The sequence below is a fragment of the Trichosurus vulpecula genome, chromosome 3 (assembly GCF_011100635.1).
Source record: "Trichosurus vulpecula isolate mTriVul1 chromosome 3, mTriVul1.pri, whole genome shotgun sequence".
In the NCBI taxonomy this organism is placed as follows: domain Eukaryota; kingdom Metazoa; phylum Chordata; class Mammalia; order Diprotodontia; family Phalangeridae; genus Trichosurus; species Trichosurus vulpecula.
Window position 1 is genome coordinate 286,070,800 of NC_050575.1, and position 72,089 is coordinate 286,142,888.

Below are 72,089 nucleotides of genomic sequence, written 5' to 3' on the forward strand. Positions count from 1 at the left end.
ATACACTTAGATGAAACCTGCCTATTGTAGCAAAACAGAAAATAATTTAGGGGCCAATTAAGAATTAGAACTGCCCGAAAATGAAATGGATCACCTCATGAATACTCTGTCACTGCAAGGATTTAAATAGAGACCAGATGGCCATCTAGCAGAAGATTCCTGCTTTGGGTGAGAGGTAGGACCTGACTGCTGATTTTCCTTCCAACTTTGTCCATAATTTTAATATATCTGACACCATAGTTCCCATTTGGCATCTTTCTCCCTCCTGCCCCCACTTCCATTAAGTATTCCAGGAAAAATAGGGTTTTTTTTCTCTCATATTTAATGATTTGGAGGATATCAGGGAACCATGCACTACATAGTCACAAAAATCCTGTCTGATCCATATGAATACATTCATATGTATATCATAATACACGTACTCTACATACTCTGTACACATGCCAATGACTGTTACAGATGTTTCTTTTTGTTGTTGTTTGTTTTCCAAACACTGATTTTGTGGATACAATATTATTTCTACATTGATTGCACAGTGCTAGGTAAGCAACAGTGCTTGGCGAACCAGCAGAAAATGTATTGAATATAAACATGCATGCAATCTTGCAAAGGCCTTCATTACAACTTCAACAGAGTCGTCTAATCACATATGAGGCCGGTTTTGCTTCTCTTACATGGCTTGAATGCCACTGTGATTTATTGTTGTAGTCAAACTCTGGGGGCAGAAAATGAGTAAGAATACAATAATGATTGAAACACGGCCATTATACTTTGTTTTAAATATGGTATTTGTTTTCTAACATGGATTACTGGCCATATATTGACTGAAAGTTGTGACAAAACTCAAGTTACTCGCACGCTTTTCAATACAATTGATCTAGATATGCTGAATCAGAAAGACCTCTCAGTCTTGCTGATTAGGATGGGAAGGAACAAGGTGCACATTAGACAAAAAATACTTTGCAGTTTGTTGAAAAATGTGTGTACAATGACTTAAAAACTAGCACTCAATGATACATAGTATAAGTAAGGAAACTCAGAAACTTATGTTGGATAGGGTATCAGTCAAATATTATAATTTTATATTTAAATGATCATGGAAAGATTTCAAATTTTACTTCATTACATATTTTAACTTCAATTCAAAATTGTCTATACCTTTTGTTAATTTGGACAAAATACTCTTCCCAGTAACAACACATGATTATCCCTCTAATATTATGGGTTGGTTTTCTGTAAATGTATTATTCTGAGCTCAATACATATTCTTGCTTAAGATGGCTTTATGGGAAAAAAGTATTTTTCAGGTAGGCTTTCTCAGTCACTAGCATCTGTTTTCTTTCAAGTTGTGGTATAGGAGTTGGTATGGCTTATATATAATATGTATGTATGTAATACATATTATATATATGTGTGTGTTTATATATATGTATATGTGTGTATATCTATATAGAAACATAATACCATTGTGGCATATAGATCACAAGTGAGAAATTTTAGTTTTTAGTGAATTAAATCTCTCTAGCTTTTGAAGTTAATTTCTAATATTAATGTATTGCTGGTTGCTAACTGATGGAATTAGATGCAATGTCATTAGTCAATCTTCTCTGTTTGCGAGGAGCTAATTTAAGTAGTCTGACAGGTAAGAAATCAATTCAGAAAGATGAGAAAGGAATTTAAAGCATTCTGACTTCTGTTCAAACAAGCAGTTCACCAATTCAGAATGCAAGTAATAATGTATTTCTCTTATGAGGAGTCCTAGTATCACAAATCACATATTTTTTCTTACATTCTCTTGAATGTATTACACTCAGTGTTACCAAAATGCATCAGAGATTGCTTTTCTCCTGCTTCAACATCTTTGGTAGAGATTATCTACCCTGTTGCCAGATAATGATCTACCTTGGTATTTTCTATAAAAAGAATGGAAAGAAACTCTGCTGCTTAAAGATCATTCTAACAAATTATCATCTTCGGATCTCCCTGAATACATTACATGTGATCATTCATCCCAAGGATAGTCCAATGAGGTAGATAAGGAGGCAGGGTAGGATCTCTTTTCACAGAAAAAGAAACAGGCAAAAAAATGAGACCTCCCCAAAATCACACAATAAGTTAGTAAAACAATATGAAGGAAAAGTGCAGACTGCCCCCAGCCAGTTCTTAAGGTTATGTCAAGTAGGCCCCCTAAAATGAGAGACATAGCACTTCTCTCCTTTACTCTTATGCCAATCTATTGCTCAGTATTTCTTAAGCACCTACTATGTGCCAGATGTTGTGCTAGTTTCAGGGGATACAAAGACAAAAATAAAATAGTCCCTGTCCTCAAGGAGCTTACATTCTATAAAAAAAATCTATCTCCTTTTTCTCTTGGAAAAGTGTTAACATTGCCTTGTATAGCTCTGGCTATATATTATATACATTTTACTCTACTATCCTTAGAATAGGATAGAGTTGACAGTAGAAGAAATAGCATTTCTTTCTCCTCAAATAATTGCCTCATAAAATCTGGTCTTGTTTTAGATTAACCATGTGATCTACATCGCCTCTGGAAACAGATGTGGAAGGGATCTTAGGGATCATCTAATCCACTTCCTCCCCCCATTTTATGGATTATAAAACTGAGAACAAGAGAGATCACGTGACCTGCCCAAAGTCACAAGGTAGTGATTGTTGGAGGAGTAGAGACTCAAAATCAGATCTTCTGACTCCAAGTCTAGCATTCTTCCTTCTGCTCCATTCCACTTCAGTCTCTGAGGTCTCTCCTAGCTCTAAACTTCTTTGTTCCAGAAATAAAAAGGATCAAAACATCTTACTCCAGTAATCATACTGGGACTTCAGAACTCTACAATCCTTGGGGTCTTTTTCTTTTTTTTTTTGATGGGGGAAGTCAGGGCAATTGGAGTTAAGTGACTTGCCTAAGGCCACACAGCTAGTAAGTGTGTCAAGTGTCTGAGGCCAGATTTGAACTCAGGTCCTCCTGACTCCAGGGCCAGTGCTCTACTCACTGCATCACCTAGCTGCCCCAATCATTGGGATCTTAACAATGTTTTTCACTTCCCTTGCCCAAGTTGATTCATTCCTATAAAACAAGAGGCTTCTTGGTTATTTTAAACTCTGAATCTTCTGTCTAATTCATACTACACTGAGAAAAAAACTCAAAGAAAACCATATTTGACCAGACCTAGAATCTCACACAGAACCTTAAACTTCAGCTATATTGAGGTTTTGGGGGGCCTCAGTTCTTTTTGAGGAGCATGATACCATACTTAGTATTACTGTCTTGATCTGTCCCAGAAGTTATCATGGTTCTAAGACTATGGCAGAACCTGAATCTGCTTTGTATATTGGTTATTGTCAGGGCATTAAAGCTAATTCAGACCTATCCTGGAGTATAGCCAAACCCTGAGGGCCATGTCTGAACTGTCCTAGCTTTCTGAAGGGGAAGGCACTCAACAGTCACCTCCCACCTGGGCTGACATAGAATTTGACCATGTACATAGACAAAGCTTCATTTACTCCAGGAAAATGAAGTCACCCCTTTTTTGGGAGTGGTGCTGGCGGAGAACTTTAAATTATTCAGCTTTGGTAGATGAGATACTTCATCGCATTGAAAATCAAGCTGAACCATGTAACGCTGGCCATTGTCTTATACCAGTATCTTCATCAGCAGAAAAGTCCTATTTTGGAAGAGAGGTTCTGTAGTCCCATATAGAAAGAACTGAGTGAGACAACAGTGAAGTTCATTGTCCTCTACATGGAGGGAAGACTTAAACTTTCCAGGTGATGACAAAAATCAAGTTTCTACAACCTTTCTTTCTCTCTGACCTTAGAAACAAATACTTTAATAACTAGTCTCATTAAGGCATTTCACTAATTTTAGAATTAGACTCATCACAAGGGGCTGCCATTTTTTGAAGTCACATTCAACCTTTATACATACAGTGACCTTATCTGTGATCCTCTTATACGCACTATCTGTGTGACCCTGGGCACGTCCTTTAACCTGTATGTGCCCGACGCCTTATCTACTTACTCATAGGCTAGTTGCTGGGAGTTCCTGCTGCTGCGGAAATCATATACATACTATGATACTCTATGCTCTCACAAATTTCAGTATTTAATATTGCCATCCAGTTCACAATTTAGACTCATTTTATTTAACTTATATGGACCATGTATTTAAATATTTTGATAGGAGAAAGCATTTCACAACTAGTGCTGGGGAAGGTTTTCAAAGTAACAACCCATTTAGTTACAGGGGCAATATAATATGCCAGCTATTGTGTTTGGCAGCATTACTGAATTGGCGCTTACTGTAGGCAAGTCAGATTGAGGTCTCAGTTTTTTTGTCTATAAAATGAAGGTCCCCAGAAGCCATTAAGTCTAATTCATACCTGAAGAAATCTCAATATACACTCAGTCATCAAGCCCTTGCTTGAAGACATTCAACAAAGAGGAACCTATTTGCCTCTTAAATCATCCTATTCTGTTGTTATTCTGTCATTTTTGAGTTGTGTCCAACTCTTTGTGACCCCATTTTGGGGGTTTCTTGGCAAAGATATTGGAGTGGTTTGCCATTTCCTTCTCCAGCTCATTTTACAAATGAGAAAACAGGCAAACAGGGTTAAGTGACTTGCCCAGGGTCACACAGCTTGTAAGTGTCTGAAGCTAGATTTGAATTCATAAAGATGAGTTCCTGACTCCAGGCCCAGTGCTCTATCCACTGCACCATCTAGCAGCCCTAGAACCTATTTCATTTTTGGAATTTTTTGTTAGGAAGTTTTATTTCCTTCAAGAATTTTTTATTTGGACTTTTTAGTTAGGAGATTGTAACACTAAGCCTAGATTGTCCTCTTTATAACTTCCCTCTAAGGCCTTGAAATTTGTCTTATGGAGCTAAACAGGAAAAATGATAGCCCTTCAAATATTTGAAAACCATCAGGTTGCCCTAAGTTCCTTCAACCAATCCCAAATATAGCATTAACTCAAGACCTTCTACTTCACTATCCTGGTCATATTCCTCCAGATGCTCTCCAGCTTATCAATGCCCTTCCAAAATTCTGGTACCTGCAAGTGAATGTAATATTCCCAATGTGGTCCGCCCAGGGAAGGGAAGAGCAGGACCACCAGCCACCTCCTCATTCCTGGAAACGACACATAGTAATGTAGCCCAAGACTACATCAGCTTTGTTAGCTGCCATACTCTTTCTAAACAGGACAACTAGAACTGAATAACATACAATACTCCAGAAGTGCTCTGACTAGGATAGAATGACAGTGTGGTCCTCATCCTGCTCCTCCCTAGTCCTAGATACCTCTCAGCCTGAGAAGGCATTAACTTTCTCACTGTTACCAAATCATGCCGTTCACTCATATTCGTTCATATAATAGTCCATAAAATCCCCATATGTTGAGATGATCTGCTATCTCCTGTGAACCAAATTCATGTAACTAAGAGCAGAAAGAATCAAATATCAATGGATTCCTCCTCTCCCCCATTATCAACTCCTACCTTCAATCTCCCTATCCATTGTTTCCTTTCCTGCTGTCTCTGTCTCCTCCATTCTTAAAAAACAAAAACCAAAGCCAACCCTCATCAGATCCCACGGTCCTTTTTCTCATCTGTCTCTTCCTGTTCTCAGTTAAATTCCTTGAAAAAGCAGTCTGTACTCAGTACTGCTGGGTCTTCTTTCATTTTTTGAAATCCCTTACAATCTAGATTTCAATCTCATCGCCTAAACAAAACTGCTCTAGTCAAACTTACCACAGGCCTTTTCTCAATCCTCCTCCCCCTCAGTCTCTTGGTAGGAAGACATTATTGACCAGAGGTATCAAACTTGCAACCCAATTAAAATGTGATTAGGAAATGTTTAACAAAATTAATACAGTACAACATAGATAATGTTAATTTGTGGTTTTTTAAGTCAATATGAAACCCATAGGGATAAGTTTCTATTTGTTTGATGCCACTGCTGTAAGCCACCCTATCCTCTTAGATACTTTCTTCCTTTTTGGTTTTCATGACACTGCTTTCTCCTCTTACCTGTCTGATCATTCCTCAGTCTCCTTTGCTGGTTCATCATTCATGTCTTGGCCACTAACTGAACATGTTCTCTAAGACTCTGTATCGGGCACTCCTCTACAATGGAGCCTCTTTACATACTCGCAGTGACCTTGGCAGTCTCCACATGTTAAATCAACATCTATATGCAGATGACCCCTAGATCTATATCTACAGCCTTAGTCTCTCTCCTAGGCTCTCCCACATCACTAAGTGCCTAAAGCACTTAGCCACAGTTCCTGGCACATATTAGGTGCTTGATAAATTAATATTCTCTTCTCTTCCTGGATAGACTACTTTCAAATAGATGTTTTATAGGCCTCTCAAGCTCATTGTCTTTCACTTTTCCCTCCCCAGACTCATTCCTCTGCCTATTACTATAGAGGCTACTGCCATCCTTCCTTGTGCCCTGTCCTCCTGGCATCTGTTGAAAACCTGAAAGGAGGAAAGACCAACAGTATCTTTAGACATTCCCTTCTGGCAATACTAGCCTGTTTACTGCTCTTTATACATGATATGACAGATACCATCTTTGTGTCTTTGTATAGCTTTTCCTCACGTTTGAAATACATTTCCTCCTTAATTACACTGCTTGGAATCCCTGGTTCCCTTCAAGATTCAGCTCAATCTTCATCTTCTACATGAAGCCTTTTCTGATTCTCCTTCCCCACCCCAGCTTCTCTTGTGCCTTCCTCACTCAAACTATCTATATTCTTTTTGTATAGGTTATGTATATGGTCATACTTGTTTATCTTGTTTCCGCCATTAGAATATAAGCTCCTTGGGGGCTGGAATTTTTTCTTTTGTTTTTGTATACCTAGTACTTAGCATTATGCCTGGCACATAGTAAGCACTTAATAAGTATTTGTTGATTGAGTGCTGCTTCCTCAATGCCCAGGTCTTTATTCCTCATAGAGCTGGGATGTAAGACCTAAAAGTAACCACTGTGTGAGCTTGGGCAAGTCACTTCACTCTGGAAGCCAGTTTCCTCATCTGCAAAAAGGAGATTGAACCAGATGACCTTCTAAGGGTCCCTTCAAGCTCCAAATCTATGATCCTATGGTCTATTGACATACTAAATTGTCTTCTCTTTAGACATACATATGTAGAGATAAGAAAGCTATTCTTAATTTATCAAATTAAACTATTTCCACTTCCAATGTCTAAAATTAATGATCAATTTATAAAATTAAGCCTCAGATGTAGAAATATATATATATATATATATATATATATATATATCTGTAAAACACATGACCTATGAGAGATTTGGTTTTGCATGACTGATATTTTTTCAAAGGAATTTGTTTTGTTTTGGGTTTTCCCCTCCAATGGGGTGGGTTGTGGGAGAGAGAAAATAATCAGTTAAAATCCATTTTTGTCATTAATTTGTGGCCATTCTCTTTTAATTCTTCTTTGCCCAGCTGTGATGGATAAAACTCAGAATCTTTATTACAACAAATCCAGTAGCATTGGAGTCTCTCCATCACAAAGATACTGAATACTTTCTTGGCTGACACTTAGAATAGTTAATGAAAAAAACCTTTTGCCACTCCAATGCTATTAAGTAGCTGGCAAAGTTGGCCACTACACCTCCCCCAAGTGCTACCATATGTGATAAACGTGAACCTAGTTCTTTGAAGGAAATAGTAACTAGCAATGCAATATTATTGTGGGGCAGACTTTAGTATAACATATTGGGAAAGAGGCACTTATAAGCATGGAAGATAATTCCTACTATTCATACTTAATGCCACCTTTTATATTTGCCGCAATGAACAACCGATTTCATAAATTTGCATCTTTACACTTGTTATCATGGTTAATCATCATGGCAATGACCAGCTATTAATGGTTTAAGGCCATTAATTGCCATGAGTAAATGAAAATAATTTGAATTTCCACAACAGCAGAGACCTAGGCTCAAATAGTTTCCCATGCTGCCACTGGTATTCAGGGCACAAGGCCATACCTAAAACAAATAACTATCCTTTATAATAAAGGCTTAAATGGAGTCCTAGGCAACAGATTTGTCTGCTTGTTCTCTGCCTTCTTTATGAGGAATCCAAGGCATTATTTTACTCAGCAAATCCCCCTGAGGTAGATCGAGCCTGCTAACAACCTAGTTCACAAGTAGAGAAACTAAGGCACAGAGAGAATGGCTAATACAATATCACCCAGATAAGCATAGAACCATATCTGCAGCCCAAGTGTCTTGACCCCCAGTTCAGTACTCTTACTACTAGATTATGCTACCTCCTGCGTTTACAACTGGGTTATTCAGAATAAGTTTTACAAAGATAGGTGGCTATGCCTTTGTTCTACAACTAAGTCTTAAAACTATTGTGTAATCTGAAATATAGCTATCTTTATAAACTTAAAACAACCTGCTGAATAATGTGTGATTTAATAAAACAAAAATACAAAAGCTAATTCATTTATTAGGCATCCATGCTTTTGAATCAGAATTCCTGGGAAGCATTCAAGATGCATGAATGTTCTCAATTCATCTACATTTTGAATAAGGTCTGTATTTATTATCAGGGCTAAAAAGTTCCTAAATGTTCTGGAGGCCTGTGTTCAAAGGAGTTTTTCAAATCACCGAAAACAGAATTTTGATAGCATTTTTAAAAATATGCAATGATGACCCATGATTCCAGAAGACCAGGGATGTGCTAGAGTTAGCTCTAAGGGGCTTGAAAAGTCCATTGTTAAATTTTCAGTTTGGGCATTTCCACCTAAGAAATCAGGAATCCTACAAATCAGAACTTGAGTTATTGTTCTATAAATTGTTTAGACTTAAGAAAGAGTAAATAGTGCAAATTATATCTAAAAGTGTGTTTGCATATTTTTTTAAAAACTGGAGAGCCTGGTTGTTAAACATTTACCACCGTACCCCTGTGTTGTTCTAGAAATATTGCCTGAACTCAGGAGTGAAGTAGAAAGTTCAGAGAATAAAGTCATCTCCTGACTGGAGGCTAATTAACAATAATAATAGTGTTAGTAGTAGTAACTAGTTTTTATACAGTCTTAAGGTTGCAAAATACTTTATATTCACTATCTTATTTAAGTCTCACAATACTTCTGCAGAAGAACATGATGAATCATGCTGTCTACTTCCTGATGACAGAAGCAATGGACCCAGTGTGTAGAATGAGACATACTTTTTTGGACATTACCTATGAGAGAATTAGTTTTGTCTATTATATTTTTTAGAAGGAATCTGATTTGTTTTGGGTTTTCCCCTCCAATGGAGTAGGGTCTGGGAGAGAGAGAGAAAATAATTTGTTAATGAAAAACACAAAATTTAGAAAACTATATCAGTACTTGTTCTGGTTATCACTCTTCTGAAGCTATGCAAGTCAGGCTTTACCGCTATCACCACTTCAAAGAAAAAAAGAGCTAAAGAAGAAGAACCAGTTTAAGACTCTACAAGGACATCTTAGAAGCTGGACATGTTCCCTTCTCCCCCAAAATGCCTGCTAATTACCTCAGGGTCAAACATTTAATCAAACAGCTACTTTATAGCCTCCAAGATATATTTTTATTAGGACTGATTTTGTTTCTCCCCAGGATACAAGTGTTTCATTATCTTTAAACCAGTGGGTGCCTGGTTGCTGAATCCCAAATCTCCATGAGAATTGACCCAATCAGGCCATAATCCAAGCAATTCAGTAAACATGCCATTGCTGAATGTGGAACATCGCTTCTTCTATCAGATAACTCTTGTTCCTTTTGAATGCAACATTTCAGTATCATGTGTTCAAATTCTGCTACTTTAAAAGAAACTTCATTGTAGAGTTTGTTTTATTGTGCCAAGAATGAAAGAGAGATACAGCGTGCCTCAGACCTAACACTGGACAACGGCTATGGAAAAAAAACATTTCATGTTACTGTATGAGGAGGATCATTTGCTTATCAGACCATTTGCAGAAGGCTGACTTTCATTTCCTAAATGCCATCAAAAAGGTCTCTTTGCTAGTCTTTATCCCTATCTGACATTCTAAGTGCATGGATGATGACACATTAAAGACAAATATGATCTCAAAACTTCCAACCTGCTACTCATTTGGTCTCCTGATGTGTCCTCCAAAGAGAGGAAACATAAAAGGGGAAAGAGTCAGCTTTATAAATCCAAAACACATCCAAATTAAAAAGGGAAAAAAAATAGGGTGGGGAGGAAAGATTGGCAGGGGGAAATCCTTTATGTGCCATGTGGACTTTTGAAAGCATTCCCACTTTTTTTCCCCAAAGGAGGCTGCTCCAGTTGGGTGACCTGCCAATCACCACCAGCAGTTCCCACAAATGCTTTGCAGCACAGGTAGATAGCTAGGATTGACTGAACAATACATAGAGTCCAAGGAAGAAGAGACAAGGGAAAGGTAATGGATGGGGAGCACAAATTCAGGGACATGTTGTAAGAGTAGGAACAAATTCATTGGGAAGAAGGATGTCTATTCTTCAGAGTGCAGAAAACATTGAGAGAGGGGAGTTTTTAAAAAATTTCAAAGAAAATCATTAAGATGGGATCTGGACAATGTACTTCAATAAGTTAGTTTAAAATGAAGATTTTAAGTAGGTTTATAAAACAAATCAGATCTCAACACACCCAACCTGGTAAGAAATGAGAAAATGCTATTTTTTGCCCATTACTGGCATTGGTCAGGTGGGGGATAGGGAGAAGGGTAGATAATGTAAAAAAAAAAAGAATTAGCAGTAAAAGTTTACTTTCCTTAAACTCACAGGTCAGATTGAAATGATCTCAACACTTTTTCATCTCCCCATGATGGAAATTCTAATAGACAACTGATGCCTAATCTTATTAGGAAACCTCTTCATCTCTTAGCTTGGATCATCTTCCTAAGCTCAGGACTGTTGGTGTTTGCTCCTTTCAGGTTTTCAACAGGTGCTAGGAGGACAGGGCACAAGGAAGGGGGACAAAGGAGGTACAGGAGAATCAGTAACCAAAAATTAATGCTCTGAGCAGTTCCTGGTTCCCAGAGCAAGACAGGTTTTCTTAATGGAAAAGAATAGAAGTTACCTATTGGGGAGCTAAGGCACTAAGACTGCAGCAGGTGGAAAGAACTTACACACATTAACAAAAGGACCAAGCTTCACTGGGTCCCTGAGGAAGAGAGATGCTGTTCACAAAGTTGCCTTATTAGTAAAAATAAGATTTTTTTCAAAAAGGATGAGAACATAAAATTGTTGAATCCTCATTTTTTTTAAAGTAATATTTTGCTGTCCTCCCAGAGAGATTTGCTTCAGTTTTCAAAAGTTGTATGAGCTGTGTTTAGAGCAGAGTCTGAGCACCTCTGGCTCATCCTGGATTCTCTTTGAAAGTATTTGTTTTTATTTTCTTCTTCCTTTGCAGATAAAAAAAGTCCATTTCTCTCCCATTTTTGGCATGATTTCAAACAATCCAATAATCTCTGTCCCCCCACTTACCCTCCCTCCTGCCCCCCAAAAGCCCAACGTGCAGCAGTTCTCTTCTATGTATTGCTTTGATCATCTCTTCATCATAGCTTGATAAATGCAGCCTGTTGGTTCTGCTTTTGCACTGTGTCAGTGAGAGGAAAGACACTGGATATGGCTATATCCACTATACCTTGGCAAAGCTCTGCATAAAGTTTCCTAAAATGAGAGACAGAGACCGAGGTAGAGAGACAGACAGATAGAAACAGAAAGAAATAATCGTTAAATGTGTTCATAAGAAAAACAAATGTACCATGCTTTTTTCCTACCCTTTTGTCCCCAGCCTGCCTACAAAAATCACTTCCTATCCTTGCTTTGGCAAAAGCAGAGTGGCCATGATACATGTGAATTAGGGCGTGGGTAAATCAGCATCTGCCAACGGTGCTCTGATTGGATTTTGGGTACCAGCTTCTAGTGCAAACTCAACACATTTATTCAATCATCTTCATCAAACACCTGGGAAATTGACATTTACTTGGATCTATGATTGAAGGGCTGTTTTGTACCTGGGACATGAAGTGCAGGACTCTAATGTAACTGTCTGCTCGTCACTCCTCGTGTGCCCACGTGATCATGAGATCTCAGTTTTTGAAAAGAAAGGGCTTTAGAGGTTCTCTAGTTCAACTCCTTCATTTTACATATGACTAGACTGAGGTTTTCAACAGGTGCCAAGAAGACAAGGAAGGGGAAGGGAAGGGATACAGGAAGAGGCAATACCTAAAAATTAATGCTCTGAGGAGGTCCTAGTTACCAGAGCAAGACAGATTTTCTTAATGGAAAAGAATAGAAGAATTACTTATTAAGAACTGAATTAAAACACTGAGACTGCTGCAGGTAGAAATAGCTTACACATTAACAAGAGGGCATTTAACATTGATAAAGATTTAAACACAACGGTTAAAAGGCTTGCTCCAGGTTATATACGGTAGCCTGTGGCAGAGTTTTGGTTTGAACTTAGGTTCTCTGAATCCAAATCCAGGTCCTTTCTTATTGTATCACATTAACATCGAGCATGCCTTAACAAAACTCTTACTGCTTTGCTTCAGAGGGAGACAAGGTGATGGAAGCAACAAAGAGATCTGACATTCAATCAACAAGCAATTCTGAGGCCTTTACTAAGTCACCAGCACTACTAGAAAGACTCTGGCAACCCAACTTTTTCATGACATGTCAAAATGTTGAAACCTTTTACAATATGAAACTTCTTTGGCGCTCTGAGTTGCTTTTTATGAACCATAGCTGAAAGCATTTTTCCAGAGATGATGCAAAGAGGAAATGTAGAATGAGTAAAATTGGATTAGTATGGTTGAGCTAATTTATGGGTGCATGAGAGGAAAACTGTACTGTGAGAAATGAGTTAATATCTTTAGATCTGCCTTCTTTTTAGACTTTTTTTTGGAGGAGGGAAGGCAGAGCAATTGGGATTAAGTGCCTTGCCTAAAGTCACACAGCTAGTAAGTGTGTCAAGTGTCTGAGGCTGGATTTGAACTCAGGTCCTCCTGACTCCAGGGCTGGTGCTCTACTCACTGCATCACCTAGCTGCCCCTGCCTGCTCTTTAGAAAAGAACCTGTCTAGGAAGTATAGATTAAGAAAGCATGGCAGTGAGTAATGGGCAGGAAGCCAAACATTTTAAGAGTCAGGGAATAGAGCAGGGACTGGAGAGTGCATCGCATGCTATGCTTCCCCTATGCTCATGGCAACATTAATTATTAGTCCACTACTTTTAACATATTTAATTTTAAGTCCTTAATTTTTTTTTGGTGGGGGGGGGGGAAGGCAGATCTGTGATTTCAACATTATAGGAAACTACTTAGTGAGGAAGCTGTCTCTATCAGTGTGGGTCAGCAAGTGTTCTGAAACTTAATAACTGAGTTATCTGAGACACTGAGAGGTCAAGTAATTTGTCCAAGCTTGCATGACCTGTATGCATCGGAGGCATAGAACCCAGGCTAGGCAAGTCAGAACATTAATGTGAATCTATCAAGAGGCAATTTAATGGGGAGGAATAGAGAGACTTGGAATTGGGTTTAAATAATCGATTCACAAATATAAGGATGAGGCATGGCTAGATGGAGGTTCATCTGAAGTATATCTGTGTGAATTTTATTCCATTGCAAGTTCATATGAGCTGAATGTGATAAAGCAAACAAAAAATGCTAATATGCCTTGAGGTTGCATTAAGAGAGTCATGGCATCCAGGAAGAGATGATGGTCTTCTTGTCCTCTGCCCTGGTCGAATCTTATCTGGACCATTGTGTTCAGTTCTGAGAATTGCATTTTAGGAAGACCAGTGAGTGATAAGCTGGAGAGAGCACAGAGGATAGCTAGGCTGTTGAAGGGTTTCAGCTTCATGTTAAAAGAGGACTCGCTTAAGGAACCAGACAGTTAGTCTGGGGAAAACAAGGTACAAAAAGAACATGATGACCATGACAGTGGTCTTCAGGTATTTAAAGCGCTGTCGTGTAGTAGTAGGATTAGATTTTCTTTGGAGAATGCAGAACTGAGGTCAGGGTACAGAAGTTACCAAGAGGTAAACCTAGGTTTGATATAGGAAGAAATCACCAATAATTAGAACCAACCAAAATCAAAATGCACTGCTTTGGCTTTGGGATGTAGTAGAGTGCCCCAGTGGGATTCCTCCTCCTAGAAGGTCTCTGGGGGCAGCTAGGTGGCGCAGTGAGTAGAGCACCAGCCCTGGAGTCAGGAGGACCTGAGTTCAAATCCGGCCTCAGACACTTGACACACTTACTAGCTGTGTGACCTTGGGCAAGTTACTTAACCCCAATTGCCCTGCCTTCCCCCCTGCAAAAAAAAAATAATTTCCCAGAAGGTCTCCAGGCAAAAGCTGGATAACTCCCATGTGTTGGGGATGGAGGAGAAGAAATTTAGGTTTGAGCTAAACTACAGAGTCTCTCAGGGCCCTTCTAACCTTGGGAGTCTCTAATTTTGTTACTAAGTCCTTCAAGTCAAATGACTTTTTCAAGGTTATCCAAACAAATGAGGGGCTGACATATCAGGTTTATGGATAGAAGAAGAATTTATGAATAAACAAGAGATAGAGGGCACTGTGAGACATAAAATGGATAATTTTGATTACATTAAATTAAAAAGGTTTTGTACAAATAAAATCAATGTAGCCAAGATTAGAAGGAAAGCAGAAAAATGGGGAAAAAAATTTACAGGCAGTTTCTCAGATAGAGGCCTTGTATCTCAAATATATAAAGAGCTTTGTCCAATTCATAAGAATTGGATAATAAGAATATTTGGATGCTATATAATAATAATAAGAATAATTGGATAATAAGAATAAGTCATTCTTCAATTGTTAAATGGTCAAAGGATATGAACAGGCAGCTTTTGGAAAAAGAAATTAAAGCTCTATATAGTCATATGAAAAAATGCTCTAAATCATTATTGATTGGAGAAATTCAAATTAAAACAAACTTTGAGATGCCATCTCACACCTATTAGATTGGCTGATATAAGAGGAAAATGACAAATTTTGGAGGGGATGTGGAAAAACTGGGGTACTAGTGCACTGTTGGTGTAACTGTGAACTGATCCCATCGGATCTATTTCCCGAGGTGAACAGGGAAAAAGTAAAAGAACCTATATGTTCTAAAATATTTATAGCAGCTGTCTTTGTAGTAGCAAAGAATGGGATATTGAGATGGCCATCAATTGGGGAATGGATGAATAAGCTGTGGTATATGATTGTGATGGAACACAGGTTGATTTTAGAAAAACATGTAAAGACTTGCATGGAATAATGAGGAGCGAAACAAGCAGAATCAAGAGAACATTGTGTAATGGGAACAGCAACATTGTTTGAAGAGTAACTGTGAATGACTAAGTTATTCTGAGTAATATGCATATTCAAATCAACTACAAAGGACCTATGAAGAAAGATGCTATCTACCTCCAGAGAAAGAACTGATGTATGGAAATACGTATTGCATGGTTTCATATATGTTGGCCTTCTCTAGTTTGGGTTTAGAAGGGAGAGAAGGAGCCACCTCAGAACTCAAAATGTAACCAAAAAAAATTATAAAAAAACAAAACAAATGAGGGGCTGAGTTTTGGCCCCTGATGAGATGGTTTACCTATTGTTGTCCTTTTAAAGCAACCAAAGAACCCTCTGAAACATTAAAATTACTTCTTAAAGTTGGGGGAGGACTCTCCTTTTGATCTGCCTGACACCACTAGTAGGTCTTCCTAAACTATGTTCTTATAACTTCATGCTCATGTTCAAAAACCTTTGGTGGTTCTCTGCTGTTTACAGGAAAAAAGGCAAATGGCTTAGTCTGGCATTCAAGGCCTTCCAACATCTTCCTCAAACCTATTTTCCAGTCCTAATGTCCACTATTCCCCTACAACACCAAACAACAAATAGGTCTACTTAGAGCTCTAAGAAGAGGCCCGATTCGTTCTCCATTCTGTACCTTTGGTCATGTTGTGCTATGTTCCTGGAGTTTCTCCTATGATCCTCTTCACTTCTCTGAAACGAATATAATATTTCTGACTCCAGCCCAGAGGCCTCACTCCTTCCTCTGAACCCCTATGGTGTTTACTATCTATACCACAATGGTGGCATTCATTCCATTACTGTCACGTATTTTCAGTTGATTTTATGGGTATAGCTTGTTCTTTCTCCCCAGCTAGATTGTGTATTTATAACTGGCATCATGGTAAAACAGAAGGAAAATTGGACTTGGAGTTTGAAAATTATTGACTGTATGACCTCTCTGGGCCTCAGTTTCCTTATCTGTAAAATAGGGATAATGATGCTCATACTACCTACCTTGCAGGGCTGTGGCGGGGAGATCATTCTGTAAACCTTAAAGGACTATATAAATGGGATCTATCATAATTATTATGTGCTTCTTTTTTATTCCCCAAAGTGTGCTGAGCACACAGTAGGTATTTACTAAATGCCCTCCGAATGAGGGGAAAAATCATACAATAAGAATTTAATATCAATCTGTCCTAAAGAAGGCAAAATGTATTATCTAGGACTGGCTTACTGGGCACATGCGGGAGCCCCATTGACTTCAATGAGCCAGACCTTCAGCTCCTCATCCACCATGAAGTCAAAGCCAAAGAGCTGGAAACTCTGGTAGTGAAGGTGTTTGGTGCTGATTGCAGGCTCTATACACATAAGGCAGCTTCTGTAAAATTGAAAAAAAGAAAGGAACTTAGTAAGGAAGGAAACAAGCATTTATGAAGCATCTACTATGTGCTAAGCGCTGTGCTAGGTGCTTTACAAATATCATTTCATTTGATCCTTACAACAATCTTGGGAGGTAGGTGCCATTATTATCCCCATTTTATAGTTAAGGAAGTAGTCACACAGTTAGTAAGTGTTTGAGTTCACACTCAAATTCAGATCTTCTTGACTTCAGCACTTTATCCACTGTGCCACCTAGCTGCTTTTAGGAAAGCTTAAATTTCTGTTGTGTTGTTTAGTCCTTTCAATTGTGTCCAACTCTGTGATCCCATTTGGGTTTTTCTTGGCAAAGAGATTGGAGTGGTTTGCCATTTCCTTCTCCAGATAATTTTACAGACGAAGAAACTGAGGCAAACAGAGTTAAATGACCTGTCCAGGGTCACACAGTTATTGAGTGTCTGAAGCCAGATTTGAACTCAGGAAGAAGTCTTTTTGAGTCTAGGCTTGGCTCTCTATCTACTGCACCACCGAGCTGCCCCATTAGATTTTGGTAGTAGGTATATATTAAGTGTTTGAGGAAGATTTAAATTATCATTAGAAGTGTTCTCCATATTTAGTAATAATTGATGTAATGCTTCAAAGTTTGCCAGTGTTTCATCTCATTTGACCCTCATAACCAACCTGTGAAGTAGGTACTATTAAGGATCATCATCACCTTCCTGTAACATTAAGAACTAGAGGCCAGATTCAAACCAGAATTTTCCTGACTTCAACTAGTACTCTGTACATTAGGCCACCCTTTATTTCCTTTTCCGTAGTTAGGTACTATCAGATAATTAGAAAGAACCAATCAACCAATAATTTTTTTTAAATCCTGAAATTACCAATGTGTTCAACCACAACTAAAGTGATATTTCTTTGCCAGTCATTACATAAGCAAACAAACAAACCATCCACTTAAGCACACTTCCAAAGGTTTACTCTTCAAGTAGCTAGAGCTGTATATTACTTTATCAAGGACAGCACTTTCTGTGTATTTTCAGCATGAGAAAAGGGAATTGGAACAAAATGCTTTTTGTAAAGCAAAACAAAAACACTGCTCTTTCCCAGTAAATGAACGATATGAAAAAAAGCAGACTGAAGCTTTTCTTTTCCTCTTTTCTTTCTTTCTTTCCTCCTTCCTTCCTTCCTTTTCCTTCCTTCCTTCTTCCTACCTCCAGACACCTCGAGGGTATCATTGGAGGACATGCCCCTACAGGACATATTGTAATCCAGTTCTTCAGAGTTCCTTACTGTTTATATGTTACTGCCTGTTCACATTCACTAGGAACTTCTCTCCAATGCCCTTTATGTGGTAATCAGTTTTAATTCTTTAGAAACAGTTGTATTCCATGTCTAGGTGTGACAGCAATGCTGGTAGAATGTTGGAATTAAAAATATGGGCATTTGCTTACCTGAGAAGCTTTGGGGTCAGTAAAGGAGCTTTGCCATTTCCCAAAGGCAAACAAGCCTGCCCTCCCCAAGGCAAACCAGTTCTTGTCCTCCTGTTCAACTCTGGACCCAATTCCTTGACCATCAGTATTGCCTGTCCCAAACATATATTCAACAAATATTTAGTAAGCATCTAATACATAATAGGCAAAGAAAAGAGATAGTAAGTGCTTAATAAATGTTTGTTGAATTGAACCAAATAAAGGAAAGGTGGACCTCTTTTGGTATTCAGTCCAGATGTGTGAGCATCTTAATCTAATAATCCAGATCTCCTCTCTGTGTGTAGAGGGGGAGGGTGGGCAACCTTCTCTCGCCAGCTTCACATCACGTTTTCAAAGACTTTGTACCATTTATAAATTTGCTTCCACTTTTCTTGTGTTCCTACTATGTGATATCGTGTATTGTTATCCACATTTGTGTTATTTTTAAGCTCCATGAGGGCCAGAACTGCATTTTATCTAGATTTTGTATTTTGCCCAGGGTATAAGCACCATGCTCTGCATATACTAGCTACTAAATAAATGGTTTTTAATTGAATTGATGTGACTTCGTTGCCATTTAAGAACTATTTCTCAGAACCTGAAACATTAAAATTTATTTCTAGGAATATAAATTCTTCAGTCGTTGGAGAAGGAGTGGTGGTGGCAATGAACTAATTTTAGATCTTTTGCAAAGCGTTGGGTAGATGACTTCTCACTGACAGCAGTGTTATACATGTCTTTGAAGAATTTGCTAGATAGCATGGCTATCTTTTGTTCCCAAGCAAGGTACAACTGGTGAGGAAAATTACCAAGTTGTATTTGTGGAAAAGACTCAGTGATCCATAACAGCAACTTACATGAACCTAGCAACAAAATTAAAAAGGATTTCAATCTGTGCCTAGGGTCTTTAAATTTCAGGATCTCAGTTCGTACTGCTGAATCAGATGGTCTGCAGTGTGTTCATAACCAGAGAATTAAAAAAATTCAATTAAGAAAAGCATATGTAACAACTAATGGGTGTAACAGTTGCATTTCTACTAAAAATCTATATCTTAAATATTTTCCTGAAGAAGATAGACTCCAATATCACCTACTAATTGGCTTAATAACAAGTCTCTTGTACTTTACACCAAGTTAAAAGCTTCCACAGGAGTATAGCCAAAATATATTTGCTCATTCTCTTCTCCAATACACATGGTCAATGAGCTCTTCTGAAGCTGCTTTACAGAACACTGTCAGCTATAAGTTACTGTCAACAGCTTAGTCTTAAGGCTCAACACAAATTCAAATAAGAACCCTAATTTATATTCAGAATCTTTGTAAACTAAGAGAAGCCCAGAGCCTGTAAACCAAATTGTATCTCGTACATTGTTGAAGAGGGATGGCTTCACACACTGGATGACAGTCAGGACCTAGAGAAAACTTGATAGAGAAGACATTTGGGCTGAATTGAGTAGGATGAAATTTTGTAGGGATATAAGTAAAGGCTTTTACTTGGGTTCAAACAATCAACTTTACAAATACAGGATGGAGAGGCAGGGTTAGAGAATACTTTGAAAAAAGATCTGGAAGCTTTAGTAGACTGAAAGCTTGATATAAGCCAATATTGTGTTAGGGTGGCCACAAAACCTAAAATGATCTTAGGCAGGAAGACAGATATGGTGTCTAGAAATAAGGAAGTGATACTCATGTTTTTTTTTTTGTTTTTTTTTTTTGGCAATTGTCAGACTGTGCTGGGAGTGGTTAATGCCTTAGTTTACTTTCCACTAGTTATTTTCTTTGGCGATTCTCTTTGGTCGATTGGCTTTGTTTTAGAAAGGTAGCACAGCATTAGAAAGAACTAGAATGTAGTCAGGAAGATCTGAGTTCAGATCCCATCCCAGCCAGTTTTTAGCTGTACAACCATGGGCAAATTCTTTAAGCTTTTTTTGCATCTATTTCCTTACCAAAGCTGGGAAGCATTATTATAAAATGGAAAAAATGCTGAACTTGGAGTTGCAAGACCGGAGTCTGAATTCCAGCTCTATTACTAACAGTGTGACCTTGGGCAAGTCATTTACCCTTTCTGGGCCTCAGTTTCCTCATTTGTAAAATGAAGAGGTTGGGATAGATGACTTTTAAGGTCCTTTACAAACTGGAGATCTATGATCCCATTTTTACTATAACTTTGTATCACGATCCAATTAAATTTTTTTGTTTATGAAGACACATTATGAGCTTATGTTCATTTGATATTTGATATGGTTCATATGATTTAAGTAAGAGTGAATTTTTCAGGCACTGAAATATAATTCACCAAAATTCCATAATAAGTTTTAAAGACCATCATAACTACAAATCGGGGCGTCAAAAGTCATATTAAGGATAGATGTAATAAACAGCAACAGTGATAAAGTCACCATGCTATTCAAGACTGAGCCCAATGACAACACCCTTCTTTATTTGTAATGCTGGTCAGGAATGCTCATCTGGAGTCCCCTTCCTTAAATGAGAATGAAAATATACTCTGCTCTAAATTAACCCAGCAAATCTCACAGAATAGCTCATTCTCTAGCTAGAACAAGCTAACTTGTTCTCTTTGGCTCAAAAGGGCAAAACTAAGAGCTGGGGAGGGGGGAGGGAAAGTTGCAAAGAGGAAAATTTAGGTTTGAGGTAAGGAAAAAGTTCTTAGTAATTAAAGCTATGGAATGGGCTGCTTCAGAAAACACTGGAGGTCTTTAAGCAAAAGTGGAAGACCACCAGTAGATTAGGTTACAAAGGGTGTTCTTTTTCAGGAAGAGGCTGCATTAGATGGTCCTTTGAAATTCTGTGAAAATCTAAATATTCTCAAATGCAAAGAAAATAAATTTTCTAAAACATTGCAATATACTTGACAGGTTAGCTGTGACTGAAAGTTATGCTGCTACAGGAAGAACTCAGGTGTGGGGCATATATCACCTTACAGAGAAGTTTGGGATTCATGTTCTAGCCAATGAATGATAATTTTAGTCAATGTACAACTTAAACTGAAGCCTAATAAGAGTCATCCTCTTTAATATAATAATAGATGATGCTCTAGGGGAAGGGTTTAAAGGCCAGAAGCCAGACATAAGGCTAGGAGGGGAATGAAGGTTGGCCTGGAACCCTGTACAAAATGAAGACTCCAAGAGGAATATATTAGACCGCATATGGCCTTGAGGCTCTAGGCTTCCCACCACTGCACTAGACTGAGAAACAGGGGATTGGAAAAGACTGTAATAGTTAGGCCTTTAGCATGTATCTTCCCCACTGTCCAAAGAGACTGGATGAAATTAAAAATTTGAAAACTTTCTATCTCCACAGAACTCAGCCCAAAGCTGTGTATATAACAGGTCTTTAGTAAATGTTTACTGAATCTATCTGGATAGGCAATAAAATGTGGAAAACAAAGACAACACTATGTCTGATTATTAAATATTCAGAACGAAGCTTAGTAAAGACAGCAAACGAATTTATAATTCTAAATGACACAGGGAAACTTAGGTTAACTTGGCTTTTTCTAAGTAGGCACTAATTTGGAATATTTTGGCTTAAAGATAATCTTTTCAGTTCCTAGAAATATCATCCAAAGTGGCTGAATAGAACTATTTCACATATGTATATTTTTTAAAAAATGAGAACAGGTGTAATTTTGACTTTCTCAAGGTTGGTGAGTTATGAGAGTAGAAAGACCTATTAAGGGCCTCAAAATATTTGGAGAAACAAGAATTTTAAAGTGCTTTTAAACAAATTCATAAGACCACCACAGACACTTTTTATACTATGTTAGAATAGAAAATGCAAAAAGCTCCAATTACTTAGGAATTGTCTTTACATAAGCAATTCCTTAAAACACAAATTACTTGGTATTTTAATGTGTGATACTAAAAATTGGCGGGGGATAGTGGGGGAGGGTCAAATAGCATAGCCTAGGCAGCCATTCTAAAGCAGGTAAGATTTAGTTAAAATCAGAGATTTCAATCTTTCCAGGTCACTGGGAAATGAAATTCACTCTTATTCAGGACTGAATAATAGAACAAAAACTGACTAACCTCAGACTACTAAATATATTTTATTTATGGTTATGTTCTAACATGATTGCCATATTTAAACATACAACAAATAAAAGCTTTAGAAGCATCAACTTTCCATCACCAAATATATTTCAGGACTTCACAGTAAGCATTTGTAAGAGAAAAGTGGATGCACCTAGTATAGAATGCTTGAATTTAAATAAGAAAGGGAAAAGAATATTTGACAATAATTACCAAGGATGGTCAAATCAAATGAGGGATGTTTTGAGGGGTTTTTTTTTATTAAGGAATTCTTCCCTATAAGTTTGACTTCCTTGAGGATGGATAATCTACAATTTTATTCTTCCCCTAGAGTTTTTGGTTTTCTGACAAAAAAAAGAGACTGGATTTTAAAATTCTTATTTAAAGAGATAACAAAGTGTTTCAGATTTTAAGGCATAATGTTTTTTGCTCATTTAAAAAAATGCATAGCATCCTTCTATCTTTCCACTGAGGGTAATTGGGGGTGGGGGTGGGGGAAGGCATTTATGCTACACTATTTTCAAAATCCAAACCCAAGAACAATTTAACATGAGCAGCTTTTATATGACCATAAGCCTCTTTGTTTCATCTAGTACACCATATTCTTAATACTTACATGTCTGTTTTCTTACATTCTCACATTCAGTGGGACAGCCTCTAATTTTGGGACAGGAGAAGCAGGCAAAGGCTGAAATGTATGTTAGATTAGCCTGAAAGGCAAAGCTGGACTTGGGGGTGTTTTATTTCTATCAAGCCGACCATCTTATTATTTGTCCTCCCCTTAGAATTTAAGCGTTGAAAAGGATCTGAGAAATCATCTAGTCCAATGTCCTATTTGAGGTGTAAATCCTATCTACAGGTAGTCATTCAGTTTTGGATTAAACATCTTCAGTGACAGGAATCTCACTAACTCACTTGGCAGTTCATTCCATTTTCCAATATTAGCAAACTGATTGGGAACCATGCTCATACAGGGACCTGAAATTTGTTCCCCTGTAACTTCTATCCATTCATCCTAGTTTTCTCCTATGGAGACACATTCCTTTTCCAAATGACAACCATTCGAATATCTGAATGTACCCATTACATTCTTCACCATATCCATGAGACCCCCAAGTTTTCTCCTCTAGAGTTAATGCCACACCCTGTCCTCTTAAGTATCTTTCATATGTCAAGTTTTTAGTCCCTTCGTACTAGCTGATCTCCAGGCACACCACTCTAATTTGACAATGTCCCTCTTAAAACAAAGCAGTAAGGACTGATCACAATACACTCAGTGTGCTCAGACCAACAGAGGTTTTTACCAGTACAGTAGTTTTTACCCAGTAAATACTTATGGGCAGCTAGGTGGCACAGTGGATGGAGCCTGGAGTTAGAAAGACTCATCTTTTTGAGTTCAAATCTAGGCTCGGACACTTCCTACCTATATGACCCTGGGCAAATCACTTAACTCAGTTTGCCTCAGTTTCCTTATCTGTAAAATGAGCTGGAGAAGGAAATGGCAAACCACTCCAGTCTCTTTGCCAAGAAAACCCCAAATAGGATCATGAAGAGCCTGAAATGACTGAACAGGAACAATATTTGTTAAAATGAATAGACTGTTACTTCTGCCATTCTGGATATTACACTTGTTTAAATGACGCCCAAGGTCACACCGGCTTTTTGGTAGTCCACTAAAATTCCTGAGTATTTTTTATTTCCTTCTCTTGTTTTCTGTACTCACAGGATTTCAGACCTGGAAGAAGCTTTGGGGAGCTATGGAGAAAAAAGGAAATTGGGAAGCAGACCCTGAACTGATGTGGTAGTTATCCTCAAAGTGGCAAAAGTGATAAAAATGACATTAAACAGTAAACATTGGAAAGGCTGTATAACAGATACACTAATACAGTTCTGTTGGAGCTATGAATTGGTCTAAGCATTCTGAAAAACAATTTGAAAATTATAAAACATCAATTTAATTAGACTGGAACTATAAGCTTAAAACTGCACTAAGATTTTTGGGACACCCTGTATATTGCTATTACAGGCTAATTCCCATCTCTCTCAGTTGCTTGCACCTTGCCAGAAATATTCCACGCTCAAAGTAGCTACAAGGCCCTAAGTAAAGAACTCCAGAGGAGTTTTATGAATTCAACAAACTGAATTTTCCACAGAGTGGACTAATTTGCGGGGAAGGAGAATTAAATCAGTAGCCGTTTGGCAGACTCTGTCAAAACAGAGTCCATAACGAATCCAGGTGCTAAATTTAATTCTTTTTTTGTAATCAATCCTATTTATAAAATAATCAATTGGTTAAAACCTCAGAGAGTGGATTTGGAAGGATATCTTCCATTAGACCTACTTTATTCTGAATGAAAAGAACCACAAAAGGACATAAGACAAATAATTTGACCCAAGAATCAGACAAAACTACAACTAATTAGTGAGCAACTGATATATGAGGGATTTTTTTTGTTCCACCCCTGGTCACCACTTGTTGAAAAAGTAGCGTTTGTTCTCCTTCCTCTGTCATCAAGTAATACTGACTGGAGTCTCTCTTACAAAGTAACTTAAATTGCAACCAGGACCTAATTTTGATTCTCCACTGCCTCAGAACAAAGATGTCCCAAAAGTCTCTTTCTGAATTATCTCAAGTAGAAAGTAGCTCCCAGAAGGACATATGTTCCTTCAGGACAAGGACAACTAGGAAAGCCTTTTGTCCAATTTGTGACCAGTAAAAAGAGAGCAAGCATCAAGAGCCTGTGCTTCTATTTGCTTACTTGTCACCCAGAGACACAAAGGATGCCAACGTAGAGGGAATGTGTTAAAAAAAATGCTTATTTGAACATACAATAGACACCATGGAGTAGTATTAAAGAGTCATCGACTAGGGATTAGGAAACTTGAATTCTAGCGCTAGCTGTACCATTAACTCATTTAGCCTCTTTGCAATCGTTTCCACATCAATAAAATCAGGAAACCACCACCTGTCCTTCTTAGCTCACAGGGCTATAAGAATCAGATGAGTATAAACATGAAAAAGCATACTATTTTAAGCAAGTTTAAGGTGGCGCCATTTCTTTTTAACAGTAGCTACTCAGCCATCATTCCAGGATAAATGCTCTATGGCTCTTAGTTCAGTCATCTTCCCTAAAACACAACATCCCCCCCCAAAAAAGGGCCAACACCATTTCATGGGTTCTCTTGAAAAGAAGTACTGGATTTGGAGTCAACAGAGTTCTGGGGTTGAATCTAAGTGGACTGATAACTTCTCAAACCTTAGTTTCCTCATCTTAAGGGGCTGATACCTGTAGTACGTACTTCACAGAGTTGTCAAAAGGATCAAATGAGATAACACAGGTCAGATGTGTCAAATGTGTAGCATGCAGGACACATGCAGCCCACAGCTTTTGGAGTATAGCTTGAGCCAGATTAAAATGTAATTGGGAAATATTTAACAAATTAAATCAAAATACAATAAAACACCAATAATGTAATATGTGGTTTTCTAAATCAATATGGATCCCACTGGGGTCCTTATATATGATTAATGGCCCCTGTTTTGATTTGAGTTTGACACCACTGAGAGTGTAGTTGAAACCCTGTGCAAACCTCAATTTTCCAGACATACATATTGGTTATTATTATTATTGAGGCCCTAACAATTGCCTCTATCAGCTTGATCCATGAAGCAACCTACATTCTTGGGGAAGGGTGAATGAGGGGGACTCCTTTCCATGTAGGGGAACAAAGCCAAACTTCCACTTGAAATTGCCAGAGGTAACAAAAAGATACAAATAAATTACCTTATTATATGTTTGATTTGTAATAAGATACTATTTTCCAGAGTAATGTTCAAAGCACTTATTAGATACTGATTGAATTCCTCAAAGAACATTTCATTCCCTTCTTCATATTTCCCATAGTTTTTTGAATATTCCTTTTGAATGCAGTGATTGGTCAAATGGCAAGTTTTGTCTTGGAAATTAGTGATATTGTATGGTTCTGAAGAGGTCCGAAGCACGCCCTCTCTGTAGAGGTAGATATTATATTGATGATCCACTAGGACCCAGCTCCTGCCAAAAAAAGAGAACAGTCACTTTTTTACCTAAGCACTTGGAAGACACAGTTAGCACAAGAGTGTGCCAAGGTGATAATTTTCACAATTTGCCATAAATTTTAGCAGGAAAGAAGCACAGTTTAACCCAAAAGATTAAATAAATTCTTACAGTGTTTGTGGTGACAACTTTAAGACTTAACTACACTGAACAAATGGGCAGCACATTTAGAGCATCTTACAGAAAACCATTCTGGAGATGGTTTAACCTGGTGATGAGATTCAAAGAAGGAAAGAGTAAAGCTGAAGCCAGACCCAGGAGTGGGCAAAATGGGCAACTGCCCAGGGAATATCTTTTTAATTCATGTTTATATATATGTATATGTTTATTATTATTATTTTTTCATTATTTATATATTTCTAATATCAGAAAATATCCTTCTCATTGTTACATAGCTTTTTGTAATGAGTTACACCACGTATTACAGTGAAACTCAAAGCCTACAATGGAAAAGGGCGCACAATTTTTCTAATTTGGCACATATTAGGGTGCAGTCAGTTTTAGTCATGGCTGACTCTTTGTGACTCTACTATGGGGTTTTCTTGGCAAAGATACTGGAGTGGTTTGCCATTTCCTTCTCTAGCTCATTTTACAGATGAGGAAATTGAGCCAAATGGGGTTAAGTGACTTGCCCAAGGTCACACAGCCATGCCTTTCCCAGGGCATAGAAACCGCTTGTTCTAGCTGCACTGGAAATTACTAAAGAGGCAGTGTGATCATCTAGGGTGAAGGACTTTTCTAAAAGAATAACAACCCAGGCTAAACAGTCATTTATTAGAAATTTGGTTCTTTATCTTGTGTCACCTTATGACAATTAATGACCTGCCTCAATGTAACTTTTTATATCTCTCAAATGAAGTATATCACACAGGGACTTCCTGAACATAAAACATTGGGCTTACAAGAATCTCCCAGTAAAATGATTTGTTACCCCCAGATAAGAAAGCACTTTGGATTGCCTCTTTAAGAAAAACAGTAAATAATTACTAACTCAGACAGCGGCAATTGAACTTATTCATTAAATAATTTTTTGCTCCATGATTAACAAGGCTTGGATAACTGAAATCCTGGTTGATGAGTAATAATCAGTTTAGAGCACATATTCTCCAGGGAAAGACTGAAATACCTGCTATAGGCTAGTATTAAAGATATCACAGAATTACACTCTTGTCTGATGATGTCCTTGGATGACCTTAGGGCTGCTTTGGTCAGAAAAGAACATCACACCCTTCTCTTCCCTTCTGTCAATCATTTTGCCTGGCTCCCTTAAGACTAGGATAAATGAAGTTCTGGTCAATAAACCAAATTCTAAAGATAATCCCACACCCATGAAACTCATAAATAGTTGGGTGGAAATAAGACACTGATATTGTGTTACACATATCTGTGGCAGGGAATAGCCTCCTTTTTTCCACATCATTTGTTTATTTTGTGTAAATCTTCTTGATGGTGTCTTAACTTTTTTGCAAAATTACAAGAAAATAAGTCCCCTAATTTTATTAAGCAAAATCATCTGTAATAAAACAAAGGGTTTTGGTTCTTTCGGAAAAACAAAAACCTGATTTTAATAGAATTTTTTTTTTTTGGTTTGGACCTGGGATTTCATTGCTATAGGAAATTCTTGGTGAGAAAACTTCTTCCACTGAAGCATATCAGCAACTTCTCTGTCACTTATAGTCAGAGGGAACTGCTTAAAGCTCCTCAAGAGCAGGAACTGTCTTTTGCCTTTCTTCATATCCTCAGCACTTGGCAAAGTGCCTGGCAAACTGTTGTTCAGTTGCTTTTAGTCATGTCTGACTCTTTGTGACTCTATTTTGGGGGTTTCTTGGCAAAGATACTGGAGTGGTTTGCCATTTCCTTCTCTATCTTATTTTACAGATGAAGAAACTGAGCTAAATGGGGTTAAATGACTTGTCCACAGTCACACAATTAGTAAGTGTCTGAGACTGGATTCAAATTCGTGACGATTAGTCTTCCTGATTCCTAGCCCAGTGCCCTATCCACTGTGCCACCTAGCTGCCCCTGGCACATATTACGTACCTCATAAATGCTTACAGGCTGAGTAACTACTGTCAGAAGCAGAACTTGGACACAGGTCTCCTTTACTTCAAAGTCAGCATTCTATCCACTATACTATGCAACATTTCCTTTTATGCATATAATTTAATCTTTGAATCTGTTAACTATAATGTGAAAAGATCTAACAAACGTGCCCTGGACCAACCTTATTATTTTCATAATTTCTTTTTTAAGTATGAAAAAACCCAGAAACATCAATTTAAAATATTACCTAATATCAAATTTGCGGTGACCTGGCTCTAATAGCATAGGTTTTTCAAGGTATTTCTGAATCACATGCACTTGTCCTTGGTTATCTATAAAATCCAGAAGTTCTGTAGCCTCTGAAGAAATAAGAATGCCTTCACCTAACAGGGGAAAAGAAAACGAGTCATTTTAATTCAGAGAATGGGGGGAAAACCCACACAAAATCAAAATGGGAGTTAGTGTCTTTCAAGAACACCAACCAGTAACTCCATTCAAGAGGGTCTGACCATGAACAGATTTTCTGAGGGTCTGAAAAGATCATTAAGGTTCTCTTGCCCAGCATATGTTTTCCTCAGCATAATTCTAATACAACAGCATAAGTATTATACTGGCAGGTTTCTTTTGGAGGTGAGATTTCATTACTGTTTCAGCACAAGTAAGTACAATAAATAAATTTCACTTTTGCCTTAAGGAAAACAGCAGATTAAAATAAGTAAGATTTGTTATGGGATGTTTAACTTGAAATTTATATTTTTAACCTTATAGCTCCAGTTTTTAATTTTTTTCCCAGATGAAATTTCAGTAATTAACAGAGGACCATAGGATGACCATCATCCTACATACTCCTTAACTCTAAGTATCCACTAAGGTCTAGTTCTCCCTATAGACATTCAGTCCCTTGGTGAGCTCATCCACACTCATAACTTCTGTCAAGTCTGTGATGGTGACACAAAAGTATATATTTCTGCCCTCACCTCTCAAATGAACTCAGTCCCAGGACAAGCTGTTTCAATCTGTGAAGAAAGTGTTTTATAAACCTTACAACACTATTTAAGTATGAATTATTATTTTATATATGGTCTCTTCAAAACTTAGTGCTTTCCTTTTTCTTGATAAAGGCAGGTCACTAAAGTATTCTCATGCTCAGCAGCTAGGTGGTGCAGCAGATAGAGTACCAGGCCTGGAGTTAAGAAAACCTGAGTTCAAATTTGTCCTCAGACACTTAGCAGCTGTGTGACCCCAGGTAAGTCATTTAACCTCTATTTGCCTCAGCTTTCTCATCTGTGAAATAGGAATAATAATTGTGGCTACCTCCTAGGGATGTGGTGAGGATCAAATAAGATAATAATTGTAAAACATTTACCAAAGTGCTATATAAATGTCACCAAGCTGAGCTTTTTTAGGTGAACAGAAGACAGTGCCACGTTGTTCAAATGCCAAACATATACTTGCCAGAAAGACATTCTAAGGTCTCTCTTGAGAACTTTGGTATCGATTGTGAGACATGGAAGACACTGGCTCAGCATGGTGTGCCCACATCAGAGAAGGTGCTGTGCTCTATGAGCAAAGCAGAATTGAAGTAGCTCAAAAGAAATGTGAGATGTGCAAATTTAGAGAATCCACCCCAAATGTTCACATGGACTATTTGTGCCTGACCTGTGGTAGAGCATTACAAGCTCATATCTGTCTGATCAGCCATAGTTGAACATCCTGTAAATTGACTCTAACATAGTGATGTCATTTTCGGTCCACTTCAAGAACAAAGGATAACAACCAACATAAATGTTAGATGTTATTATTAGCCATAAAGATTATTTTTTATTTCACAAATACACACTGATATCATTTAGAAGAGCACAAAATTTCCTCAATTCTCAAAGAAAAATTTCACTCTTGCCGGTTTTGGGTTCTCTAACCTATTAGTAACATTTTATATTCATTCAGTGCTTTAGATAATTCACATTCTCATTATGTCTCATAAGAACTCTATGAAGTAGCAAGGTGAAGAATCAGTTCCATTTATAGATGAGGAAACCGAGGCTTAGAGATTATAAGTACAGTAATTTGGATAAAAGCATAGGCAGTATGCCTATCAGATTTACAAATGACACAAAGCTGGAATAGTTATAGTGGTGGATACCAAAGTCAGAAGTCAAAGAGATCTAGATAGGCTGAAGTCATGAGTCAAATCTAGTAAAATTCTATCTCATTTCATTACATTTCAAGACTTCTCTGTGGAGAGATGGGATTTGAATCTAGGTCTCCTGATTCTAAGTTCAGTGCTTTTCCCACTATACCGACATTGGCTCCTAGAATTTTAGAATGTTACATTTTGGAGGGACCTGAGAGATCATTTCGTCTAAGTCCCTCATTTGAGAGTTGAGAAAATAGACTTAAAAGCCCCAGACTCAAACCCCTTTCCCACTATATGGATCAGTTCAAGTCAAAATCATTTGGAGGTTTTAACGGACTACAAGCTCAATTTGAATCGACCATGTGACATAGCAGCTACAAAACCTAATGTAATTTTAGGCTGACTCCCGAGGCATAGGGAGTGTCTAGAATGAGAGCTATTCCTGTTCCATTGTACTTAGTTTGGATCAGAGGACACCTGGAGTGATGTGATCAGTTGAGAGTGGCACAATTTGGGAGGCACACTAATGATTAGAGCAGGTCCAAAGGAGGGTAGTCAGGACAGTAAAGGGACTAGGATAAGCTGAAGGAACTAGAGATCTTTCACCTGGAGAAAAAAATTTAGGGTGGATAGAACAACTTTTGAGTATCTGAAGGGTTTTTTGGAGGGGGGAAGGCAGGGCAATTGGGGGTTAAGTGACTTGCCCAATGTCACACAGTTAGTAAGTGTGTCAAGTGTCTGAGGCCACATTTGAACTCAAGTCCTCCTGACTACAGGGCTGGTACTCTACTCACTGCATGACTTAGCTGCCCCTATCTGAAAGGTTTTAATGTGGAATAGAGAATTGGTCTTGTTCTTCTTGGATCTAAGAGGGCAGAAGTAGGAGTAATGGAATCATGTAACCTTTCTGAATTTCAAATTTCTTCATCTATAAAATGAGGTGGAAAGGCCAAAGGTTAAATGTAGGCTTAATATAAGAAAAAACTTTAAAAAACCCCATCAATGTAGAGCTATACAAAATTGGAATAAATTGCCTAGGAAGGGGAGAGGATCTTCAGCGCTGAATCCTGGATGACATTTGTTGCTAATTCTTGTTCAGGTACGGTTTAAACTAGATGCCACCTGAGTAATCTCGTGTAATCTCTTGTGCTTATTCGGTAGGCTACTAATTTTGTTGTTGTTGTTGACTCGTTTCAGTTGTCTCTGACTTTTTGTGACCCCATTTGGGGACTTCTTGGCAAAGATACTGGAGTGGTTTCCCATTTCCATCTCTGAATCATTTGGCAGATGAGGAAACTGAGGCAAATAGGGTTAAGTGACTTGCCCAGGGTCACACAGCTAGCGTTTGAGGCCAGATTTGAACTTGGGAAGATGAGTCTTCCTGACTCCAGGTCCAGCACTCTAACTACTTCACCACCTAGCTGCCCACTCTGCTAATTAGACTTGTCAAAAAATAGAATAGGACTTCTAAGGAGGTAGTAGGTTCCTCTTAACTGAAGGTTTTCAAGTAAATGCTAGATGACTACTTATAGGGAATGTCATAGAGAAGGTAAGGTTACTGTTCAGGCAGGAGTTTGACAAGATAACCTCTGCCATCCCTTCCAAATCTCAGATTATACAATTCGGTGACTTTCCCAAGGTCACATGGATGGCAGATTAGGAAGTACATTGACTTTGGAGTGAGAAGACTGGACTTAAAATCCCAACTCTGTTATTTACTCCCTCTGGGACTTTGAGTAATACACTGAACTGATAGGCTAAATGTACCTTTCAATTGAAAAGCTCTGATGCTACAACTTGCTCCACCTGCAGAGAATCCTAGATCAGGGCTGTCCAACCTTAGGTTTTTATTAAAACAATAGACAATATATTTTGATTTGCCATTTTAGTGAGAGCTCTGCGGTAGCTCAGCTTTGTTTACTAAAGCATTTGTGTAATTTCTATGCTTGTAGGCAGGCCACATAAATCGAACTGCGGGCGGTATTTTGGACAGCCCTGTCCTAGATTATAAGAATCCTAGAATCTTAGTGCAACATTCTCATTTTACACATGAACTGAGTCTCAGAGATCAAGGAACTTGACCAAGGTCACAGAGGTAATATGTTACAGAGCTAAGATTCAAAACTAGGTCTTCTGGATCCAAATCCAGAATCAGGAATGTGAGAGCTGAAAGAGCCTCTTTACCAGATTGATTTCAGTCACCTCATTTAATAGATAAGAAAACTCAGACACAGAAATATGGCCATATGGAAAACCTGGAGAGATATAGACTGGATGACAGAACAGTTAGGTGGGTTTAGAACTAGCTGACAGATACCTAATGGAATGTCACAGGGTTCCATCATTGATAGACTGTTGTATCCATGGTTAATGTTTTAAACGTTTCCTTGAGAAGCAGACTTGGCATAATTATTAATTTTTCAGAAAATGTGAAGTGGGGAGATTTAGCTAGCTAATACCCTACTTGACAGAACTGGGATTCAAAGTGATCTTGACAGGCTCCAGAAATGGGATGAAGCTAACAAGTTGAAACTTAATGGTCATAATTATAAATTCCATGACTTGAATTCTCAAAATCAACTGTACAGGCATAGCTTTGAGAATCAGAAAACAGTTCATGTCAAAGAGATCTGGGGACTCTAGTGGACTAGAAACTCACTCAGAGCTGACCATGTGATGTAGGAGCCACAAATTAATGTAATATTAGGCTGCATTAGAAGCAATATAATATCCAGAGTTAGGACAGACATTAGCTTCACTGTGCTCTGCCCTTGTCAGAACATATCTGGAGTATCATGTCTAGTTCTGGGCAGTAGATCTTGGAAAGGACATCCATAAAGTAGAAAATGTCTAGAAGAGAGTAATCAGGATGGTAAGGGGAGCTGAGGCCATGTAATACAAGGAACAGCTGAAAGAAAGGGGCATTTTTAGCTTAGAGAAGACATAGAGGGGGACGTGATGAGAATAGTGACCTTCAAAGAAATGAAAGAGGAGTCATGTAGATGAAGAGTCAACTTCTTAATAATTCTAGCTAATAATTCATGACTAATATGGTAATATCTTTTGCATGACTGAACATGTATAGCCAATATCGCATTGCTTACTGTCTCAGAGAGGGCAAAGGTGAGGCAAAGAGAGATAAGATTTGGAACTTAAAATTTTTTTTTCAGAATGAATGTTAAAAATTGTCTTTACATGTAACTGGGAAAAAATAAAATATTATTAAAAAACCCAATTCTAGTTGTATAAGGTGCTGTAAGGGAGTGGGGAGAAATAGAGAGGGAAAGTTAATCACAGTGCAGAGGGCTCAATGATCACTACTGGAGGCATAATTTGGGTAGGGGTTGGAATGGATGATCTCTGAAGTCCCTCTGAAATGATCAGTCCTATAAATCCATAAAGCAACCTACCGCAGATCATATAGTTTGTCAGTGACAAAGACAGATCTAGTAGAAACCAAGTCTCCTGATTTCCAAGATCACACATCCACATGCTATATGATGGGCATGGCTGAGATTAGATACACAAAACCTTTTTTGGAATAGCTGCATGAAATCACTTTTGCCACAGTCCTTAAGCTGTGCTGACATCATCATGCCCAAGCTTAAAAAGCAGTTTCCTTAAAGCCCACAAACATTAGTCCCCTCTTCTGTTAGGTAAGTGGAAGAGGAACAAGATTGTAAAGAGGAACTGGGCTGATCTCCAGTAACCAAAAAGGTAGGCTAACTATCCAGTTTCTCTCCATTAAACATTACTAGCTATAGCGGTGATCTGGGAATTTGGCAGGTATATAACATAGAGATACTTACAAATGGCTACTTTTTTTGTACCAATTTCCAAAGAAAAGCTAGAATTGATAAGACTTCCATAATGTTCAATGTGATGTCATTCATTTGGAGAGACAGGACTCAGCAATTCCACTTTGATCTCATGGACAGAAAACTTGATCTGCCTTCAGGAACTATGCAGTTCTACTCCCAGGTCATCCAAAACCCTCACTATTTCATAATTGGTCTTGGAGACAGATTGAATCTTACTACTCAGGCTAAGATGATCCAGTGCATCATATTTTTAGGGAAGCAAAAAGCTATCATCGAAACATAAAGCATCATCTTCAAACACAAAGGCCAATGATAAAATGGAGGAAGAAAAATACTCTTTCGAGTATAGCCATGGCCATGAGACTAACCTTTGGCACCTGCCGAGGATTTGGCTATCCATACGTTGCCCTCCCCACCCTCCTTCCTCCTGTTATAGGAGGCAAGGAAGACTTCCCTTTCATCTGTCCTTGAATTGTTTATCAAATGGCGGATTCCATTCTGCGAAGGTGATGCTGGGGCCACAGGAGTCTTGAGATTAGTTGGATAAATCACATAGGATTCCGGAAACCATGTGCACGATTCTGTCAATTCAGGACTTGTCTTGATTAACCTAATGGATAACAACAGACGGTCAGTTGCCCTTTTTTAATTCCAAAGAATATCTTCTGGGGCATGGGAGTGGGAGGCAGGAGAAAGCCCCATGGTTCGGTAAGTCCTATCTGTCACTCTGATCACTCTTTAATAAGGCTGTTCCTCAACCTAGGTGATGAGAAGTCACAGGAGGAATGGAGTAGCCAAAGACTGGACTCTTTTCTGGCTTAGCTCTTGTCCTTGGGCCCTTACATGTGGGAAATACGATATACCCCAAGGCCTGAGTCCATTTGCCAAATGGAATGTTAAAAGCCTACTCCAGCTCATTCTGACATGGCACTTGGTCCAAAATAACTTTATAGTATCTACAAAGAACTAGAGGTATTTCCTGTTATCTTTCAGTGTACAACTTCTCAAATCAACATTTTTTACACAAGAATACATCTCATGAAAAACTAAGCCAGACCTACATTGGCAAGGTGAAAAGTTGAAGAAGTTATTTGGATAATACAAGCTAAAGAAACAAAAAAGCACTTTTGCCTCAATTATCTGGATAATTTATGGGGGAAAAAAGCCACAGGGGTGGTGGTAGAAGGGACCTGAGTTATTCAAACAATTTGTTCAATTCTCCAGTTCTCTTTGTTAGTGTAGAGCTATCCTCAGTTTCTAAAGAAAAAGAAAACATCTTTGATTGGAGAGAGGACCCCAACAACTATGGTAAGAAGCCTGGCTATTGCAACACCCTCCTAATTAGTCTCCTTGCCTCAAGCCTTTACCTTCTCTAATATATCCTCCACCTAGCTGTTAAAATCATATTCCTAAAGTATAAGTTTGATTGTGCCACTCCTTTAAAAAAAAAAAAAAGCTCTAGTGCAGGGGTGGGGAACTTATATGTGGCCATCTAGGTCCTCCAGTGTGGCCCTCTGACTGAATCCAAACTTCACAGAAACATCAAGGGATCAAAATCAAGGATTTGTTTTGTGAAGTTTGGATTCAGTCAAAGGGCCAAAATTGAGGACCTAGAGGGCCACATGTGGCCTCAGGCCGCAGGTTCTCCACCCATGTTCTAGTGCATCCCTATTGCCTTTAAGATAAAATACAAACTGTTCTATTTGGTATTTAAAGCCCTTCAGGATCTGGCTCCACTCTACCTCTCTAAACTGATAACACATCGCTTGGCTTCTCACACTTGATAAGCAAACTGGCCTCACACAGGAAACTCCATCAATCACTTCCACATCCTTGCGAAGCCTCCCTCCCCTCCATGCCTGCAAAGCATTCCTTACTCATCTTTTCTTTTGCATATCCTTACTTCCTTCAAACTCAGCTTAAGCACCACCTAGTACTTGAGGCCGTTTCTCATTCTTCCAGCTGCTCAGGTCTCCTCCACTCCTGCAAATAATCTTACTTCTATTTTTTTTTACATATTTCTCATTTACTTAAGTATGTTGATATAGGTGACTAGTTAGCCCAATGGATAGAGTGTTAGAGTTGGAGTTAGGAAGTCCTCAGTTCAAATTCTGTCTCAAACACTAGCAGGGTGACCCTGGGCAAGTCCCCTAACTTCTCTACTATGCCTTAGTCTCTTCATCTGTAAAAGGGGGCTGTTAACTGTACCTGCTTCAGAGTCTTGTTATGAGGATTAAATGAGGAAAGGTATATAGAGCATGCTCTAAATCCTAAAGTGCTATATAAATGCGGTTATTACTGTTGTTATTTAATCATTTCAGTTGTGTCAGACTCTTCATGACCCCATTTTGGGGTTTTCTTGGCAAAGATACTGGAGTAGTTTGCTATTTCCCTCTCCAGCTCATTTTACAGATGAGGAAACTGAGGCAAACAGGGTTAAGTGACTTGTCCAGGGTCACACAGCTATTAAGGGTCTGAGGCCGGATTTGAACTCATGAAGATAAGTCTTCCTGACTCCAATTTCAGTGCTCCACCCACCAGGATGCCTAATTATTGTTTTCCTCAATAGACCATAAGCTCCACAGAAGTAGAATTACCTCATTTTTTTGTCTTTGTATCCCTAGCATCTTGGACAGTGCCTGGAACATCGTGGATGCTGAATGACTGCTTGCTGATTGATTCACGATGGATTCAGACATCAAATAAACTAATATTTGTTGGCTCCGTACTTTATTTGAGTTACTAAACCAGGCTAGTATTCAAATAGAAATGAAGGAACTTAGTAACACTGCAAAACAGACTGAAGACTCAGAGCAAACCTTCTTAGAAATCAAAGGAAAAGACACTTAGCAAATCTGTGGATTCTCAGTCACTTTTGAATTCCTGGCTACACTCCATTCCTCTTAGTTAAGGGAACTAGACTTTTCTTTTTGTAGTTGGGGGAGGGGAGGTTGTTGATCAGGGGACACCTGAGTAACTGATGCTATCTCAGACCAGCTGATGAAATTACAGAATATTAGGGGCAGTTAATACAGACAGCAAGCTATTAAACTTGCACTTTGCTGTCCCTTTACAAGGTGGGAAGATTCAATCAAGCTTGCTGGAATTAGAGGGAAGCTAAGCCACTGGCTGGGCAGGAGCTCAGCCACACTCCAGGTGGCCCTTCAGAAAGCCAGACAGTTCTCAGGAAAAAGAAGAGAGGCAGAAGACAGCTCTGAGGAGTGTGGACACTGGCAGTCAAGAAGAGAGTTAGTCATGGAGGAAGAACCCAGCTCCAGAGAGGGAAGCTCTTTGCCTCTCGTGGGAGAGAAGGGATTGGTCACCCTTACCTCCATCCCCTACCCCGAATCCACTGGCCACGGCATTTACTGGGGGAAGGGAAAGTTTTGTAGCTAATTTTCTCAGGATATCATCTCAGTAAATGCCTTTACTTTGAGCTATGTTCTTTAGGTTGTTCAGCTGTCTTTCAATTGTGTTCAACTCTTCAAGGCTTCATCTGGGGTTTTCTTGACAGAGATACTGGAGTGGTTTGTCATTTTCTCTCCAGCTCATTTTACAGATGAGGAAACTGAGGCAAACATGGTTAACTGACTTGCTCAGGGTCACACAGCTGGGAAGTGTCTGAGGCCAGATTTGAATTCAGGAAGACTCATCTTCTTGACTCCAGACCTGGCACTCTATCCCCTTTGTCACCTACATGCCCTGTTCTCTAGGTATTAAAGGTAAATGAACCAATGGGTGATCTTGAGCTATACTTTTAGAGGAGTGTAGACCTATAGAGTACGCTGGGGGTAGTTGTTCCTCCAGGGATCCTAAACTTCAAGTTCAAATTAGTGGGGGAGGTCCCCAAGAAGGGTACTCCATTTCAATCTTGAACATAGTTATTAGTTTTATACATATATATATGTATATTATATGTATAAACATATAGAAACAGGCAAGCAGGACAGAGTCAAATGAGGACAACACTTTAAGTGTTACTAAAAACAAAGCAGCTAATTTTATTACAATCCAGTTAAAAGAATTTTAAATCATTTTTTCTTTTTGGTAGGAATTTTGAAGGGTTATTTCACTGTCTTACTATATTATTATTTTAAAACTCTGTTGTATCTAACAATAATAGTAATAGCTAACATTTATATAAACCCTATTTTACAGATAAGGAAACTGAGGCAAACAGAGGTGAAGTAACTTGCCCAGGTCACAGAGCTAGAAAGCATCTGAGGCTGGATTTAACTCAGGTCTGCATGCCTCTGGGTCCAGTATTCTATTCACTGCTCTACATAGCCTCGCACACCTGCCTCAACCTGTCTTTTACTCATTATTTAAATTTGATAAAAGTGGGCTTTAAAGTTAGCTTCATTTTCAAAGCTCCAGATTCTTATGCTGCCAGTTTCTGAATGAACCATTTTCTATATGCAAGTTTTAACAAATGTAGCAATTCATCTTCTCTAAGTAGAATAATACTATAGCTAACATGTTTGTAGTGTTCTAAAGTTTGAAAAGGGCTTTGCAAATAATACCTCATTTAATCTTTACAGTGTTCTTGGGAATTTGGTACGGTTATTTCCCCCATTTTACAGATGAGGAAACTGAGGTAGAGGTGAGGTGACTTTCCCAGGGTCACAAACTATTAAGCATTTGAGGCTAGATTTGAACTTAGGTCTTCCTGACCCCAAGTCCAAGGTTCTATTCATTGTGCCCCAGCAGCCTTTAAATCAGTACATTTTGCAACCCATCAATAATGAAAAACTAAATATTTAAAAATAAATAACCATGACAGTCTAGGATCACAGGAGAGTTAACCACAGCTACGGTTCTAGCAATACTTTGGTATTGCTATAACTATTACTTCAGCACTAGTTGTGAATGAATCCTTTTTGTCACTCAGATAATAATCATGAAGAACCCAAAGTAAAGCATGATCAGGTACTGTGTGTCAGAGATCAAAGATCCAAGCTTTCCTTAAGCACAAATAGGCCATGTTGCCCACAGGAGATCATTTATAGACTGATTAGAAATCTGTTTCACAGGGAAATACCACTGTAGAAAATGACTATACATGTGTGGTTGGACTCCAGTGTTTTCTGTAGTGACTTTGGCTTCCCATGGAATACCTAAAAAGGCATGGAAAGACAACTTACATGGCTATGAAGAGAGCTCTTTTAATAAACACTCTCATTTATCTTTTCAACCCACCTCCTAAAAAATTTACTTTTTAATTTGGAAAAAAAATTGGAAAAAAGGAAAAGTAGCAGATATAGCATTTTCTTTGAAAAAAAATAGGGTAAAAAAAAATAACCCTTCCAAGTAAGAGGAAACCAATCACTATTCCCTAAATCCTGGTAAGATTCATTTTTATGGAAGGTTCATGGACATTTATAATAAAGTATATATTATAAACCTAGGGTTCTATGACTTTTGGGAGAAGGAAGGGAAGGAGCAGTCACTAAGCACTTACAGTGGCTGGCTTGTGCACACCACTGTGCTAAATGCTTTACAAATGTCCTCTCATCGGAGCTTCACAACAACCCTAGGAGGTAGGTGCTCTGTTTAATTATTCTTCTTCATATTTTACAGTCAAGGAAACTGAGGCAGACAGGTTAAGTGACTTGCCCAGGGTCACACAGCTAGAAAATATCTGAGACAAGATTTGAATTCAGGTCTTCCTGATTCCAGGTCCAGTGCTCTGTCCACTGTGCCATGTAGCTGCCTAAAGAAGACTCTTCCTTAAGCGAATGGAGTTGTTACCCTCAGTCAATCTTTAAGTATTCATTAGGCCCAGGTCTTCTCAGTGGGGAAGGAGGAAAAAGGGGAAGGAAATAAGCAATTATATCACACTTACTATGTACCAGGCATCGTGCTAAGTGCTTTATAAATATCTTATTTGATCCTTGCAACAACCCTGCAAGGTAGGTGCTGTAATTATCCACATTTTACAGATAAGGAAACTGAGGAAAACAGAGGTTGAGTGACTTGCCCAGGGTCACACAACCAGTGAGTGTCTGAGGCCAAATTTGAACTTGGGTTTTCCTGACTCCAGGCTCAATACTCTTTCCACAGCACCATCTCACTGCCTCAGTAAATTCTTCACGTGTAAATGAACTGAGGACCTCAGCATAAGGCCAACCCCAAACTGTCAGAAGTTAGCTGAGAGGATGAGTCAAAAGAAGTCCAAAACTAGAACCAGAAAGGAATAAGAATACTTTAGGCATGACAACATGGTAGTCATAATTAAGAAAGCCAGACAAGGAATATTTTGGTAAGGGCAATCAAGAAGATACCCATCCGGCTGTAGAGAAATGAGCATATTCATCAATACTCATTAATATTCATTAATAATAGCATTTATATTTTGCTTTAAAGTTGTCAGAGCTCTTTATAAATATTGTCTCATTTGATCATTATCACAATGCTGGCAAGTTCTATTATTATCCCCATTATATGGATGAGCAACTGAGGCAGGCTTGCCCAGGGTCACACAGCTAGTAAATGTTTAAGGCCAGATTTGTATGCAGTTCTTCTTGACTCCAGTGCTCTATCTACACTGTTCCACCTAGCTGTCTTCACTGATATTTATTGATAGTGGAATTATAAACCAATATGATCTTTTTGCTGAGCAATCTGACAGTATGCCATAGAAGTTACATAGATAATTATACCATTTGAGGTAGTAATTGCATTGCTAGCAATTTACTCTAAAAGTTATCAAGAACAAAAAGAAGGCTACCTGTTCAAAGATTTTTTTTCTAGCAACATAACAGTAATTATGAAAAAGTGGAAGGAACCAAAATGTCCAATAATACGGGAATAGTTAAAGAAAATGTGGCGTATTCGCGTAATGGAGCTATTAGGACCAACAAGTATGAGGAATACAAAGAAATCTGGAAAGCGAAACAATGGAGAGGGGGAAAAAGAAGCAGAACGAAAAGATGAGTATGCACACTGATGTGGATCGTTTAAGAAAACAAGTGCACGAGAATGAATGGGCAAACATAGCACCCTGATACAGACGTAAAGAGATTGACACAAAAGTGTAATTAGCGATTTTCACTAAAACGTGTTCCCAGGGTGTGTGGGGATAGGGATACTGCCTTATCTGTATGACTGCCTTATCAAGGGATCCTTTGGGTGCCTAGGAACCTAAACTCTCATTGTATGGGGTCATTGGGGTAGGTTTGCCTTAACTGAAATTTTTTTAAGCAAATAATAATAATAATAATGATAACAACAACCACAACTAACATTTATATAGTGCACACTGTGGGCAGCTAGGTGGCACAGTGGATAGAATACCAGGCTTGGAGTTAGGAAGACTCATTTTCCTGAGTTCAAATCTAGCCTCAGACACCTCTAGCTGTGTGACCCTGGGCAAGTCACTTCACCTGGTTTGCCTTAGTTTCCTCATCTGTAAAATGAACTGGAGAAGGAAATGGCAAACCACTCCAGGATCTTTGCCAAGAAACCCCAAAAGGGGTCAGGAAAAGTTGTACATGAATGAAACATAATTAAACAAAGCACTTCCTAGGTGCCAGGCACTGTGCAAAGTGCTTTACAGTTATTATCTCAGCTGATCTTCAGAACAATCCTTCGAGGGAGGTGCTGTTATCTTCATTTTACAGACGAAAAAACTGAGGCAAACAACACTCTATCCACCATAACACCCAGCTGTCATAGCAGAGTTCTAGCGTGTTACCAAATAAGGATAAAGCAAACCTTTTTCTATTTCTTAAAAAAAAATTTCAACATGAAAAAATGCATACTTAAAAAAAATTAAACAATGTTTAATGTACACTTACTTAACTAAAGAAGCTTTTCGACAAAGTTTGTCAGCCCCTCTGTAGTAATTCACCAACTGTATGAGACCAGGTTCATGACCTATGAAGGAAAACAAGCAGTTAAGGTATCAATTTTAATGGTTGAGTAACATGAGGGAAAAGGGCCGGGCAACAGAACAGCATGGGAAACAACTGTATCATCGTTTTCCAACAATATTACACAGAAAAGGGTGACTATGATACTATAACCAGTTTATGCTTTCTGTTTGAGAACCAGCCAGTTAGTATTTACTAAGCATGCACTATGTGGCAGGCCCTGAGCTCAGTCAGGGGCTTCAAAGAATTGCAAAAACAGTCCCTGCCCTCAGCTTACATTCTAATGGGGGAGACAACACGTAAATGATTCAGAATACGTAAGAGAGAGAAAAAATAGATTAAAGTAATCTGAAAGGGGAAAGTAGTAGCAGCTGGGCTGAGGGGATGTGTGATTGGGAAAGGTCTCCCAGAGTAGGTGGGATTTGAACTGAATCTTAAAAGAAGCCAAGGAAATTAGGAGGAGGTAAAGGGGTGGAGCATTCCAGGCATGGAGGACAGGAGAAATAGCAGATGGAGTATCGTGTCTGAGCAAGTGCAAATGAGAGACAGAGACACAAAGAGAAACAGAGACACAGGAGAGAAAGACAGAGAGAGAAGCAGAGAGAGTGCTATAGAGATACAGGGAGAAAGAGATTTAGAGACAGAGAGGCAGAGAGAATGAGAGAAGGAGGGGGAGAGGATGAGGGAGAGGGGAGGGAGAAAAAGAGAGACATTGAAAGAGACAGAGACACAGAGAGAAAGACAGAGAGAATGCTACATAGAGAAAGAGATTTAGAGAAAGAGAGGCAGCAAGAATGAGAGAAGGGGGGGGGGAGAGAGGAAGAGGGAGAGGGAGGGTAGAAGGGAGAAAGAAAGACATTGAGAGACAGACAGAGACAGAGAGAATGCTACATCAAGAGATTTAGAGAAAAAGAGGCAGAGAGAATGACAGAAAGGGGGAAGAGAGGAAGGAAAGGGAGAGGGAGGGAGGGAGAGAGAAAGGGAGACAGACAGACAGACAGAGACAGACAGAGAGATAGATGGGAGGACATATGCAAAAAGATAGAGACAGAGCGAGATGGTTAAACTTCTATGCTTTAGAAAAGTCACCTTGATGGCTGAGTGAGTGTGGTTTGGAGTAGAGAGAAATAAGTAAGGCAGAGAGACCAGTTAGAAGGCAATTGTTCAGGTGAGAGGTAATATAGGCCTCAGCTAGGGTTGTGGCTATATGAATATGGAGAAGGGGACATAAATGAGAGATATGGTGAAGGTAGAAACAGTAAGATGTAGCAGTGGATTAGCGATGTGGGGTGAGAGCGAGGTGTAGAGAATGACAGCTTCAGGTGAGTGGGAGGATAGTGGTGCTCTTGATACCACGGACATTCAGAAGGGGGAAAGGTAATGAGTTGTTTTGGATATGCTGAATATGATATGCCTATGGAATATCCAGTCTGAGATGTCCAAAAGACAGGCAGAGAGATGGGAATGTAACTTAGCGGAGCCATGTAATTCTGGGAATTATTTGAATAAAGATGAGAATTTAATTCATGGGAGCTGATGAGATTATCAAAGTGAAATAGTATAGAGAAAGGGTTTTTAACTTAGGCTCCATGAACTTAAAAAATTTGATAACTATATTTCAACCTAATTAGTTCCCTTTGCAATCTTACATTTTTAAAATTTTGTACATTTAAAAACATTATTCTGAGAAGGGGTCATAGGCTTCACCAGACCACCAAAGTGGTCCATGACACAAAAGGAGGTTAAGGGCTTTTGGTACAGAGGGAAAAGAGAAGAGGCTTGGGATATATAGCCTTGGGGAACACTCATGGTCAGTGAACATAACATGAACAAAGAACTAAGAGAAGACTGAAGTGTGGTTAAGTCAGAAAAGAGGAGAAACAGGAGTGAGCAGAGTTTCAAAAACCTGGAGAGGACAGAGTACCCAAGAGGTGTGATCGACAAGTCAAATGCTGCAGAGACCTCAGGAAGGATCAGAATTGAGAAAAGTCCATTAGATGTTGCAGTTAAGAGCTTATTGGTAACTTTGGAGAGAGCAGTTTCTTTTAAATGGTTAGGCTGGAAGCCAGGGTGTAGTAGGAGTGAGTGAGAAAAGAGGAAGTGGAGGCACCAATTATAGTCTGTTTTCTCAAGGAGCTTAGCTGCTAAGGGGAGGAAAGACATAGAGAAAGTGGGATCAAAAAAGGCTTTTTTTTTTTAAAGATGGGGGAGATTAAGATATGTTTGTAAGGCAAGAAATGGAGAGATTGAATATAAGAGAGATTGGGGATGACAGTTGGAGTAATTTGCTGGAGAAGTATGGAGGTAGTCCCATCAAGTGTCAACATTGACTATCTTATCCTAGTAGGGGGGTTACCTGTTCTAGTGACTTTCCATTAATCAGAGATTACTTGAAAGGCATTTTAACAGATCTATGCTTACCTCCTACCTTAACCCCATTAGGTAATTTTTGTTTGTTTTTCCCAATCATATATTTCAGTATAAGCAAAAAGACAGGCTGCAAAAGGGAAGTGGTGTGGTTTAGTAGGAAGCTACTTACTGGAGTTCAGAGAGGCAGAGATTTAGACCTGAAAGGAGTCAGCTACTTCACCTCCACCATTTTATAGACAAAGAACTAAGGCCCTGAGAGATTATGTCACTTAGCCAAGATTGCACAGGTGTAAGTAGCAGAGATGAGATTTGAACTTAAAAATCTTTACCAGAACTGTAGCAAATGTGGGGTTTGCCAGAAGGGGAAACAACTAAGTCACTTTTTGAGCAAGAAACTCCTACCTCTAAACAAGATAGAGTGCTGGGCCTGGAGTCAGAAAGACTCACTTTCTGAGTTCAAATCTGGCCTCAGACACTTACGAGCTATGTGGCCCTGGCCAAGTCACTTAACCCTGTTTGCCTCAGTTTCCACATCTGTCAAATGAGCTGGAGAAAGAAATGGCAAACCACTCCAGTATCTTTGCCAAGAAAACCCCAGTGGGGTCATGAAGAGTTGGATATGACTGAAACCACTGAACAACAATCTCTGACTCCAGATTCAGCCCCCTTTCCACAGTACATACAACCATATTCAGGTTTCAGCTCCCAAGTATTACACTGAACAATATTCAAGGGGGTGAGGGTGGGGAATAGAAGGTGCTATTTATGTCCTAATGAAAGCATGTTATTAAAGTCAGCTAGAAGGCAAAGAGTTATTAGTATTTGGCCTGCTCTATTCTCCTGTCTCAAAAACCTTACTTACAGATTTGAGGTTTTGCTGGGCTGACCCCTTAAATTTCATCCTCAACAAATTCTCTCCCTTTTATGTTTCATCTAAAACCAATTACATAAAGGAAAAAGAGCATAAGAGAAGGGAAGGAAAAAAGGGAAAGGATTATATGGTGGATAGGAGTAAGAATCAAGATTCACAGAAAAGGAGAATTTCAGAGCTGGAAAGAACATCAGTGGCTATCTAGTTCACCTCTCATACTTATGATCATGGATGAAAGGCCCTATGCCATCTGAGTGGCCTTTACTTTGACTATCCAGCCACAGCTTATCAATGTCCTTCCTAAAATGTGCTGCCCATTACTGAATATGATACTCCAGATGTGACTTGAGGCAGAGAACAACAGTTATGGTACTTCCTTATTCTTGGACAATTTCTCTTCTTTTAATGCAGCCCAAGATTGCATTAGCTTTCTTGGCTATCCTGCCAACCTTTAAAAAAGCTTTTATCTAAATATTTAAATTGGTTTCCTCAATCCCTTCCCCTCTAGGAAGGTAGTTCCTTTGCACATATTTTTCTAACAGAGCAATTTCCTATTATCCTAAGACGTCTTCTGGTTTTTACAAATTTCTGAAGGTCAAAAGTATCCATTTCTGTGGCAAACTCCTTCCTCCTCCCCAGCACCCAAATAACAAAATTTCTTCCTTTACAATACAGTTTTTAAAAACCAGGACAATTTCACTTTGCTCTGACCCACAGTGTTTTGTCTCAACTGAAAATTTTTCTGCACGTAGCAGAACTATCCAGTGAGAAACATTAAAACAGGAAAGTAAACTGTAGGCTGTCTTCTCCTACAAGGAAAAAAGGTTTTTCTTCTAGTATCTTAAGACCTTAAGGAAGGTATAGTGCTTACCACAGGGATATATATCCAGCAGACATTTAATATTGTGTATAAAGAGTGTGACTAGATGAGACAATGTCTTTGAAAACATCTGGTAACTGTAAAGGGTTATGTGAGGGTATTAGAAAATTAGAAATTAAATTATGAATTAGAATTAAAATTAAAATTAGAAAAATGATAATTTACATCTTCAGGGGCTATAACTCAACAGCAACATCTTCAGCTGTGACAAAACATAGAAACATATACTTATGGTCAACATATATACAATGGACAAATGAGAGGTAGTCTGATGTAGCAGAAAGGAGCCCTGGCTCTGGAGTCAGAGGACCTGGGATTGAATCTTGGCTCTGATGGATACTAAGTGTGCTTGCCAACACAATTTTTTTTGGATGGAGGAAGGTGGGGTAATTAGGGTTAAGTGACTTGCCTGAGGTCACACAGCTAGTAAGTGCTACAAGTGTCTGAGGCCACATTTGAACTCAGGTCCTGCTGACTCCAGGGCTGGTGCTCTACTCACTGCGCCACCTAGCTGCCCCACCACATCACTTTCACTTCTCTAGAACTCAATTTCCACCTTTGTTAAGTGAGGGAATGGGACTAGATCTATAACAGGAATTCTTAATCCTTTTGGTGTCACTGAGCCCTTTGGTATCCTGATGAAGCCCATGGATCCCCTTCTCAGAGAAATGCTTTAAATGCATAAAATACTTATAAGATTACAAAATTAATTATATTGAAATAAACAAGTTCATGGACTCCTTCCCAATCTATAAGGTTTTTAGGATAAAAATCTATGATCCTATAAAAGAAAAAAAATTAAGCTCTAGGAATCAAATGACCATAAAAGGGTTTGAAGCTAGGGAACTTGAAACATCATCTGCACTAAGCCCTACATTTTATAGAGGAGGAAAATGAGCCCCCTCCCCCCAAAAGTGAAATGATTTGTCTAAGATCACACAGGTAGTGAGGGAATTAGGATTCAATCCAGGCACTTGGATTCTAACTCCAGGGCTCTTTCTGCTCTACTAGGCTGCAAAGCACTTAACCAAAATGTCATCCAACACCTTGAACTAGAAATGCCAGGTTGTTTACAGCACATTATCATCTTCATGGCCTGCAAGAGGAGAAGACTAACCAGCATGTATGAAACTTGAAGCTAGTAAGATAAAGGGGACATTAAGATGAAATGGAACAGAAATAGATATATGGATGGATATAACTTCTCCCAGTTCAATCCAACAGCAATATCGAGTATAAACAATCAAGCATTTATTAAGTGCCAAGTATGCTGCTAGGTGCTGGGTATACAAAAACAAAAGTGAAGCAGTCCCTGACATCAACGAGTTTATAATCTAGCGTAGGGAGACATGTGCATGCAAACATACGCACATACACATATATGGATCTACAAAATACAAAATGTTTTTTTTGGAGGGAAGGCATTGACAGCTGGGTTCAGGAATCAAGAGAAGCTTCATGTAGGAGATGGTTCTTGAGCTGCCTTCGAAGGAAACTAGAAATTCTAAGAGGTAGAAACGAGGAGAGAATGAAATCCAGGCATGTTGCAGACATGGAAATGGAAGATAGCATGTTGTGTGAGGAACAGCAAAGAGACTAGTTTGGATGGAATGTAGAATGATTGAAGGGGAGTAACATGCAATACATTGGAGAGGCAAGGTCAGGGCAGGTAATGAAGTGTTAAGAGTGTCAAACTAGAAGAGTCTGTATTTTATCCTAGAGTCATGAGGGAACCACTGGAGTTTTATTGATCAGAAGAATGACACGGTCAGACAGGCTTTTAGGAAAATGACTCAGGCAAGTCAGCAGAGAATGGATTGGAATGTGGACACGGTGGAGGCAAAGAGGTCAAAATGCTACTATAGTGATAGTCAAAGTGAGAGAAAACGAGAGCCTGAACTAGAATGGTGGCTGAGTGAATGGAGATAAGCTAACATATACAATAGTTGTTGACATCAAAAAAAAACCCAAGATGTGGCAAAAGACTGGATGTGTAAAGAGAGTAAGGCATCAAGGGTGATACCAATATTACAGCAAACAAAAAAAGGAATATAAAATGTTCTATTGGATGCTAAATATTTATTTATACTCCTGGATTTTTACTCTGCAAGGCGGACCAAAAACTAGATGCTCATTATATTTGCCAAAAAGAACAGGGAAAGGTTGGTGGAAGGGGAGGGGCAGAGAAGATGAAGTGTTGAAGGCAAATCCCTAAATGATGAAAAGAACCATCACTTTATGAAAGGATTTTGGAGCCCGAAGACGACACTATTTCTTGGGGATTATGCTAAGAATCAAAGTACATCACACATACAGAGTGATATATGGTTATCGCTTTCTTGCTGTAAAATGGAAAGGAATTTGTATTTGTATCCCCAGCACCCAGCACAGTGTCTGGCTTAAAGTAAGTAGTTAATAAATGTTTGTTGATTGACTGAAAACATGAGTATCATGTGGACCAGGGATGGGGAACCTTTGGCCGTGAGGCCACATGTGGCCCTCTAGGTCCTCAAGTATACCCATTTGACTGAATCCAAACTTCACAGAACAAATCCCCTAAATAAAAGGATTTGTTCTGTAAAACTTGGACTCAGTCAAAAGGCCTCACCCAAGGACCTAGAAGGCCACATGTGGCCTCCAGGCCACAGGCTCCCCACTCTTGATGTAGACATTTGCATGATGGAAGGATTACAGAATTCTATTTCATTCAAATTTTAGAGCTAGAAGAGACTGTAGGGGTCATCTATTCTAATCCTCCCATTTTACAAATGAGAAAACTGAGGTATAGACAGGAAGTGACTTCTAAATCACAAAATGATTTAATAGCAGAGCCAAGACACCCTAGGTCACATTCCTAGGTCAGTGCTCTTTCCACTACGTTGACAATTAAACAAGAAAGGAAACTAGTTTTTAGAACATTGAGCACATACACACTTAATTATGACACGGAAGAATTAGTCTGTCACCAAGCTGCCATATATTCATGCATTTGCTGCTGAAACACTAGTCTGGTCAAATTTACATTACAGACCTGTTTTCTTCACAGTTTTCTAAGTCTCACCCCCGAACCCCCAAACAACTGTTACTGGAATGCTTGCTAGCCAACACAATTGGAAGACAGAAAATTAATGGGACTTTTAAACCCTGACCCGCTTCCAGGCTCCCGGCCGGCTGTGGTCTGCTTTAAGTCCAGGAATTCTGCAGTTGGTCCTATAACTGGCCACAGGGATCGGGTATGTTGGACACCTGTCAGATGAACAGTCGGATCGTTTCCCATGAGCCAAGGGAGCAGTGTGATTTGCAAGGCAGAGCACATGGCAAAGCACCACAAGGCTGTTAATTGCTACATTGCACACGTGCTACGTCCAGCAGCAGGAGTTATTAACCAATATGTTCTACCACCAACGGGCTTCTTACTTGTCCTCAGTCCAGGGCTAGGCTGCAGGAATAATTATTTTGTTCAGGTCACTAGCATAGATCATGCCCTTGGGAGACAAGGCTTTTCCAAAAGTGGATCCTTGTTCCTCCTCCTCCTCTACCTTGCTGTAAATTCCTATTTGCTGTAGTGCTGGAGAAGCCTCCAAATGCAAGCTCTGCTGCTTGCTATTTATTGGGCCTTGTATAAGTCACATTACTCTAAGGGCCAGGTTTCTCTTTTTTAAAATGAGAAGGTTGCATTAGATGACCTCTGCAGTCTCTTCTGGTTCTCCTATGAATGAAGACAGCTAGTCTCAATTCTAGCCCCAATCAGAATAATCTTCAAGGTCAGAGGGATTCTGCAAACCCTCTCACCTAAGATATCATCGTATCTTAAATTATCCTTTGATTTTGATAACAAGTAACAAGGAGATTGTCTAATGGACACAACCTCTCTTTCACTGGCTTTCGAGGTAGCTGGTGGATCAGTGGATAGAGCACTGGGCCTGGAGTCAAGACTACCTGAGTTCAAATCAGCTTCAGACACTTATTGGCGTGTGACTCTGGGCAAATCACTTAACTTCTGTTTGCCTCAGTTTGCTCAACTGTAAAATGGGGATAATAACAGTACCTACCTCATAAGGTTGTTGTGAGGACCAAATTAGGTAATATTTGTAAAAAGTGCTTAGCAAATAGTAGGTGCTATAGAGATGTATATTCATTCCCTTTCTTTCTCATCTCTCCTCTTTATAGCTGAGGTGTCAAACTTGTACCCACTCCCAAATGCAGCTTGAACCAGAATAAAATGTAATTGGGAAATGTTTAGCAAGATAAATAAAAATAAAACATAATGTTTATTTGTGGTTTTCTAAGTCAATAGCACAGTGATGTCATTTTTGGTCCTCTTGGAGAATGAGGACAACCAACCAACCAACCAATCTAAGTCAATATGAGCCTTTGAGGATCTCTTTCTAATTAAGTTTGACACCACTACTTTAAAAGACAGAAAGAATTAACCAGAGTTCAAATAAGGCTTTTATTTTCCTCTTCTCACTTCTTCAATTCCATATGAGAAGGGTAACTAAGTTGTCACTGCCTTCCTTGTGTGTAAATGAAATTGAAAAGAAAAATATACTTAAGAAAATACCCATATTATTTAAGATTGAATTTCTTTTATCACTGATGAGGCAAAGCAAAGCAGAAACCAATCTGGTTATATTCAGGGAAAGCTGATACAGCATTGATAATCCTTAATTTGGGATTTAAATGAGCATTCTTATAAAAACTAACTTATCTTTGGCATAGTAGCTAGAATGATAGCCTTAGAATTCAGGTCTGGCTTTGAAACCTGCCTTTGACCCTAACTATGATCTTGAAGTCACTTAAATAATCTGAGCCTTGGTTTCTACATCTGTAAAAGGAAGATAATAGTTTTAGATGGCTGTTGTGAGGATCAAATGGGGATGTCTGTAAAGTACTTTGGAAACCTAAAATCACCATATAAATGTGAAATATTATAATTTAAGATAATATCTTTTAAAAGCCTCCTCAGAAAAGAAAAAAAAAAACATGTTAATAGGATTATTGGATCACAGCTTTAGAGATGGAAAGGACATGGGAGTTCATCTAGATTAACCCCCTCAGTTTGCAGATGAAGAAATGAGGCTCAAAACTTCTAAGGCTTTAAATGTATCACTGGTAAGATCTTTGCTCGTAGAATTTCAAGTGTCTATGAGTTATTCTTCTCCCATTAACCACAATCTCATTATCATTCTTTCTCTACTTCTCTCTGATTTCTGTACAAGCTCACCCTTTGCACAAAGTTTTCCTCGATCCTCTCCTCCACTTGTCTTGGGTGAACTTCAGAACTGTTGTTCATAGTATCAATCACGTTCTGATTTCAATATTTTCTGTTGTTTATATTCTTATACTTTCCTTAAATTGTTCCACACCATGCTGTTCTTGGTCCCTCAATTTCCATGGTAACCTGCAGTGCTAGGTCTGATTCATTCATCTTCATCTCTGTAAGCCTAGTGTGAGCTCCAAAAAATTTGGTTGGCACTTTAAAGTATAAGTCCAACTTACTTAACAGAGGATTAGCAACTGTTATTTGTATAAGTATGTTATATTCCTGAGCCCCTTGCACAAAGGGCAAATGCATATTAGTTCAATTTTGTAATTAAGAAGGGACTTCTAAAGGCACTTCTAAAGAAAGATGTCTAGGGAAGAGGGACATAATACCTGTCTTTATCTAAAAGGCTGTCATGTGAAAGAGGCAGCTAAGAGGTGCATTGGATAGAGTGCCAGACTGGGAGTCAGGAAGACTCATCTTCATGAGTTCAGATCTGGAAGGATATTTACCAGCTATGTGACCTTGGGCAAGTCACTCAACCTTGCTTGCCTCAGTTTCCTTATCTATAAAATGAGATGAAGAAGGAAATGGCAAACCATTCCAATATCTTTGCAAAGATAACTCCAAATGGGGTCATGAAGAGTTGAACATGACTGAAATGACTCAACATGTGAAAGAGGAATCAGAACCAAGAGTAAGAGGTAGAATTTGAAGAGAGGAAAATCTAGGTTTGACATGCAGAAAAATTTCTTAACAATCAGTGCTATCCCAAAGTGGAATGGGGCTGTCTCAGGAAGTGGATTCTACCACACTGGAGATCTTCAAGCAAAGGCTGGCTGACCACCTATCTAGTTCACTCTGACATTGGAGAAGGCACTCTTTTTCAGATATGTGCTGAGCTAGATAGCTGCTGAAACCCCTTCCAACTCAGAAATTCTGAAATTCTGTGAAATAATTATTGAATTCAATTTCAATAATTGAAACATCAATTATTATTTCAAAATAACATGCATTTGGGTAACATATCCTACTGGACGAAGTCATATCTTCTTATTGGATTTAGTGTGTGCACATATTTTAATTTTCTCTCTTAGGGTGATAAACCTTTGAGAAAATAACTCTTTTTTTCTCCAAAATTCACCATCATGCTTTCTTCCTCCATAATAATAGCAATTGTGTATATGTGTACCATGTGCTCAAGATTTACAAAATGTTTTGCAATTTATTTCACTTGACTCTTACAACTCTCTAAGTAGGTGGGGCAACAGCTATTATCCCCATAAGAATCAGAAATCTCATCCCCAAGGTCACACAGCTTGTATTCCCCCAGCAGACTCTAAGCTCCTTGAGGGTAGGGACTGTTTTTCATTTGTCTTTGTACTCTTAAGACCTAGACTAGCAAGGTGCCTTGCACACGCTACATGCTTAATAAATGTTTCTTGGAGTAGAATAAATAGCCCTGCCAGGGCCCCACCCTGGCTCCTCAGGCTCCAACTCATTTGCTGTCTACCGGTCCATGCTGCCTTTTATCCAGTGCTATGGACCCAATGGAGATTTAATAATCACTGAAAAGTGAAGCCAGATCCAAATCCAGTTATTTCTCTAATTTGATGTAAAGTTTTTTTCCTTGTTTCCCACCAGCCTCTTATCTAATTGCATCCTGTTTATCTTCAGCAGACATGAGGTCATCCAAGCCCCACTGGGGATACTGAAAGAGCTGACAAGAAGCTCTAACTTAGAGGAGTTACTTTTCACTTCATTCTACTCTAAGCAGAGGTTTATGTTTTCATCTGGGTTTAAAAATGCCTGAATTAAAAACTACGTTAGCCACCACAACTTCAGAGCCATTTTCTCTAGGTCAGAGGTGGGGAACCTGTGGCCTCAAGGCCATATGTGGTCCTCTATGTCCTCAAATGTGGCCCTTTGATTGAATCCAAACGACTTTATTCTGTGAAGTTTGGATTCAGTCAGAGCCACACTCGAGGGCCTAGAGGGTCACATGTGGCCTTCTAGGTCCATGGGTGCTGCCTTTTGACTGAGTCCAAGTTTTATAGAACAAATCCTTTTATTTAGGGGATTTGTTCTGTGAAGTCTGGATTCAGTCAAAAGGCCACACTTGAGGGCCTAGAGGGCCACATGTGGCCTTCTAGGTCCATGGGTGCTGCCTTTTGACTGAGTCCAAGTTTCATAGAACAAATCCTTTTATTTAGGGCATTTGTTCTGTGAAGTTTGGATTCAGTCAAAAGGCCACACTTGAGGACCTAAAGGGCCACATGTAGCCTCAAGGCTTGCTCTAGGTCATGAAAAACTGTCTAGATGGCCTCTCAAGTTTCTATACGGAAAAATAACTTTCTTTATGGCTGTGTTAGTGTTATTTGTGCAGGTGCCTAAAATGGCCCCTCAAAGAATAGTTGTAGGATCTTAGAAGTCACCTAGTTCAACACCTTTATTTTATAGACGAACAACTGAGGCCCAGAAATATTAAGTGACTTCCCCAAAGTCATACAAGTAGTTGGTGGCAGAGCATGGATTCAAAACAAGATCCTCTGACTCAAACCCAATGCTCTATCCACTACAGTATGCTACCATAACCATCTCTCTACTCCTCCTGTTACCATCCTGGGATAGGCCTTCATTTCTACCCACATGAACTACTTCAATAGCCTACTAACAGATCTTCCGGCCTCCACCATCCTCCCCTCCTCCAGTCCATCTGTCATACTTCTTCTGCTGGACTTTTATATTCCTTAAGAAGACAGGAAGTATTAGCATCACTAGACTTGAGTACCAGGAGAATAAATGAAGGATCTATTCCATCAGCAGAAGGAATTGCCACACAATCTATGACTTAATAAGTAAGTTGCCTTAGATACCCAAAGGGTAAGTAATTTGCCAAGGGCCACAGAGCTAGTAATTTTCAGAGGCAGGATTTGAACCTGATTTTCATCAACTTCAAGTTTAGCACTGTGGTCATGCTGCCTCTTCAGCATCACTGTAAGCAAAATAAAATACAAAAATCTGGGAGCCCTACAAGTATCAGTAAGTGCATTTTAACTTGAAAACTGTCTGAGAAGATAGTGAAAAATCTAAGTTCTCATGTACGAATGAACTCTCTGTAGCTTTAAGCCATACATTTGGATAGGTACATTGGAAAATGTCTTGGCTTAAATTAATTAAAAATTTCCTGTCTAATCAGTTAATATTACTCTATTATGATTTTACCAGTGGAAATGACATTAAAGAAGAGTCATTAACTTCTTCTTTTGCTGTTGCATGCTAAGGACCAGGGGACATTTTCATTTACTTGCAGCTGAAATCTTCCATATGCTTTGTCCCTCCCCCCTTCTTCAGCCCCACCACTTAGCATGTGAGCTCCTTGAGAACAGAGATCAACTTACTTTTTTTATTTTTATCTCCAGCACTTAGCACAATACCTTGCACATAATAAATGCCTAACAAATGCTTTGTTCATTCTTTTAAATTTGTTCTGGGTAAATTTTTGACATGAGCTTCCAAGACACTGGAAGATGAATCAGATGTCTTGCCGCATCTTTTCCATCCCCTGCCAAAGGTTTGAGGCTGAGGGATTTGATAAAAGGATTTTTCTTTTGCTTTAGGCACGGCAATTGCTATTACTTAAGTTAGATATGTAAAATAAAAATATGTCTACGCAGCTCCATGTTTTTTTTTTACTGTGAAAATACAAAACAGACTGGAGCAGATCTAAGCAGAGAATATGGATATGGTTCTATAAAACAGAATGAAATTACTTGCCTCCTACCTCATTTCACAGGAATACTGACAATAAAGAAGAGACATAAGCTAAGTAAAGAAGAACAACATCCTTCCCACTCAGCCTATCTAGACTCCTTTAAATGACATCTGGCTTAGATCTGCCACTCCCATCAGGTATCAAACACATGGCCATTCTATTTCTCCAAATTCTGTTAGTAACCACCTAGGAAAACACAATCTCTTCAAGAGCAAAATGTTGGTCATCAGGCTAGCAAAGTCATCTTGGCCCATTTAAAAGCTAACTCACTTCCATTTGTCCCTTAGAGGGAATGTGACAATGAGCCAAACCAGAGGGAGAGTGTTGCAGTAAGAGTGATAACTCAGTTCTTTGGAACTTGGGCTAATTTATATATATATATATATATATATATATATATATATATATATATATATGTATATATATGTATATATATATATATACGTATATATATATGTACATATATATATATATATTCAATATACAAAACTGAATGTCTATTTCTAAGTTCTTTTTCTCTTAGCTCTCCAAATTCTAAAAGGTTCCAAAGTTACTTGCATTAATTTTTTAAAAAATGACCTGTAATTTGAAGACACCATTTTCCTCCTTTCAAAGAATAGTGATACAATTTCATTCTTTATAAAGAACCTGTAACCATTATGCTTAAGATATATGCAAATAATACACTGTAACCTGATTCTATTACATGGGCTATTTTCATCCTTAAAATTAACTTTCATTCACATGGTGGTGACCTACTGTTTAATACTACAAGAAACTGTGAACGTCGAAAAGACTGGACAATACCACAGTCACATAAGATAAACATATGAAATACCAAAATTATTAACAGGCATGCTGATAAAGGTTTTTTTTTTTAAATTATTGATTGAAAACAGTCCATGCCTAAATCTTCAGAAAAGATGAATGAATGAATGGATTACACTGACTTAGGCTAAGCACTCAAAAGGAAGAATAAATATATGTTATACAAGTTATATGACTACTTTGTTCAAAGTGTTCAGGGGAGAATGAAAGGAAAAGATTAAGTACTAAGCCTACAGTAATCATTTTGGGTCTTGCTGCATTTTGGGGTCAGATCTATCCTAGATCTTAACTTCATATAAGATCTGCTTTATTGAATAATTTGGTCAATATATTAAAAAAAAAGAAAAAAATTTAAATCTGAGAGCCTATCCAAGAGTACACTCTCATTTTTTGAGTCCAGCTGTTACTTTCCTATCTCATTACAATTTAAGTAAGTTTTCCATTGCTGGATTTTTCAGCCTTAAAGAGGCAATTCTAAATAGACTACTTCCCTGGAAATTCAAGAAAAGGGAATCACTCAGCAGAACACTTCAAAGAGCTGAAGGGTGAATGAAATACCAGGTCCAAGTTGAAAGGCGGTTTGTTGGTGCTGCAGAATGACTGCCCAGTTTTGTTGCCAACCATGAATAACTATTAGAACTGGTTTTTTTTCTTTTAAACCCAAGAAAAACTTTATCTTTTTAAGAAATAAAACCTTAGAGACACACTTTATTTCCTTGGATACTGGGTAAAGCCCTTGTTCAGGGCTTCTAACTGGTGAATACCAGATCTGAGTCCCTCCCTTGTTGCAGCAGACAACACCCAAGTCGCAAAGCTGATGCTGTTCGGGACCCTAAACTGTGCCAATACTTCCCCTTCTCCTAGGTCAGCTTAATCAGGTCCTCTTCCACCCCGCTACGCAGGGTTTCTCTAAATGTAAATTTCTGAGTCGGCCCATTGTTCAGGATGGGCTGGAAGAGAGGAATCAGGGGAAGAAATCACCAGCTCAAAATCCACCCTAAGTCTGGTTTGGGTGAAGGGGTGAGTAATTAAACCTAATGGGCTCTCAGACCTTTCACCTTCGTGGATGAGAAAAGATATATTGTCTTTATTTCCTCAGGATGGGAGGAGAGCATGCATTGAAAAAGCAGTAGGGGGAAGGTGGGCAAGGGAAGGAGTGGGAAGTCTCTCACCCAGTCTCCCAAAGGGCAGCCTGTTCCTCTCTCCCAGCATCAGGTTAAACCTGGGGTTGTCTTTCTTCAGCCGTTTCCATTGTCCAGTCGAAAGGAGCAGCTTGGAGACTTCGGCATAGACGCTACTGTTCTCGTCGCGCACCACGAAGGTGTACATGATGTCAGCGGAGGGCTGCCCCGGCCCAGGTCTCAGTGGCGGCGGCAGCTGCAAGCACAAGTCTGGCCCTGGCGGGCGACAGCGAAGGATGCGACTCGCAAGCTAATGAAGGGGCCGCCCTCCCGGCTCTGCATCGGATACAGCTCCAGCAGCCAGGCGCCCGGGCGCCGACCTCGGCCACTGTCGGACTGAGCCCGCTCTGCCTAGGTCAGCCCCCCCAACCCCCCGATCTGGGGCTCCCACCAGCGGCCACCTTCCTCTTCTTCCTCCGGGCAATGTGGGGATTCTCCCCGGCAGCAGCGGCGTGCTCAGAGCCCAACCTCTTCGGAACTCCCTCCCCACCCTTCAGTGGCGGCACCGCCTACCTAGTGGGGACCCCCAGCGCCCGCAGCCCACCGAGCCCCGAGTTCTGCTCAGCAGCCTTGCCTTCCATGGGCTCTTGGGGCATCAGCAGCCCCCGGCCAGCCTTCGGCTCACAGGTACCCCGGCTCTTGGGCGTCGCAGGCGGTAGCCACCTCTCGGGCTCTTTCTCAGTCCAGCCTCAGCCTCAGCCTCACCCTCAGCCCCAGCCCCAGCCCCAGCCCTGGCTATTGCCACAGCCTTTGCAGCTGCTCCTCCTCTTTCATACTAGCTCCTCCTCCTTCCCCTGTGATTCCGCGCTGAGCTCACGGGTCAAGGAGGAGGAGCCACACGGACGTCGCCAGTTCCCTTGCACTCTTCTTCCCCTCTCTCCCTAATTCTCCTTTCATTAGTACTCCTCGCTTCTACTGCTCTGTCCTCGCCACCCTTTCTGCAGACTCCCTATCTAGCTTCTCATGGCTGGGCTAGAGGTCCCCAAGGGGATTTGCGTGGGCCCGCCTTCCCGGATTTCAGTAGTGGCAGCTGGATAATGCAAGAGGGAACAGAGAAAGAGTCCTCTACAGAGATGAAGGGGGGTGGGGGTGGGTTGGGGGCGATTGAGGAGGAAGGCGGAGGGACAGTCGGCAGATGTCCCTCTGTTTTAGTTGTTTTGGCATATTCACAGTTTTTGTTTAAATGGACAAAAAAGAGTTACGTGCCCACTTTGCACCCCCAACACCTCTCTTCTGAGGTTTATTACCCATACTTCTTCCCACACTCAGTCATAAACCAAACAAAAAAACTAACTCAGCACTGTTGGATTTGAGGGTATGGAAAAAGTCTGGTACTTCATTACAACTTTCGGGACATCCTGTGTCTCTCCACCCCCCCTCCCCCCCGTAACATTTAAAGTAGTTGCCTTAATGACGGCTTTAGAGGGAACCTGTTTATACTGCATGAAGTGAGAGTGGTTAGAAGGGAAGGGTCAGAAAAGGGAGGGAGAATAAAGGTAGAAAAAGACCACGTGGGTGAGCAGTAGGTACAGACTGGAATGTTAATGATGACTAAGTTAGTCATGTGTTTGGTTTAGTGCTGGACTTTCCAGAATTTTGGACTTCATGCTGCACGTTTATGCAGTGCTTGAAAGTTTGCAAGAACTTCCCTTCTAACATCCCTGTGAAGTAGGTAGTCCTAGAAGTTTTATTCCCATTTTAGGGATAAGAAACTCAAGCTCCAAGAGGTTGTAACATGCCTCTAGTCAAAAAGCTAGTTAGTATCTGAAGTGCTAATTGAACTCAGATCTCCAAATGCCAACTATGCTATTTCTTTTGACAATGTCCTTTTTTAAAAAAACATTCTTGGCCTTTATTCTCTTACCTCTTTCCTCTTCTTTTCTGCCTTTGCTTCACAGGAAACATATGCTATACTACATCCCTTACATTTCCTTTATTTTCAATTCCTTCTTTGGCTAGGTTTATCACCTTCCTATTGCCATTCCCCTTTTCTAGGCATACTAACTCAAATACCCCTAACCTTCCTACCAGGCCTTCAATTTTAGACACATGCCCCTTTTTTTTCCTGCAGTATCAGAGCTGAAGTCTTTGACTTTATTTTATAGAACTGATGCTAGTCACCTCCAAGTTTACTTATCATGTAAAACTGAGTTCATAAGCTTCCCATCATCCCCCCAAGACTCCTCCTCCAAGGTTTTCTTTCTCAAATTCTCACTTCTTTCACCCTAGTTCAATCCCTCATCACTTCACTTAACCCCACCCTCCCAAAGGATATTCCCATACACACAGCAGAATACAAAATGAGGATTCCAAATGAAACCACAAATCTCCATTTCTTAATGGTTTGGGATTTTTAAAACGTATATAATAGATTCTACACTTTAAAAACTGTCCCCTACTTTTCTGTGCCTCCTTTGGAACTTTATGCTCTTTTCTGGACATTATAGTTCCCCCCTCCCCTCTCGCCAAACACTATTATTAACTCCTTCTCCTTCCTATCCAGTTATAAGTCAAGAGAAAGGAATTTTTTTTTTTAAAAAGCCCTTCTCAATAAATAAGCAAAGAAAAGCAAAATCAATGCATATAGTGTCCAAATCTAAAACTATGTATCTTGGAACTTTGTGTCCATCACTTCTCTGTTAGGAGATGGTAACATGCTTCATCTTAGGTCATCTGTAGATATTGTTGGTCAGTGCTTTGAACAGTCTTAAGTCTTTCAAAGTCGTTTTCCTTTACATTATTGCTGTACTTATATAAATTGTCGTACTGGTTCTGGTCACTTTCCTCTGTGTCAGTTCATACTACCCGGTATTCTCTGAAATCATCTCTTTTATCATTTCAAAATTATAGCACAATAATAATCTGTTACATTCATTTATCATAATTTGTTGTGCTGTTTCCCAGTTGTTTGAGGCACGTATTTATATTCAAGTTCTTTTCTTTTTTCTCCTCTTAGTCTTCCCCCCTTCAGAATCAAGGTTTGATTTGCTGGTGACTCTTCTATCCCCCTCATTATCCTTCCTTCTAACTCCTCCCTATCTTACGTTTCCCAGTTGAGTTTGATTTATTTCTACAACAAACTGTGTGTGTTCAAGCTCAGACAAGAGTGAGGTTCACCTGGTGCCCACTCCCTCTACCTTCGTGTTTGCATATTCTTTTCATGTAACCCAATTGTTCTTAAGTAGGAAGGTCTACCCCTTCTTTTCTACACAAGTGTATTTCTCTTTTTATTTTCTCTTCCCTTTGATTTCTCCAAACCACCCTTAGAATAAAACCACTCCTACGTCACCCACCACCTCCTCTTTTTCTTCTTTAACTCCTTCAATACTATTTGAAGATATTGAGGTTCTAAAGGGATGTTTGTTTCTTCTCCCTCTATAAGAATGTTAACACTACATCATAAAACTTCTTCCATTTAATCTAATAAATGTCCCTTTCTTGGTTTCTGTTGATTCTTAATGTTTGTATTTCAAAGTTCCTATGCAACTCTTGTCTTTTCATCAGAAATGCTCCAAAGTGCAACATTCCATTAAAGATTCATTCCCCCTCCCCCCTTCCCCCAAGGATTATATTCAGCTTTGCAGGATAAGTTACCCTTGGTTATAAGCCTATATAATTTTCCTTTTGGAATATTGTATCCAGAATCTCCTCTTACTTATAATAGAAGCTACCAGTTTTTCTATGATCCTGACTCTGATTCCTTGGTCCTTGAACTCCTTTCTGGATGCTCACAGCATTTTTTCTTTGATGTAGAAGCTCTGGATTTTGGATATGGCATTTTAGAGATGTTTTCTTTTGGAGTTTCCTTCATGAGTTGATTGGTGGAATTAGTTTCAATTTGCCCTCTCAATCTAATAGATCTGGCAGTTTTTATTTACGATTTGTTGAAATATATTGGTCCAGGGTTTTTTGTTTGTTTTTTGGTCATGGTTTGAAATCTATTGATTTTTAAATTATTTCTCCTTGTTCCTATTTTCCCAGTCAGTGGTTTTTGATATAAAACATTTTCCTCCATTTTTTTTCATTCTTTTAATTTGGTTTTAATATTTCTTGCTGTGTTGTAGAGTCATTGGTTTCTGTTTTGTCCATTCTGGTTTTCAGGGATTATCTTTCTTAGGAAAGAACGACCACTTTCTCTCATAAGCTACTTATTCTTCTTCCAATTCTTTATTCTAGAACTTTTATTTATTTCTTTTTTTTCCCTTGCTTCATTTCTTTTATGCATTTATGTATTCCTTGTGGAAAATAAAATTTTTTCTTTGAGTCTCTGATTGTAGATGTTATGAAGTTAGATTTTCAATCATTTTAAATATTCATCTCTCCAGCTTTAGCTTCTTAAATGAAGCTTTGTGCTACATTCTTGTTTTCTGTATATATTTTATTTAATGTTTTAGTTTTCAACATTGATTTCCACAAGACTTTGAGCTACAAATTTTCTCCCCATTTCTACCCTCCCCCCCATTCCAAGATGGCATATATTCTGATTACCTCATTCCCCAGTTAGCCCTCTCCTCTTTCACCCCATTCCCCACCATCACCTTTCCCTTTACTTTCTTGTAGGGCAAGTTAGAGTTCTATGCCCCATTCCCTATATATCTTGTTTCCCAGCTGCATGAAAAAAATTTTTTAATTTTTTTAAGCATCTGCTTTTAAAACTTTGAGTTCCTAATTCTCTCCTCTCTTCCCATGGTTCTGTGGAGCCCCAGAAGCAACAAAGGCCTGAAGGAAAACAGGCTGGTGGAAGTGGGACTCAGAGCAGGAGATAATGCCTCCTTTGGTACTAGCACTCCAGAAGAGACAGGCCGGAGCAAAGGCTATAGGAGAAAAAGCCCAGGCATGTGGGAGGGTTGGATGGCCAGAGCAAGGGCTTGAGCTGATAAACCTGGCTCCAGAGGACTGTGCTGAAAGGGTGAATGTTTTGAGATTGTATTGTATGTGGAGTTTTGAAACAGGAGCAAAGAACAACCTTTCTACCAACTTGAGAGAAAAATCAGAGAATGGCCTTCGTGCAGATTTGGTGGGGGCAGCTGGTGAGGAGAGACAAAAAGCTGATGGTGGCTGCTGACATACTGACCTAGACAGAGCAGAAGACTGCCTGCATGAGAACTTTGGAAACGTGAGAGCAGTGAGCTGCCTTCCAGATGACTTTGGTGAGATGAGTGCAGAGATGGAGAACTGCCTACATTGAGATCCGGATTCCAGCAGAAGCCAGGATAGACCAGCCAGACCTAGACAACCAGGAACCCAGGGGCTTGGAATTCAGCCCTGGGGCAAGATGGAAACTTTGCAGCAAGGAGATAAGTGTGCCTTTTTTCGGCCTTGCCCTGGGCTTGTTTGGGACCCAGGAGGGGGGGTGGATTTATTTATGGTGGGTTGGGGGAAATGCCATGGACCCCCAGGGATCCCACACTGTTGGCTTTATTGCCCAGCCGCCCCTCAGGACTTGGAAGAGGGGGCTGGAACAGTATGGGGAGAACAGACAGACAACAGAACTTTATTTGGATTTTTTCTTTGAGTTGGGACTTTGGGTACCGAGAGGAAATCTGCAATGGCAGTGTGGGGAGAAGGACCCACCCTCAAGAAGTACTTTATTTGGACACTCTGTATTAACTAAAGAGATTAATTTGCTTTGATCTAGGGGGGTGGACATTTGAATTGTAAACAAGTATTTTGGGAATGATTGATTGAAGAGATTAACTTGCTAGGGTGGTTCATGTTTGTATTGTAAACAAGTATTTGGGAATGACACTGAATGATATGTTTTGTTTTGTTGTGAATGATATATTTTAGTTTCCTGCTTGATTGGATCACAATGTATAATGCTTCTATTTGTTCCAGGATCCATGGCCACTTAATTTAGACTTTTGTTAGGCCATGGACCTGGAAAGGGGTGGAGTGTATTGGCTATCAAGATGGGCTCTTAGCACTTATTCAAGTTCCCTTAAAGAGCTTTGGCCTTTATCTCCTCGATTAAATTAGGTAACTAAGGTGGGGCTCCAGGTGGGGCCCATGAAGAGAGGTCTAATCATATCTTTGTTCCCAAGTAGGCCCAAAACCCCTAGCTATTAGGTGCTAGGTTGATGTGGGCGTGAAGCCCTCAAGGTCCTAGGGGAAGGTGTTAACTCCAGAGACAATAGTAAGAGCTTAAGTTCTGGTTGCTGAGATGACCTTTGATGATGGCTAAAGAGAGCATAAAAAGGGAAGACAGAGCTATTTGCTTAGAGCTCTCACTCTTGGTGGCAAGCTGAGGTGGAGACTCTGGCTGTAATTAAGAGCCCTCCAGCTTGTAAACCCAGATGTTGGGACTTTGTTAAACTCTGGTAACTATGTATTGGAATTTGAATCAGACAAGGCCTGTCTATTGATGTTTGTAATTTGTTTGTATTTGCTCTGAAGTTCAGGGTGCTGGCTTTTCCCCCTGAACTAAGTGAATAATATTTGTATGCTGGATTAAATTGAGATTGTTAACCCCTTAATGTTGCTTTGCTTAGTAAAGCAGATCAAAAGAACCTGGGCTAGATTCCTCCTACTGTGTGAGCCAGGGACTCGGGAAGCTGCTAACGCTGGTGCTCTGAAGGCAGCCTCAGGAGCTTCCTACTGCTACTACAGCCACCACTGCATGACCTCCTCCACCCCTAGAGCTGGTGAGCTGGACCACTCTGAACTTGATCCCGCAGCTTCCCCCTAACCTGGTCTTTGGTGTTTGTGGGTTGAGAAGTCTGGTAACTGCTACAGCTCACTGTTTCATGGCCTCAAGGCCTGTTCCAGATGGCTGATTCTGGGTCTGGTCTGTTCTGGCAGCTTAAGCAAGTCCCTACTTTCCTACGTCCATCTTGGCTCTGCCCCCTGTGCTACATTCTTGCTACATTCTTGACTCTGATTGGTCTCACCCCGGCCATTCTGGTTGCGCTGATTTCTATCCCTTACCATTAGCCAACTCTCTCCATCTTTGAGGTTCAGAGCAATGGATCTCCCAATACCTCTCTTTTATCTCAGTATACAATGTTAGGGACCTTAGCATTCCTAGACCTGGGTTGTCCCAGTGTAAGTGGTGCTGGGGTCTGAATGCTGAAGTGCTTTGCTGGTCATGCTGGTCACTGATCACTTATGCTCCCTGGAGCTTCCAAGATCCAAATTCCCTTCTGGGACTTTCTGACCACCCTAGGCCTTTTTCAGGGGAACCCTCTGCTGTTGATGCTTCTAGACAAAATGCTGCAAGCTACAGATGCCCTGGGTTTCTTTTATTGCACTGGGAAATTATCTTGCATGGTGTTAGCTTTAGAAGTGGGGTGGTGGCCAGGATTGGGACAGGACTGATTTTTTTTTCTTTTTGCAGTTCTGGAGTCAAATAAGTGACTGTAGTTTCTCATTGACTGTCTTGATTGTTATTCCGCCTGGTGCAAACTTTAGAGTCTTTTGGGCATTGGGCCACAATTGCTGCTTAGTCTATCCACTTTCCCATCCATCCTATGTACAGCCAAATTAATATTCAAAAGACAAGTCTGATCATGTCACTTCCCTGCTGTTGCTTCTGGGAGAAAACACAGTTTAACATTTAAAGACTTTCACAGTCAGATCTTAGCCTATCTTTACAGGCTATTTTACACTATTCCCCCTCAGGCACTCTCCATTCCAACCACACTGCCCCACTGGTTTAATTTCTTGCCTACATGCCATCGAACATGCTTTCTGCACACATCTGCAATGCTTTCCTGTCTCACATCTGCCTCTTGGAATCTCCAGCTCAAGTGACACCTTTCCTTATCTCTAGTTGTGAGGATCAAAATGAGATAATTTATATAAAGCACTATATAAATATTATTATTGTTGTTGTTGTTAGTGGTTAATGTTCTCCCTTGACCAAATTACTCATATTTGTCTTTTATAAGGGTGAGGATCAATTGAGTAAATTAATTAAATCACCCCACCCCATTTAAAGCACCAAGCTCCTAAGTCCTGATACATTTATCAGGGAAGAATGTCTCAATTACTCTTTTTTTAAAAAATTTAATTTATTTAATATAGTTTTCAGCATTGATTTTCACAAGAGTTTGATTTATGAATTTTCTCCCCATTCCTGCCCACTCCAAGATGGCATATATTCTGGTTGCCCCACTCCCCAGTCAGCCCTCCCTTCTGTCATCCCACTCCCCTCCCATCCCCTTTTCCCTTCCTCTCTTGTAGGGCAAGATAAATTTCTATGCCCCATTGCCTGTGTATCTTATTTCCTAGTTGCATGCAAAAACTTTTGTTTTTGTTTTTGAACATCTGTTTTTAAAACTTTGAGTTCCAAATTCTCTCTCCTCTTCCCTCCCCACCCACCCTCCCTAAGAAGTCAAGCTCGATGTAGGCCACATGCGTATCATTATTTAAAACCCTTCCACAATACTCATGTTGTGAAAGACTAACTATATTTTGCTCCTTCCTCACCTATCCCCCTTTATCTAATTTTCTCCCTTGACTCTGTCCCTTTTCGAAAGTGCTTGTTTTTGATTACCTCCTCCCCCTATCTGCCCTCCCTTCTATCATCCCCCCTTTTTATCTTCTTCCTCCTTCTTTCCTGTGGGGTAAGATACCCAATTGAGTGTGTATGGTATTCCCTCCTCAGATCAAATCTGATGAGAGCAAGATTCACTCATTCCCTCTCGCCTGCCTTCTTTCTCTTCCTACAGAACTGCTTTTTCATGCCACTTTTATGTGAGATAATTTACCCCATTCTATCTCTCCCTTTCTCCCTCTCTCAATATATTCCTCTCTCTTCCCTTAATTTGATTTTATTTTTTAAGATATCATCCCTTCATATTCAACTCACCCTGTGCCCTCTGTCTCTCTCTCTCTCTCTCTCTCTATATATATATATATATACACACACACATACATATATACATACACACACACATATACATACACACACACACACACACACACACACACACACATATATATATATATATATGCATATTCCTTTCAGCTACCCTAATACTAAGGTCTTATGAATCATACATATCATCTTTCCATGTAGGAATGTAAACAAAACAGTTCAACTTTAGTAAGTCCCTTGTGATTTCTCTTTCTTGTTTACCTTTTCATACTTCTCCTCATTCTTGTGTTTGAAAGTCAAATTTTCTATTCAGCTCTGGTCTTTTCACTGAGAAAGCTTGAAAGTCTTCTATTTTATCGAAAATCCATATTTTGCCTTGGAGCATGATACTTAGTTTTGCTGGGTAGGTGATTCTTGGTTTTAATCCTAGCTCCATTGACCTCCAGAGTATTGTATTCCAAGCCCTTTGATCCCTTAATGTAGAAGCTGCTAGAGCCTGTGTTATTCTGATTGTGTTTCCACAATACTCAAATTGTTTCTTTCTGGCTGCTTGCAGTATTTTCTCCTTGATTTGGGAGCTCTGGAATTTGGCGACAATATTCCTAGGAGTTTTCTTTTTGGGATCTTTTTGAGGAGGCAATTTCTATTTTACCCTCTGGTTCTAGAATATCAGGGCAGTTCTCCTTGATAATTTCTTGAAAGATGATTTCTAGGCTCTTTTTTTGATCATGGCTTTCAGGTAGTCCAATAATTTTTAAATTATCTCTCCTGGATCTATTTTTGAGGTCAGTGGTTTTTCCAATGAGATATTTTACATTGTCTTCCAGTTTTTCATTCCTTTGGTTCTGTTTTATAATATCTTGATTTCTCATAAAGTCACTAGCTTCCACTTGATCCAATCTAATTTTTAAGGTGGTATTTTCTTCAGTGGTCTTTTGGACCTCCTTTTCCATTTGGGTAATTCTGCCTTTCAAAGCATTCTTCTCCTCATTGGCTTTTTGGAGCTCTTTTGCCATTTGAGTTAGTCTATTTTTAAGGTGTTGTTTTCTTCAATATTTTTTCCATTTTTTTTTGGGTCTCCTTTAGCAAGTCATTGACTTGTTTTTCATGGTTTTCTGGCATCATTTTCATTTCTCTTCCCAACTTTTCCTCTACTTCTCTAACTTGCTTTTCCAAATCCTTTTTGAGATCTTCCATGGCCTGGGACTAGTTCATGTTTTTCTTGGAGGCTTTTGTTGTAGGCTCTTTGACTTTGTTGACTTCTTCTGGCTGCGTGTATTAGTCTTCTTTGTCACCAAAGAAAGATTCCAAAGTCTGAGTCTGAATCTGAGTCCATTTTCGTTGCCTAGCTGTGTTCCCAGCCAACTTTCTTGACCCTTGAGTTTTTCGTCGGGGTATGACTGCTTGTAGAGTAAAGAGTACTTTGTTCCAAGCTTGAGGGGCTGCGCTGTTGTTTTCATAGCTATTTGTATACAGCCAGCTCTGCCACACCAGCACTCCTCCTCTCCCAAGAACCACTAACCTGGACCTGACTTAGATCTTCAGCAGGCTCTGCACTCCTGCTCTGATCTGCCACTTAATTCCTCCCACCAGGTGGGCCTGGGGCTGGAAGCAACTGCAGCTGTAGTTCTGTAGCTGCACCTCCTCTGCTGCCCCTGGGGTGGTGGCCAAACCATGAATTCCTTTCACTCTGTCCCCACAGCTTTTCCCACTAACCTTCTTTGTTGTCTTTGTTGTTTGTGGGTTGAGAAGTCTGGTAACTGCCACAGCTCACTGATTTAGGGTGTTAGGGCCTGTTCCTCCCACCTCCTAGTCTGGTTGTTTCTGCTGCCACCCACACTGGGCTCCGCTTCCCTCTGCTCCCAGCTCTGTGCACGATAGACCTCATCCAGCGACCATCCAGGCTGTCCTGGGCTGGATCCCTGCTTCCCTCTGCTATTTTGTGGATTCTGTAGTTCTAGAATTTGTTCAGAGCCATTTTTTATAGGTTTTTGGAGGGACCTGGAGGGGAGCTCATGCAAGTCCCTGCTTTCCAGCTGCCATCTTGGCTCCACCCCCCTCTCAATCATTCTTAAGTGTAAATATGGCTCAGACACCTTTTTGAATCAATCAATATGTCAACTATGTGTGACAGGAAACCTGTTTTGTTGGTTGAGGGTCTTGGTTGTACCCTTTGGGGTCTAAAACCAGGAAGCTACTTTAGAACCAGAGAAATGTGAATGAATATGGAACCAGGAGAGAGATTCAACTTTGGGAGCCTTGGCTTGGCTAGTAGAAGAGAGCACCTCAATCCCAGTCTGGGTCTCTCCCCGTTTCCCCCTTGGTGGGAGGAGTACCTTTTGATCTTTGGAAGGTCTGGAAGATTATGGACTTCTCATCAATATCCTACCAGCTTCTTTGGAACAGCTGATGACAAGTGTCTGCTTTGGGAGCCAAGAATAGATTAGATACAGATTCAGGAGTCTACAAAGAACCCAGTATAAAAGCTACACCAGTAGAAAAGTTAAGGAGAATGTATTGAGGACTCTAGCAAATGGACTTCCAGGATATGTGAATTACCAATTTGCTTTATGTACTTGCACCTACTTTTCTGGGACTTTGTGTGTGCTGGTGGGAGAGTTTCTGGCAGGATGTTTTGTACCAACCATTATGTTTTGTACCAATGTTCTTACCATACTATCTTAGTAAATATTCCTTTCTAAAAGCTAATTATCCTGGCTAACTAGTTGATATGACTGAATATTATGGGGAGAAGCACACTGAGATTTGTGAGCTACATTACTAGAAAAGATACCTCTTAACCCAACAGGCTTAACTCTAGAGTCCTGAGTGCATCTAGTAGCCATGCTCTGGAGACCATACTCTTTAGTACAAATAGGAATTGGGATAAGATATAGAACATATTCTTCAGTACAAGTGGCAGTTGGGGTAAGATGTAGACCAAGAGTCTATATGTGTTACACTATAATTTGTATTTATCTGTATATATGTCCTATATGTTCTATGATCAATAGAATATAAAGTTCTTGAGGGTAGGAACTGTTTCATTCTTGTCTTTGGAATTCCAGCACCTAATACAATGCCTTTGCATTAATAGTCACTTAGTAAATGAAAGTGTTATTGAGTGGTCTTAACAGTTTCTTGTTCCTTAGACAATAACACTTTGATTTCTCTTTTTACTTAGTGTTCTTTCACTTAGTGATCACCCTGACCTGTCATTTCTTCATCCCACATACCCTCAGATTTATTGTTTCTTCTCCATTCTTAATCTACTACCATCACTTCATAAACACCCCAGTCACAGACTTACAGTTGTTTTACCTATTTTTAAACCTCTCTTCCCCTCAATCCATTCTGGACACACAGCCATATTAATCTTCCCAAAACTTGGCTTTCATTATATCACATTTCCCCTTCTCCTTTACCTCAGTTAAAAAACCTATAGCTATCCACCCTCAATTATGTTCAAATACCTTACTCTGGCATTCAGCATCTTCCAGCATCTGTTCCCATCTTATTTTCTCCACCTACTCTTCCAGAGTTCCTAAATCAAACACTCTCCTCTCCTCTTTCCTCATCTTCTTGTTGTAATGTTCTGTTGATGTCTACTTCTTTGATCCTGCAGTTACCTCATAGGCAGAAGGGTAGTAAAGCGAAGAAAGCAGTGGGGATCTGGAATCAGAAAGCATGGAATTTGAATCCTACTATGCCATTTAGTATTTATGTGACCTTGGGCGCTGGATCAAGAATAAGAGGACCTGGGTTCAGATCCCACCTCTGAAATTTACTACCTATGTGATGTTCCTTAACTTTCCTGTGTTTCAGTTTTTTCGCATGTAAAATGAGGGATATGGGTTAGATGTTCTCTGAGGTTCTTTGCAGCTCTCCATCTAGGATGCTGTGAATTAAAATTTGTGATTTTTACTTCCTCATTTGTAAAATGAGGGGATTGGACTAAATGATCTCTAAGATCACTTTCAGACATTCTATGGTCATAGAGTCATAGATTTAGAGCTGGTGGGGGCCTTAGAGATCACAGAGTTCAACCTCCACAACTTACAAGTGAGGAACTGAGGCTTGCAGAGGTTGAGCACCTTGCCCAGAGTCACACAACTAGTAAGTATCTTAGTGAAGATTTGAACTCAGGTGTTCCTGACTCCAAGTCCAGTACTTTGTCTAACCTCTCATGTGAGCATAGATTTAGAATCACAAGAAAACTTAGAAGGTCATTTACTCTGATTGCTTCATTTTACAGGTGAGGAAATTGAGGCCTTGCCCAAGGTCATACAATTAGTGAGTGACAAAGTCAGAATTAGAACCCAGGCCCTATGTTTCCAAATCCATTACTCTTTTACTGTATTATACTGCTTTTAAAGAGCCTCTACCTTAAGACTTCTAGTGATTGGTTCTACCTGAGATAACCAAGTCCACTTTTGGACCACTCTATTTATTCGATCAGTTATTGAGCTGAAAAGGGTAATTAATGTCTGATGTAACTTAGCAGCATCAAAAGCATTTATTGGGGTGCTCTTTCCTTATGTATAAAAAAGTGCGATTGGAAGAGATTTCCAAAATGCTATGATTCTAGGTACAAAAGATTCCATGTTTTAGAATTCTATTCTAAAATGTAACCAATATTTATTGACTAAAAGAGGTAATTGAACAGAACCCTCAGTCTCTTTGAATTAGGAGTGGTAATTCTTTAATTATATATATGCCCTTTTTTGTTCTTTTCTTCTCTCTATTATCTCTATCGTCTTCTATTCTTCCTTATTTTTTTTCACCTTTCTTGCTCTGTGACCTAGATCTGCCAGGGGCATCTATGGTCCTATTAGCCCCATTGGGTGGCATTTAGCTAAAGAAGTTGTTGGAGCATGTCTTAAGACTGTCAGAAAGAACATTTTTTTCTTCACCCATCTATGCAAAGCCCATTCATTCATCAGCCTCCAATATCACCTTATTCATGAAATCTTACCTTACTGAGTGTTTCAGCTCACAAAGTGTACCTTTAGCCTTTTCTAAGCCCTTGTCCTATGATACAATTAGATCACAGACTTTTTGAATTGTACTCTAGTAACTTCCTAATATTTCCATATTAGCTATGTTGCCAAAAAAGCAAGAAAGTAAAAAAATTATCCTTCAATCTGAACTCAGACTTCATCAGTTCTCTCTTTAGAAGTGAATAGGTTTTTCATTATAAGTCCTTCAGAATTATCTTGGATCATTGTATTGTTCAGAATAGCTAGTCATTCACAGTTGATCATCATATAATATTACTGTTACTTTGTATGATGTTCTTTTGGTTCTGCTCACTGTATCAGTTTATATGTCTTCCCAGGTTTTTCTGAAACTGTCCTGCTCATCATTTCTTAAAGTGCAATAATATTCCATAATAATCATATACCACAACTTGTTCAGCCATTCCCTAATTAATGGGCGTCCCCTCAATTTCCAATTCTTTGCCACCACAAAAAGAACTACCACAAATATTTTTGTACATATAGGTCCTTTTCCTTTTCCTTTGATCTTTTTGGGATATAGACTTAGTAGTGGCATTGCTGGGCCAAAGGGTATGTACAGTTTTATAGCCCTTAGGGCATAGTTCTGAAAAAAATTTTTAGAGGAGAAGATGACTACTACTAGTAGGGTAAGGCTAAGTCATGCCCTGGTTTAACAAAAAAAAAATGCGCCTTTTGTGCATTGCTTGGACAGTTCAGATACGAGGTGAAAGAGAAAAGCCTGTTAGCAATACACTAAAGTGTTTCATGTTTTCATGATTTAAGTGTCAGTCTCCCATGAGAACATAATAGGAACTAGAGATTATAATATCATATTTTAAGTGCTTGTTAATGCATTCTTATGAGTCTTTTGTGTTTTATTCATTTCCTTTATGG

The 72,089-nt window shown here is 39.3% G+C and overlaps 1 protein-coding gene across 1 annotated transcript; it reads right to left on the bottom strand.

Moving 5' to 3' along the window:
* Nucleotides 1-9,590: 9,590 nt before the first annotated feature.
* On the bottom strand, nucleotides 9,591-58,176 carry TTL (tubulin tyrosine ligase). Its single transcript, XM_036748320.1, has 7 exons — nucleotides 57,366-58,176; nucleotides 42,129-42,207; nucleotides 34,698-34,939; nucleotides 28,619-28,754; nucleotides 26,017-26,286; nucleotides 16,565-16,708; nucleotides 9,591-11,698 (listed from the first exon to the last, which is right to left on the bottom strand). The coding sequence occupies exons 1-7, from the start codon at nucleotides 57,520-57,522 to the stop codon at nucleotides 11,584-11,586; spliced, it is 1,143 nt and encodes a 380-aa protein (XP_036604215.1). The 5' UTR covers nucleotides 57,523-58,176; the 3' UTR covers nucleotides 9,591-11,583.
* Nucleotides 58,177-72,089: the final 13,913 nt, after the last annotated feature.

Excerpts from the sequence above, each read along its gene's own strand:
- TTL (XM_036748320.1), bottom strand. The coding sequence starts at position 57,522 with ATGTACACCTTCGTGGTGCGCGACGAGAACAGTAGCGTCTATGCCGAA. Across the intron at positions 42,208-57,365 it reads GCTGCCCTTTGGGAGACTGG|GTCATGAACCTGGTCTCATA; the intron begins GTGAGAGACTTC and ends TTTCCTTCATAG. Across the intron at positions 28,755-34,697 it reads ATCCTCGGCAGGTGCCAAAG|GTGAAGGCATTCTTATTTCT; the intron begins GTTAGTCTCATG and ends TTCCCCTGTTAG.